Source organism: Mauremys reevesii, linkage group 4 (genome assembly GCF_016161935.1).
Source record: "Mauremys reevesii isolate NIE-2019 linkage group 4, ASM1616193v1, whole genome shotgun sequence".
Classification (NCBI taxonomy): Eukaryota; Metazoa; Chordata; order Testudines; family Geoemydidae; genus Mauremys; species Mauremys reevesii.
In genome coordinates this window covers 40,760,605-40,832,693 of record NC_052626.1, presented here as the reverse complement: position 1 = coordinate 40,832,693, position 72,089 = coordinate 40,760,605, and the positions used below count along the sequence as shown (strand labels likewise).

General features: G+C 43.8%; 1 protein-coding gene and 1 long non-coding RNA gene across 4 annotated transcripts; one reads left to right on the top strand and one right to left on the bottom strand.

The window, feature by feature from the left end:
- Positions 1 to 19,523: 19,523 nt before the first annotated feature.
- On the bottom strand, positions 19,524 to 45,066 carry LOC120405411. 3 transcript variants are annotated; one of them, XR_005598556.1, is made up of 3 exons: positions 44,860 to 45,066; positions 23,383 to 23,535; positions 19,524 to 19,615 (listed from the first exon to the last, which is right to left on the bottom strand). It is a non-coding gene; the product is annotated as an uncharacterized LOC120405411 (long non-coding RNA). The 3 variants fall into 3 exon arrangements; XR_005598554.1 differs by lacking the exon at positions 44,860 to 45,066 and adding an exon at positions 41,075 to 41,129; XR_005598555.1 differs by lacking the exon at positions 44,860 to 45,066 and adding an exon at positions 24,820 to 24,949.
- A 183-nt stretch (positions 45,067 to 45,249) lies between these two features.
- On the top strand, positions 45,250 to 67,839 carry CIPC (CLOCK interacting pacemaker). The gene is given in 4 exon segments (XM_039538948.1): positions 45,250 to 45,439; positions 58,353 to 58,515; positions 63,778 to 63,847; positions 63,850 to 67,839. Coding segments are annotated over 4 exon segments (1,131 nt in total). The 5' UTR covers positions 45,250 to 45,335; the 3' UTR covers positions 64,644 to 67,839.
- The last annotated feature ends 4,250 nt before the right edge of the window (positions 67,840 to 72,089 follow it).

Sequence of the window (72,089 nt, the reverse complement as noted above, 5' to 3'; positions counted from 1 at the left end):
GTATGGTGGACCATGAATGCTCATGAAATTGGTGATAGGAGTGGGGGAAGAGGGTAAGGGCTCCAGCTAGGGGTTGCGGGCTCTGGGGTGGGGCCAGAAATGAGGAGGTCAGGGTGCGGGAAGGGGCTCCGGGCTGGGGCAGGTGATTGAAGTGTGTGGGGGGGTGAGGACTCCGGCTGGGGGTGCGGGCTCTGGTGTGGGCCCATGGATGAGGGGTTTGGGGTACAGGAGGGGGCTCCGGGCTGGGATCAAGGGGTTCGGAGGGCAGGAAGCAGATCAGGGCTGGGGCAGGGGGTTGGGGCGCGGGGGGTGGCGGCTCTGGGCAGCACTTACCTCAGGCAGCTCCCGGAAGGAGCGGCATGTCCTCCCTCCAGCTCCTACACGGTGGCGCAGCCAGGCGACTCTGTGCACTGCCCTGTCCGCAGGCACTGCCCCCACAGCTCCCATTGGTCACAGTTCCCAGCCAATGGGAGCTTCAGGTGTGGGGCTTGGGGTGGGGGCAGCGTGCAAGGCGCCCTGGCTGCCCCAATGCAGAGGAGCTGGAGGGGGGACATGCCAGCTGCTTCCCAGGAGCCACAAGGAGCCATGGCACATGCGGAGCGGGGCAAGGCCCCAACCCCACTCCCTGGTGGGACCTCAAGGGCCAGATTTAAAGATCTGATGGGCCAGATGTGGCCCACGGGCCATAGTTTGCCCAGCCCTGAGCTAGAGACTACTCCTGCATCTGTTATATTGTGTTTGGGACAGCATTCACGGCCCCAGAATAAAAAAAAAGTCACAAAGGTGGCTTACTTAATGCCACATCTACTCCCAGTTCAACTTCTCATGACTTGCACTAAGCACAGCTCAGCCAGCCTAGTGCATCTAGGCCAATACTCAAATCCTCAGTCTACCGAGTAGGTAAATATAACACTCTTTCACATATATCCTTCCATATATGTGGTAAGCCAAAGCAACCAAAGGGCCATGACCATCAAATTCTTTTAAAAACAGAAACATCCCTTAGCATGGATATTCTTCTTCTATGGCAGGGGTAGGCAACCTCTGGCACGCGTGCCAAAGGTGGCACATGAGCTGATTTTCATTGGCACTCACACTGCCCAGGTCCTGGCCACCGGTCCGGGGGGCTCTGCATTTTAATTTAATTTTAAATGAAGCTTCTTAAACATTTTAAAATTCTTATTTACTTTACATACAACAATAGTTTAGTTATATATTATAGACTTATAGAAAAAGACCTTCTAAAAACGTTAAAATGTATTACTGGCGCGCAAAACCTTAAATTAGAGTGAATAAATGAAGACTCGGCACACCACTTCTGAAAGGTTGCTGATCCCTGTTCTATGGTAATTCTGAAGTGTGCACTGCACCTCCTCAGAGAGATCTTTTCCCAAAGCAGAAGTCTACTGTATATAAAATTACATTTAAAAATAATGTTAAAAGAACATTAAGCTTGCAAAGTCAAGCATTCAAAAGTTGGGAAATACCAGAATGAAGGTTACATTATGATCATATACTATTTCCAGGGTGGTATTCAACTGCTTTAATCACAAGAGCATTTTTCTCTCCCTTTACTAGCCTGCCTCATTCACTACACATCTTCCAAATTCTGCATCAAATCAGGCATAGGTCCTACAGACAATTGTTCTGTGACAGTAGTTCTCAAACTGTGGGTTGGAACCCCAAAATGGGTCACAACCCTATTTTAATGGAATTGTCAGGACAGGCGTTAGACTTGCTGGGGCCCGGGGACAAAGCCTGAGTTCCACCACCCAGGGCCAAAGCCCAAGTGCTTCAGCTTCGGCCCCCTTGCCCAAGGCGGCAGGACTCAGGCTTTGGCTTCGACCCCCTCGCTCAGGGCAGCGGGGCTTGGGTGGGCTCAGGCTTCAGTCCGCCCTCCTGGGGTTGTGTAGTAATTTTTGTTGTTAGAAGGGGGCAGTGGTGCAATCAAGTTTGAGAACCCCTGTTCTATGACTAGATTCCTAGATGCTCTGGTAATATAAATAATAATACATGACCCTGATCTTTCTCCAAGTACCATCCATACTGTGCATAGATCGAGGCAGGGTTTCTGTGGAAAAAGTAGTAGTTGATCATAAGAACATAAGAAAGGCCGTACCGGGTCAGACCAAAGGTCCATCTAGCCCAGTATCTGTCTACCGACAGTGGCCAATGCCAGATGCCCCTGAGGGAGTGAACCTAACAGGCAATGATCAAGTGATCTCTCTCCTGCCATCCATCTCCATCCTCTGACGAACAGAGGCTAGGGACACCATTCTTACCCATCCTGGCTAATAGCCATTTATGGACTTAGCCACCATGAATTTATCCAGTTCCCTTTTAAACATTGTTATAGTCCTAGCCTTCACAACCTCCTCAGGTAAGGAGTTCCACAAGTTGACTGTGCGCTGAGTGAAGAAGAACTTCCTTTTATTTGTTTTAAACCTGCTGCCTATTAATTTCATTTGGTGACCCCTAGTTCTTGTATTATGGGAATAAGTAAATAACTTTTCCTTATCCACTTTCTCAACATCACTCATGATTTTATATACCTCTATCATGTCCCCCCTTAGTCTCCTCTTTTCCAAACTGAAGAGTCCTAGCCTCTTTAATCTTTCCTCATATGGGACCCTCTCTAAACCCCTAATCATTTTAGTTGCTCTTTTCTGAACCTTTTCTAGTGCTAGAATATCTTTTTTGAGGTGAGGAGACCACATCTGTACACAGTATTCGAGATGTGGGCGTACCATGGATTTATATAAGGGCAATAATATATTCTCAGTCTTATTCTCTATCCCCTTTTAATGATTCCTAACATCCTGTTTGCTTTTTGACTGCCTCTGCACACTGCGTGGACATCTTCAGAGAACTATCCATGATAACTCCAAGATCTTTTTTCCTGACTCATTGTAGCTAAATTAGCCCCCATCATGTTGTATGTATAGTTGGGGTTATTTTTTCCAATGTGCATTACTTTACATTTATCCACATTAAATTTCATTTGCCATTTTGTTGCCCAATCACTTAGTTTTGTGAGATCTTTTTGAAGTTCTTCACAATCTGCTTTGGTCTTAACTATCTTGAATAGTTTAGTATCATCTGCAAACTTTGCCACCTCACTGTTTACCCCTTTCTCCAGATCATTTATGAATAAATTGAATAGGATTGGTCCTAGGACTGACCCTTGGGGAACACCACTAGTTACCCCTCTCCATTCTGAGAATTTACCATTAATTCCTACCCTTTGTTCCCTGTCCTTTAACCAGTTCTCAATCCATGAAAGGACCTTTCATTTTATCCCATGACAGCTTAATTTATGTAAGAGCCTTTGGTGAGGGACCTTGTCAAAGGCTTTCTGGAAATCTAAGTACACTATGTCCACGGATCCCCTTGTCCACATGTTTGTTGACCCTTCAAAGAACTCTAATAGATTAGTAAGACACGATTTCCCTTTACAGAAACCATGTTGACTATTGCTCAAGAGTTTATGTTTTTCTATGTGTCTGACAATTTTATTCTTTACTATTGTTTCAACTAATTTGCCCGGTACCGACGTTAGACTTACCGGTCTGTAATTGCCGGGATCACCCCTAGAGCCCTTTTTAAATATTGGCGTTACATTAGCTAACTTCCAGTCATTGGGTACGAAGCGATTTAAAGGACAGGTTACAAACCTTAGTTAATAGTTCCGCAACTTCACATTTGAGTTCTTTCAGAATTCTTGGGTGAATGCCATCTGGTCCCGGTGACTTGTTAATGTTGAGTTTATCAATTAATTCCAAAACCTCCTCTAGTGACACTTCAATCTGTGACAGTTCCTCAGATTTGTCACCTACAAAAGCCAGCTCAGGTTTGGGAATCTTCCTAACATCCTCAGCCGTGAAGACTGAAGCAAAGAATCCATTTAGTTTCTCCGCAATGACTTTATCGTCTTTAAGCACTCCTTTTGAATTTTGATCATCAAGGGGCCCCACTGGTTGTTTAGCAGGCTTCCTGCTTCTGATGTACTTAAAAAACATTTTGTTATTACCTTTGGAGTTTTTGGCTAGCCGTTCTTCAAACTCCTCTTTGGCTTTTCTTATTACACTCTTGCATTTAAGTTGGCAGTGTTTGTGCTCCTTTCTATTTGCCTCACAAGGATTTGACTTCCACTTTTTAAAGGAAGTCTTTTTATCTCTCACTGCTTCTTTTACATGGTTGTTAAGCCACGGTGGCTCTTTTTTAGTTCTTTTACTGTTTTTCTTAATTTGGGGTATACATTGAAGTTGGGCTTCTATTATGGTGTCTTTAAAAAGGCCCACGAACTTGCAGGGATTTCACTTTAGTCACTGTACCTTTTAACTTTTGTCTAACTAACCCCTCATTTTTGTATAGTTCCCCCTTTTGAAATTAAAGGCCACAGTGTTGGGCAGTTGAGATGTTCTTCCCACCACAGGGATGTTGAATGCTATTGTATTATGGTCACTATTTCCAAGCGGTCCTGCTATAGTTACCTCTTGGACCAGCTCCTGCGCTCCACTCAGGATTAAATCTAGAGTCGCCTCTCCCTTGTGGGTTCCGTACCAGCTGCTCCATGAAGCAGTCATTTAAAGTATCGAGAAATTTTATCTCTGCATTTCATCCTGAAGTGAAATGTTCCCAGTCAATATGGGGATAATTGAAATCCCCACTATTATTGGGTTCTTAACTAGGACTTAAATTCCGGTTTTAATTCACCAGGCTAGAACTACTTTAGACGAAAACAGAGGGCCCTTCCACTGAATTTCTAATCTATTTCATATTTAATCACTACGCTCCATTCGCACTCGCTCAGCTAGGTTTGGGCGCAGCGCTTGCTTACTTTACCTGCTCGGTCTATTATTCAGACAGTTCACTCTTCTGTTGACGCCAGTGAGCTTGATGTGGATGCTTTCTCTGGCCAGCCACGCAGAAATGGAAAGCCAAAAATTGGATCATTTTTTTGTCTGGGCGATTTGAATTCCTTTTCTTCTCTGTACATTTGTCCTAGCCTGCCAGCAGCACCTGAAACAGCTGCAAGCTCTGGCAGCATGGCAATCGCAGAATAGGCAAGAGTCCCCCTTCTGGAGAGACCGGAGTTCCCAGGTGCTGATCGCTGTGGAGCTGTGAGGACGAGAGCTGCCGTGCAGAGCTGCGCTCCCAGAAGGGCGACGCTCCAGAGAGGGAAGATAAAGAAGTGAAAAGCGAAGCGAAGAAGAGTTCTCTAAAGCCATGTGCCGCCAAGTGCCGGTAATCAAGAAGTCAGAAAGCAAAGCGCAAAAAGGAAAGAAAACCCCAAGCCAAAATGCGCCAGACAGACATGAAGCTTGCCCCAGACAGTGCCATGCAGTGAAGGCCACGTGCGCCGGTGCCACCAGTCACGGTGCAGGACCCACCAGTGCTCCGCCGGGGACTCCGGAGTGCCCCACCCGGGCAGCGCAGAGGCAGGGGGAAAGGCGGGCAGAGGGAATGGCGCCCGCGTCGCCACATCGGCGGACCTCCCTTTCACAGGGGATCTCTTCATCACCCCTACCGAGATCCCCCCCGACAGTCAGAGGGGGAGATCAGAACCAACACAGATCAGGGAAACATTTTTTTTAAGAGAACACATTTAATAAAAAAACAAACATTTAAACATTTATTTTTAAATAAAAAACTAAAAAATAAAAAAACAAACATTATTTTAAAATAAAAAAAGGAACACAAAAAAACAATAGAGCAAAAAAGAAAAACAAAAGCAGCTAAAAAAAAAAGAGCAGAAAAAAAACAATTGAGAAAGGGTTATAAAAAGCTCTTCTGAGAACCTGTCTCTGAGGGGGTTTATGAGTTGCAAGAGCCATCCTCAGGTGGATCGGAGCCCAAGCCTCTCGTAGCTTCCTGGCGCAGGGCTCATCTAACATCCGCTCTCTGTGTGTGTGCGGGGCTTCTAACATCCATGTCTCTGTTGTGGTGCTGCATCTAATCGCCTGTATTAGTGTGTGTGTATTGTGCATGGTGTGGAATTGTTTGCTGTGTGCTGTTACTTTGCATGCATAACAGACTTTTACTTTGCATGAGTATTTGCCATAAGGTTTACTTTTGCATACAAATGACCAGACATCACACAGGCAGCCAGCAATGCTCTACCTCAGACAGCAAGCATGCTTTGGTCTTCCTCAGCAGTCACAGGCTCTTGCACTGCACTATCTTCCAGCAGGTGCTGTAAGCCTCCAAGGGGAGGGCAAACTTTGCATGCAGCTTCTGCAGAGCAGTCTGCTGCTATCCAGCAGCTGCGCGCCAATGAGAGATGATGCAAATCTCTGAATCCGCTTGTCATCCAATGAGTGTCTTTCTGCAATTCAGTGTTTTTAACTGCCTATGACTAGACGAGATCTACTGTGACTCTGGTTCTGTTGTTGGAGACTGTAACTGAAAATACTGTCACTGTGTTTACTGTCTTCAGACATGTTTCCTGTCAAATCACACACACTTGGCTGCATCACACAGCTCTGGAACGAAACGGACAGCGCTTGCAGAGATTACAGAGCAGGCTGTTCCCCAAGGAGAGAAAAGGGCCAGGAAGGGACGACAGAGAGCAGGAGGACAGCAGAGCAGGGAGCGGAGGCCAGAGGCAGAGGCAGAGCAGGAGAGACTGAGGGCAGGCGGGCATGGACGCAGCAGAGGAGGATGGAGGAAGGGGAGCCAGCAACGGAAGACCAGCTCTGCCGCGCGCGCAGCAGGAAGGAAGCAGGCGAGCCACAGGCAGCAGGAGCAGAGCCCCTGCCTGCAGGAGATCCAGGAGGAGACCCCAAGAGCCTGCCTCTGCCCTGCGCTGCCCAAAAGTGGTCCCCCTCACCCGCACCAGAAGTGGTAGGGCACAAAGCAGACAGCTAGCGCTGCAGCACACTTCTAATGACAGTAAAACAGTGTCACCCACTCCACGCACTCAGTTTCCCCCCCCCCCAAGTAGTTTCACCCCCACTGTGTCCCCAACATTTTCAAAAGTTGCTTGTTTTACTTATACTGTTATTTTTTTCTGTTTTTTGTTGTTTCTCGTTTTTCAGATTTTTAAATAGGAGGGGGGTTTTTTATTTACAATAGCCACACACTGCACAGGCAGGGCACAGGGGGGGCAGGACAGTGTGCAGGCTCACACAGCACACACACTGCATGACATGTGTAGGGTGTGTGTGGTGGTGTCTCCTTGATGTGTAGGTCCTTCTTTCCTGAGGGTGTGTGGTGACATCCCCAGGCTTCCCTTCCCCCCTCCCCCCCCCCAGGTCACGATCCAGAGTGCAGATCCTCCCGGTTTAAAGAGACCTCATCCCCCCCCATCCCCCCCCCTCCACACCACGCCCCCCCCCCCCGCCCCCACCCCTCACCCCTTCTCACCCCGCCCCACCCCCACCCACCCCTGCCCACCTTGCAACCCACACCCAGCACAGCACAACCTTCCCAGAACAGATGCACCAAAACAAATGCAAAGAAGTGGAATAAAAAGATTTATTAAAATAAAAAAAAAAAATGAAAAATTAAAAAAAAAAAAGAAAAAGGAAAATTAAGGTTTATTATGATCAGGCTAAATTAAAATCAAGTTTCAATCACTCACAACTCTGCTGGCTCAGGAAACTCTCTCAAAGCCTCCCTTGATCCCGCTCGCCTCCTGCTGGGCTCTCAGCTCTTCACGCTCTGATATGATTTGCCTCGACAGTCTGGCGCAGCCAAAACAGCAGCCCTCAAGCGGGCAACTTGCCTTCCCCTCTGCCAAGCAAGCAGCAGATTGTACAGCACAGAGATTGTGCAGCACACAGCAGATAGCAATTCACTGATGTCCAGTCGAGTGTCCAGGTCCGCCCTCTCCCACCAGCACACACCCACCACCCACTCAGTGCTGCTCTTGCACCATTCCTTTTGAAGCGTTTGTTTAGTGCTCCTAGGCTTTCAGTGCTAGCTTCGCCAGGGCATTAGCATTAGCGAGAGGTAGGGCAGTAGAGGCATGTAGGCATCTGCACATCCCCCCGGAAGGTTTTTGTGGTCTGCCTGCCTTGTGGTGCCTGCCTGCGTCTAAACAGACCACAACTAAACGGACTCGCGGCGCTGAAAACCTGCCCGCGCCACCCCGCCCCCCATGGTCCAAACGTCCCACCACCACCCCACAGCTTGCAGCACCATTGAAAAGTAGTTCGTCCTGTGGCTTGGCCTGGTGCTGGGCTGGTGGGCTGGTGGTGTGCCCTGAGTCCCATCCATGCCCTGGTGGGAGGATCGCCGGATGAGTCCCCATCCATGCGAAGCCATCTATGATGACCTGGACATTCCAGACATCAGGCAGTTGCTCACTGATTGCGCGACGACTCTTTACTTGAATGATTTGCCCACGCAATTGTGGTTCACGCCGTGGTGGCTGACCGTCTGGCGCTGACGGTAGCTGTCTGGCGTGGTAAGTGGCTGCCACTGTCAGCTGCTCGCTGGGCTGGCTCCTGTCCTTCCGCTCTGGCGCTTCAGGGCAGGGGCAGGGACACACACAGCACGTCAAAAGTGGAAAGTGTCATTCGCATCCAGTTCATCAGCCACCCTCATCCCAGACCTGCAGACCAGCACTATCACTGTCCTCTGTGTGTCCCCCAGCCCAGCCTGCCCCCACCGTTCCAACTTGACACCACCCCCCCCACCCATCCCCACCATGCCCGCCACCTGAGAGCTGACCCTGCTAGAGGTCTCTCTCCTCCTCTCTCACTCTGCGGCTGCCTCCTCTCTCCTCGCCCGGTTTCTCCTGACTGTGGAAGAGGTGGGCGATAGACGACAACGTTGACCATAAGTGCAGCGATGCGATGATCGGCATGCTCGCAGTGCTCGTGGCGGCCGCGCTGTAACCGACCAGAGAACAGCGCGAACAGAGGCAGATTTCCGCCGCCAAGGAAGAGAGAGGAGGAGGCGGGACGGGTTGGCGAATTTGACATTTTCACCCCAGCATGGGGGGGGATGGAAATCCCTAATTCAAAGGGGAGGGGGGGAGCGGGAATAGTAGCTTCACACACACAGTGCACGCTTCCAAAGCTGGCCCTGAATGTGGGATGAAAGTTCGAGTTTGTTGTGTTTATATGGTATGGATACAAATGACATATTAAATGTCGATCCACAAATTCGACTTAAGTAGATTCGAAATAGTCCTGTAGTGTAGACAAGCCCTTAATTTTGATAGCCTCTCTAATTTCCCTTAGCATTTCATCATCACTATTACTGTCCTGGTCAGGTGGTCGATAATAGATCCCTACTGTTATATTTTTACTAGAGCATGAAATTTCTATCCATAGAGACTCTATGGAACCTGTGGATTCGCTTAAGATTTTTACTTCATTTGAATCTACACTTTCTTTAACATATAGTGCCACTCCTCCCCCTGCATGGCCTGTTCTGTCCTTCCGATATATTTTGTACCCCGGAATGATTGTGTCCCATTGATTGCTCTCAGTCCACCAGGTTTCTGTGATGCCTATTATATCTATATCCTCCTTTATCACAAGGCACTCTAGTTCACCCATCTTATTATTTAGACTTCTGACATTTGTGTACAAGCACTTTAAAAACTTGTCCCTGTTTATTAGCCTGCCTTTTTCTGATGTGCCAGATTCTTTTTTATGTGACTGTTTATCATCTGATCCGGCCCTTACATTATACTTCTCATTCCTCTGCTCCTGACTATAACCTGGAGATTCTCTATCATCAGACTCTCCCCTAAGAGAAGTCTGTGTCCGATCCACACGCTCCTCTGCAGCAGTCAGCTTTCCCCCATCTCCTAGTTTAAAAACTGCTCTACAACCTTTTTAATGTTTAGTGCCAGCAGTCTGGTTCCACTTTGGCTTAGGTGGAGCCCATCTCTCCTGTATAGGCTCCTCCCATCCCAGAAGTTTCCCCAGTTCCTAATGAACGTGAACCCCTCCTCTCTACACCATCGTCTCATCCACGCATTGAGACTCTGAAGCTCTGCCTGCCTACCTGGCCCTGCGCGTGGAACTGGGAGCATTTCTGAAAATGCCACCATAGAGGTCCTGGATTTCAATCTCTTCCCTAGCAGCCTAAATTTGGCTTCCAGGACATCTCTCCTACCCTTCCCTGTGTCATTGGTACCTACATGTACCACGACCACCGGCTCCTCCCCAGCACTACACATAAGTCTATCTAGATGCCTCGAGAGATCCGCAACCTTCGCACCAGGCAGGCAAGTCACCATACGGTTCTCCCAGTCATCACAGACCCAGCTATCCACATTTCTAATAATCGAATCTCCCATTACTAACACCTGCCTTTTCCTAGAAACTGGAGTTCCCTCCCCCGGAGAGGCAACATCAGTGCGAAAGGCAACGCCCGCACCATCTGGAAGGAGGGTCCCAACTACGGGAAGGTTTCCCTCTGCTCCCATTGACTGCTCTACTTCCCTGGGCCCTTCTTCCTCCTCAACAGCACAGGAGCTGTCTAAGCGGAGGTGGGACAATTCTACAGTGTCCCGGAAAGCCTCATCAACATACCTCTCTGCCTCTCTCAGCTCCTCCAGTTCCGCCACCCTGGCCTCCAAAGTCCGTACATGGTCTCTGAGGGCCAGGAGCTCCTTGCACCGACTGCACACATACGCCACCCGCCCACAGGGCAGGTAATCATACATGCGACAGTCAGTGCAATAAACTGGATAGCCCCCACTCTGCTGCTGGGCTTCTGCCTGCATTGTCTCCTAGTTAGTGAAAGGGTGGTTTACGGAAAGTAGTTTTGGAATGTAGTTTGGTTTATAGGTTTTAGGATTTTAGGGGGGGGGGCCACAGGGAAGGGGTTACGGCCAGCGAAGGACTCCCGCTCCCTTCCCACTCCCCTTCTAAACTCCCTTGCGAAACTCCCTGTTAGCAGCCCCTGTTCGCAAAAAAAATCATGTAATTGAAGTCTATACCATAACGCATACACGCAAGGGGCAGAGTTAAGGTTGTTCAGAAAGGAAATACCAGAATTTAGGTTAACTTATGAGTACAAGACTCTACAACTTTAAAATTCTTTTAATGTAGATTTTTTAATGTATTTTTCCTAAAATTTTCATAAATTCTAAGTACAAAAGGGACAATAATGTCTAGTCTGATCTTCAGTATGTCACAAGCCATCAAATTTCACCCAGTTACCCCTGTGTTAAGCCCAATAATTTGTGTTTGACTAAAGCATACCTTCAGAAAGGGATTCAGTCTTTATTTGAAGACAACAAGAGAGAGAATCCACCACTTCCTTGGTAGTTTGTTCCAATGATTAAGCACCTTCCCGGTTCAAAATTTGTGTCTTACTTCTAGTTTTGTCTGGCTTCATCTTCCAATAATTGGTTCTTATGCTGTTTTCTGCTACATTCAAAAGTCCTTTAGTACCTTGGTATTTTCTCCTCATGCAGGTACTCATACATTGTAATCAACTCACTTCTCAATCTTCTTTTTGGTAAACTAAATAGACTGAGCTCCTTAACTCTCTCTCTCTGTAAGGCATTTTCTTCAGCTCTCAAATAATTTTGTGGTTCTTTTCTGCACCATCACCAATTTTTCAGCATCCTTTTTTAAAATGTGGACACAAGAACTGTAGGCAGTATTCTAGTACTGGTCTCAGCAATGCCTCATACACTTCCCTACTCCTACTCACTACCCTCTTATTTATACTTTTAATGATCACATTAGCCCTTTTTGCCACAGCATCACAGCAGGAACCCACATTGAGCTAGTTGTCCAATAAGACAGTAAATTCTTTCAGTTAGTGCTTTCCAGGATACAGTCCGCCATTCTGCATGTATGGCCTGAATTCTTTGTTCATATATATCCTTGCCTTTGGCTATATTAAAATGCATTTTGTTTGAATAGGCCATGCTTGCCAAGCAATCCAGATTGCTCTGTATGATTGCCCTGTCTCCATCCTTATTTCCCACTCCACCAGTCTTTGTGTCACCCACATATTTTATCAGCAGTGATTTTAAATTTACTTCCAGATCGTTGATAGAAAATGTTGAATAGCACTGGGCCTAGAACTGATCCCTGCAGATCTCCACTAGAAACACCTCTATTCAATGATGATTTCCCATTGACAACTACTTTTTAAGATCTATCAGTTAGCTAGTTCAGAATCCATTAAACATATGCATTGCTGATACTGTACAGTGCTATTTTTTTAAATAAGAATGTTGTTCAGTACAAAGCCAAAGGCCTTACAAAAGCCTAAGTATATTACACTTACGCAGTTACCTTAATCAACCAAATTGTTATCTCATAAAAAAATGAAATCAGGTTTGTTTGACAAGTCATTTTCCATAAAAACCAAGTTCACTGGCATTAATTCTTTATTAACTGAATCTTGCATCAGCTCATACATCATTTTGCCCAAGACTGATGTCAGGCTAATATGGCCACAATTACCTGGGTCAGCCTGCTTGCTTTTTCTGAATGTTGGCACAGCATTTACACTCTTCTTCTGAAACCCTCCCCAGAAATTTTATCATGTGGAACCACACTGATCTCCACATGGGTCATCAGAAGGGTTGAAAATTTAGATTCACTGCACAGAACTCTACCACTTTTGCTAGCAGAGTAACTGGTACTAGTAGTAGACTATTATCCTCTATATGCACCAGATACTAGAAAGTGATGAGACACATCATTTTGCCAGTGGGTTTCAGAGATATTTGCTGATAGGAGAGGAATGTTAGGACTCAGGAATCCTGGGTTATATGCAGGGGATTGTTCTCCAGTGGTAAAGACCCTTCAGTCCCTGTCTCCTTGCTTGTCCACTCTGCTCCTGTCCCCCATGCTAGTCTGTTCCCTTCTACCTTCTCCTATTTCCCCACTCACCTTGCATCCTTAGCCTGCCCCTATTCCTCTCTTGCTGTTCACCCATCTGCACTCCAGTCAGGCCTCTTTTTCCTTTGTCTTCATGCTGCATGTATGCTTGAAGGGGGAGCTTTAAGATCACAAGAGACAAAGTCTTCTAAGTTCCTGCTTTCATTTCTGGTGACCAGCAGAACAGCACCTCTTGGCACCAGTGAGGAACAATGGCAGGAAAAGTCTTGCTTACTGCTGCCTGGAGCTTGCTCAGAAAGCTCTCTGAGGACATTCTTATTGTGTTTGGCATGGAGTTCTGTCAGAGGAAAGCATAGGAGTAGAAAGAGAATTCTCATTCTCAGTAGAAAGAGAATGTTCAGCAAATTTAGCTGCCAGATGCTAACAAGCCTCTACTGAACATGTTCCAAAAGTGATTGTCAGAGAGTTATAATTTGGGTGGATTATCCTGGGGATAGCAAAAGACACCTATTTGTCCCCAGAGTGAACCCTTTGCCAAATTTCAAATCTTTGCTCCAAACTGTAAAGGTGCCTGAGCTTCTCAATTAAATAATTGTAAGAATATTTTAATATTGGCAAAACAATATATTTCCCCCCTCACCTGATTCTCAGAAACAGCCGAACTATTTTTGTTGAAATGAGAGAAATAAACATGAGGGAGACATCCAGCATGGAAAACTTCAACCCAAATTATTAAAGCTTTGTAATGTTATAAGCAACTGAACACAGGGTCTTATAATGGAAAGTGTTCAGAAACCTTAACTCTAGGTGCCGCTAACAGTTTCACCTATAGGGCTTGATCCTTCAAGAGGCTGAACACCCTCAACTCTCACTGACTTCAGTGAGAGTTGTGGGTGCTTAGCACCTTGCAGGATCAAGCTCATAATGAATACACCAAGTAAATAATGGGAGTACTTTTCCTTTTTATTTAAAAAAAAAAGAAAAAAAAAAAGAGAGATTTCTGAGCCCTTTTGGTTCCTTCCAAGTCCTTCCTTTTCAGGGAGGAAGCCCCTTCTCCCAGCATACTTGTTTCAACCCAGGACTCTAAACATTTCCAGCAGACCCTCAAAAGTGAAATGAGAAGGGTTACAGCCCATCCTAGTCTTGGAACTCCAGCCCTACATAGAATTAGCAGCCTCAGTTTCTCTCCAAACCTCAGCTGACATTTCAAGACCTTTTTCTCTTTTTCAATAACTGCGTCCCTTGTTCCTCAGGTATGTTCCCAGATACATCCCTCACCAGCCTCACTGAGCTGGTATACCCATTATACTACTACTTTTACCAACATTAGCTTGATTTTTTTCAGCATCTATCAGTAGCCTAATACATTTTTTTAACCAAATAAATATAAATATGCTAAAAACGTGTTCAACTGATGTTGAGCTGGCTAGATAGGAGTGCCAGTCTTTTTAAAACTGACAATATTCTGAATTTAACTGTCCTATCTTCAGTGATTCTGATAGCATAGTTTTCCATAATTTTGATGCAATAACCTGACACAACCTCCTTTCTAAATATTTCACCCAGAAATCTGGATCTTCAATTTTAAATGCTAAAACAGAAATAAATAAATCGAGATTATGTTCCATCAACTGTATTTCAGCTTCGTCTTCCTATTCTGGATTCAAACTATGAGGATTAATGATGCTGGCTAAATAATGGCATTTCTAATTTTTTTTAAACTTTTTTCCTATGTGGTTCCAGTTCCACATTATTAACTCAAGCCACATATTTCCACTGAGCCTGTGACAGTAGATTAATCTGCCTGTAATCTGTCAATCTCTCAAAAACCTTCTTCAGTTATTTTTGTAAATGTAGTGCTTCTTTGGGACATAAAATGTAAAATAACAAAAAACGCAGCAATGGCCAAAATGTTAAATGTGTTTTTTGTTTCAGTTTTCACAAAAAAGGTTAGCAGTGATCAGACAATTAACATAGTGAACATCAGTGTAAATGGGGTAGGCTCTGAGGCTAAAATAGGGAAAGAACAAGTTAAGAATTACTTAGACAAGTTAAATGTCTTCAAGTAGGCAGGGCCTGACTAAATACATCCTAGAATGTTTAAGGAAGTTGCTGAAGAGATCTCTGAGCCATTAGCAATTGTCTTTGAGAACTTGTGGCTGACGGGAGAGATCCCAGAGGACTGGAAAAGTGAAAATATAGTACCTATCTCTAAAGAGGGGAATAAGGACAACCTAGGAAATTATAGATGAGTCAGCTTAATATTGGTACCCAGAAAGATAATACAACAAATAATCAAACAATCAATTTGTAGGCATCTAGAAGATAATAAGGTGAAAAGTAACAGTCAACATGGATTTGTCAAGAACAAACCATATCACACCAACCTAATATCCTACTTTAACAGGATAAGAGGAAAGCAGTAGATGCGATATATCTCAACTTTAGTAAGGCTTTTGATATTGTCTCACATAACCTTCTCGTATGAAAACTAGGGAAATATAGCCTAGCCTACTATAAGGTAGGTGCACAATGGGTTGGAAAAACATAGCCAGAGAGTAGTTATCAATAGTTCACAGTCAAGCTAGAAGAGCATATTGAGTGGGATCCCACAGGTATCTGTCCTGGGTCCAATATCTTTTCTATACAGTATCTTTACAAATTACATGGATAATGGCATAGAGAATACACTTACAAAGTTTGCAGATTATACCAACTTGGGAGGGGTTGCAAGTGCGTTGGAGGACAGGATTAGAATTCAAAATGATCTTGTCAAACAAGAGAAATGGGTTTGAAATAAACAGGATGAAATTCAGGACAGACAATTGCAAAGTACTACACTTAGGAAGGAATAATCAATTGCACAAATACAAAATGGGAAATGACTGCATAGGAGGGATTACTGCAGAAAAGGACTTGGGGGTTAGCATGGATCACAAACTAAATATGTAAAAAGAACAGGAGTACTTGTGACACCTTAGAGACTAACAAATTTATTTGAGCATAAGCTTTCGTTTGTTAGTCTCTAAGGTGCCACAAGTACTCCTGTTCTTTTTATGGGTACAGACTAACACGGCTGCTACTCTGAAACTAAATATGAGCTATTAACATAATATGATTGTAGAAAAAGCAAACAACATTCTGGGATGTATTAGCAAGAGTGTTGTAAGCTAGACAGGGGAAGTAATTCTTCCACTTTACTCATCACTGATAAGGCTTCAGCTGTACCGTGTCCAGTTCTGGGCACCACACTTTGGGAAAGGGGTGAACAAATTGGAGAAAGTCATGAGGAAAGCAGCAAAAATGATTAAAGGTCTAGAAAACATGATCTATGAGGAAAGACTGAAAAAAACTAGATTTGTTTAGTTTGGAGAAGTGAAGACTAAGTGGGGAACATCGTAATAGTCTTCCAGTACATAAAAAGTTGTGATAAAGAGGAGAGTGATAAATTTTTCTCCTTAGCCACTGAGGACAGGAAAAGAAGTAATGAGCTTAAATTGCAACGAGGGAGAGTTAGGTTAGACATTAGGGAAACTCTCTAACTGTAAGGGTAATTACGAACTGAAATAAATTTCCTAGGGAAATTGTGGAATCTCCATCACTGGAGGTTTTTAAAAACACACTAGACAAACATCTGTCAGGGATGGCCTAGATAATACTTAGTCGTGCCTCAGGGCAGGGGACTGGACTAGTTGACCTATTGAGGTCCCTTCTGGTCCTATATTTCTATCATTCTATAACATTTTCTATATTTTGATCAAAGTCCTCCTTGGGCTCAGTGCCAATTTCAGCACCCATACTGTGTTGAACATAAATACAGAGACTATAGACCTGATTCTCATTGACATTAAAGGTGACTTTACCTCGCTCTGGGAGTGTAAAGTGAACTTAAAGTGTGTGTAAGGCAATGTTACACTGTAAAAGCAGTCACCTTAGCATAAGTGAGAATTGGTCCCACCATTTTTCTTAGAGTTCTGCTGAACATCATTGAGAAGACGAGGCATCGATCCTCCTTTTTTTAATCAACCAACCAATGAAGTTGATGGCTACAGACAGTGTTAGATGTTAATTTCTTTCTCAATTATAACTAGAGTGTTGAACACGCATAGTTCAGAAGCTTAGGCTCACTGCGTCTAAGCAGTTCTCATCTTTTAAATTTTATTTTCATCATTTGAGCAAATGACAAAGATCCCCTTGTCATATTTTTCCTCTGTATTATTTGATGGCATCATCAGCAACTTGGATACAATATTCTGTGCTTTTCTTTTCAGACATAAAATCAATAGCATTAAGTAGGAACTCATTTTTTTCTGTATGGATACTTGTAGCCATTATTGGATCATTTCTCATGTTCAACCAACCATCTTTTATTAATGTCAACGTTGATTCTTGTAGTTGTTCCTTTAATTTTTTCCTCTATTTCTTCACTTGCAGCATATAGTATGAACCTACAACCTTAAATCTGTCTGGAGGAGAATGCTCAGAGTGAAGGGCTTCAATCATGTTTAAATTGCTCATTTTGTGCTACACTGAAAGTGATGTTTTTAGAATAAAGAAGGTCGCAACTTTCTTATCAAACTCAAATCTTTGCCTTTCTGTTGATTTTATGGTATAGTTGCCAATTGATCTGTCATATTTTGGTTGTCAAAAATGAAGAGAGACTGCTCTAAAAGGAAGTTGTTGTTGAAGAGCTTCTGGAAGATGTGAAACAGGGAATTACCGGTACATTTTCAATGTGGCTATATTTCTGTCCACATGACATTGAAGACTCACCTGTAACATCATCAAACTCATGTTCTATGTTTCATTCATTTGATCTTTGGAGAATCTGAAGAAACTAATTTTCTTTTTTGAGATGAGTGTAAATCCTTTCCATCTTGCCACTTAATAACTCTTGACAATGCTTACATTTTACTTTAAAAGAATTATCTGTGTTCATTACATCAATCCCTTCAATTACTTATTTCCTACCACATTCTTTAGATTTAGGTATGTTGACTCAGACAAATGTATACATGGATGTTTAGTACTCAATAAACATAAATCTCCTATTTGCAGTATTGACCAGCAGTTTTTACATTTACTAAAGTTAGAATGAGAAATAACCACGTAATGGCTTCAGTCTTGTGAAGACTGAAAAATAGGACAAGCTAGTCATGTTTTCAGTCCCATTTTCTATTAGTTTCTATCAAACCAAGTCCACCCCTTACAGATGACAACTCCATCAACTCTCCGTCTTCAATATCAAACAACAGCTGATTCCACCACAAGCTTTACCTCTCTCTAATAACCTATGACACCATAGTATCTCTTTAGGCTTCCAAGCAGTTCTGTAATTTTATTATTGTTTTTTAGTAGCCCGAACAAGAACCCTGATGTTATCACCACTTCATTTTTTACTTTTTAAAAATAGTTAAAATTTTAATTCACAGATTGAAATTACTGCTTAATGTTTTTACTATAATATTTTTAGTTTTTAGTTTTACATTAACATAACATGTAGTTGAGAATGATTGAACTTCAAAAAGTGAAGGAGGGAACAAAAAGATAAAAGCAGATTTAGCTACCACAAGAAAACAAAAACAAACAAACAAACCAACAAAAAAACCAGCACACAACCAAAAAACACTGGTTTTTTTCCACAACACAGAGGGGTGCCTATCTATCTGAAAAGAGCCAGAATTTTTGACAGTGGCAGTGTGAGGGAAAACCAGTGAGATTCTGGAACCAGTTTTCAACTCACTTTAATACAGCAAGAAGTCACAACACGGTATATATTAGTGGGCTATGGCAGTCCTGCTGTGAGGCATCATGCTACATCTATACTGCTGCTAAGACCCATGACCAGGTTCTGCAGGAAGCAGCACTTTCCCTTTAAAGTCTCTTTTCCCTTTGCTAGCATCTTATATTGTTCTTCAAAGGGAAATTGCAGCTTCCCTTGGAGCTCAATTGTGACATTCAGAAGTTCTATAGAGGGACCAAGCTGACTAAACTAGAAGTTAGCTGAAGCTCTCATTTTCATTTTTTTAAAAAAAGCCCAAATTGGTTAGGAAAAGGAGGGGGAAAGGGAAAGGGAGGATAGGTTACAGACTTCGGCAGTCTTTTCCAGGGCTTTGGAGCTGTGCTCCGGCTCCGCTCCAGCTCCAGGCAAAAACCTGCAGCTCCACTGCTCTGGAGCTGCTCCACGCTCCAGCTCCGGCCTCCGCTCCAAAGTCCTGGTTCTTTTCAGCTAATGCTTGTATATTGTTTTTGCTTTTAATATCTATTACAAATAGAACCAAAAGATAAAAATTGCTTAATACGTCCCCAAACATCATACTTAATGGGTGTAGTAACATTCCATCCATTGTCCCTGGAGGATGGAAATAGGTTTTCCTTTATATAAAGTTTTAGTGAATTCAGTGTTGGTGAAAGTGCTGGGTTGACATCCTTGTTGTCTGAAGTGCTCTATTTATCCACAAAATAAGAACAGCACAGGTAGCAGCAGGCCAGGCTTCTGACACATACCACCCCCTGCCCTGGAAGGACCATTTCTAGGAGTGAGAGGAAAGTTGGTCTTTATGTCCCACATTCAGTTTTCAGCCACTCCAATGAGACTGTCAATAATGGAGATAATTAGTACTGATTGTTTTTAATTCAGATTCCTGTCCTGCTAAGAACCAGACTGGCACCACCAACTCATTTCATATTGGGCCACTGTTTTCAGATGGTACTGTTTTAATATATTTTGAAATATTCTATTACCATTGTACATCCACTACCAAGACTCCTTCCACTGACACCAGGAAGACCTTGCCCGCATAGTCCTTGATCTCAGATGTGACCCTTGCTGTTATGTGCTATGAGAGAAGAGAACAGTTTTAGCAATGTTTGGAATGTATACAATACTACTGAGAGAAACTTAAATGTTAGAGCAGGGAACTTGGAGTCAGGGCCCCTGGGCCCTTCTGTCAATTCTGTCACTCAGGCCTTGCCTTCACTATGAAAAAAGATGTATTTTTAACCCATGTTAATTAATCCATGTCATAATCATAGTGAAGATAAGGCAGTTGTAGTTTTAAACAAAGTTAGCTGGTTTAGGTGAACCCTAGGGTTAAAAATACACCTTTTTTCCTAATGAAGACACTACCACACTGTGTAAACTTTGCCAAGTAATTTTTCTGTGCTTCAGTTTTCTGTTTCCTCATCTGTAAAATTATTATAATAGTTAACTACCTAGCAAAGATGTTGTTTGTCTTAATGAATGTTTATAAAACCTCTTTGTGATCCACAGATGACAAGTGCTAGAGAAGGACAAAGGATTATTAATGATGCCCACTCAATGGGGCATTAGCATGCGACAATGAGTTTATCTCACAAAACTCTAGAGAAAGATTCAAAAGCTAATAGAAAATGTGGAAATGAGGCAAATTTTCTCTCACCTCTGCAAAGCATCTTGCACTCAACACACACACACACAACACACTCACAACACACACACATCAAACACCAGGAAATCAAATTCACTCACAGTTCAAAGACAAGACTTTTCACTGTCTTGTGTACTGGAGCCATCCAGGAAGGCCATCCAAGAAATAAGTAACATGTAAGACTGCATATACTGAGACCCCCTGGATGTAATGGAGACACCTGGGACTCCTTGAAACTAACTACCAACCCTCTCTCATACTCTCCGTACTCTCTCACTGTGCTGCTCTTCTTGCTACTTCTCTTATTTACAATTCACAAACAAAAAAAAAAAAAAGAAAAAAAAAAATAAACCCCTTTAATATTGTATTATTTACTATGCCTATTTTTCATTTTCTGCAGCCAGATTTTCTGCAGAAAACAAAAACACCTGCAATCACTTCTCAGACTATCAGACTCACCACACTACCTCTCTCACCACACACACCTGACCTGGTGAAGGTGCATGTGAAGTGATGGGTGACTGACTTGCTGATGCTGACTTAGTTAGAAAGTTTTCAGTTTTTATCAAGTTGTTATCAGCCGTGTTGTCTGTATCTCAGCAAAAAAGCAGCAAAATAGACTAACAGCAAGATGTTTTGGAGGCTTTTTTGAGATGGTGGTGAATGTGATTCGTCAGATGCAAGTGATGTCTTGCATCTGGCTTGCATTCAATCCTCAAAAAAAAAAAACTCTGTTCTCTCTATAGTGCCACATATCTTCTGCTGTTTTTTTTTTGGCCTTTTCAGATTCTGATGACTCTAAAAAGGAGGAACGGAATACCTTCCTTTCCACCCTCCACTTTTTGGTTTCATTGGTTTTAGGGAATCCTTGACAGGTCAGAGTTCAAACTGCTGGTGTGACCCTAACAATGCCGCTCACTTGAGAGTTCAGGACACAGTGCATGACTCTTATTATCAGGAATAGGAATTCCATATGTATACAAGGAATCTAATCCCTCTTGAATGTAAAACATTCTTGTACCAGGGAGGATGTTCTACATATAATTCCATTTGCTGCTTCTGATTGATCTGTGGGAGTGAGAGGTGATAGTGATTATGATGGATGGGAAGGGAGTCAGGACTCCTGGATTCTTTTATTCCCATCTTTTGAATTGCTGGGCAAAATCAAATCATCTGATCCATCATCATCATGGCTATACAATTACTTACCTTACCCCCCATAGGAAAGCTGTGAGGCTTCAATGTTTGTAAAGTGTTTTGAAATTTGAAATATGGAATTTCCGTGTGTTGGTTGACCTGCTTATTTATTTTGAACAGCTCCTTTGCTTTTATCACATAATAAAAATATTCTTGCTTCATTTGATTAAAGATCATATGGAAGACTAAGGCAAGCTTTGCAAACTCCATAATGGGGTTTTACATCTTCTTCCAAAGCAACTGGTATAAACCACTGTTAGAGACAGAATACCAGACTGCATGGGCTGTTGGACTCCCATGGATATTTGGGCCTAAAACTCAACATCCTCCAAGAAATACATGATCAAAAAAAAAAAAAAAAAAGCTGCTGCCCTCATCATCCTCTCATCCCTCCCTGCCTGGCCACGCCTCATCATGTGACCATCCTTGAGTCCATTCATTTCTCTCCTTGGTTTTCCCCCCCTGAATTGAACTGGAGGATGAGGACTCATTACTATACTATACTAAGGAGAAGAGAGAGAGAGCAGAACGGGAGGGGCGGGCGGGGCGAGAGTGGAACAGGGGTGGGAAGAGGCAGGATGGGGGCGGAGGCTTGGGAGAAGGGGTGGGGTGGGGCGGGAAGAGGTAAAGTAGGGGCGGGACCTGGGGCAGAGCTGGGGGTTGAGCACCCCCCCACACATTGGAAAGTCAGTGCCTGTGGATATAAATATGAAATATGAAGAGGAGACATTCAGAAGATGTTTGGCCATAGCCCAATGTCATATATCTGGTGCTTCCAAGATGTAAAAAGCAAACCAGGAATTTCTAAGCTCAGTTTCACACACACACACCTGCCCCACCCCTTTTCCCTCCCATTTGCTCTCATAGACAAGTGCAGAGTCTGAAACAGGAGACTAGGCAAAAAAAAAAAATTCAAGAAAAACACATTTTAAGTTTAATTACATAGCTGCTTCTGGATTCTTTAAATACATTCCCCTCTAACTGCTTCCACACACAAGACTATCCAAGTGCCTCAGGCAAACGTAGCCTCATCTGCAAACTCCTTCCAAAACTAATTCCTATCTTGCATTGTCAAATAAATCAAACCAAGTTGGTCAAACAGCATCCTTATCCAAGTGTCCTTTGACAAACTCAGTTATGAAGCTTTAAGTGATGAGTTACAGTGCCTCAGTTCCTTGGGCAGGCAAATAGGAATTTTCAGATGAGGATGATAACAAATTCCTTTCTCTGAATCCTCTCCTTCCACACATACGTACAATTTAGGCAATCAAAAATTATTTTGAATTGGTGCCTAAGAGTCATACTCTGCACTGGTGTGATGTAACTAGTGACCTATTCTCCCTTTGCCATCCTTGATGTTGCCTCACCGTTGAGAAAGCAAGCTGGAGATTCTAAGGATTACCAGGAGAAAAACTGGAAATATAACAGCTCAGCCATATACACTTCAGTCCCTCATTTTCTTAGGTTGTTTTCTCCCCTTTGGTTTCTGAAGTTGAGAAATAAACCATCTCTGAATTCCAGGGGTTTTTTACTGCCATCATGTGGAGAATGTCCTAAATATGCAACATTTTCTTCTCAGCTTCTTGCTCATAGATTTTATTTTTCCTACTCTTGGCAAACTGAAAAACATCCACCTCCCTCCCACAGCTACACAAGGGGAGCCCTGGCATTACTCATGTCTTAAACAGCTGTTAAATATTCTGCCATCCCTAGTGTATTTTGATGCCCTTCTAAGGAAGCACTGTATTTGTCGGTACAACACAGCTGGCCATGAGTGTGACAGACCGGGTTCATCTGCCATTTTAATTGTCGCATCACACCCTTCCTTTACCTGTCTGAGAAAACAAACATTCTTCCCAGTACCGTCATCACTTCTTCACCCTATTCATTGTGGTTTCTCCAGACTAACACAGAAAACAATATGATGAATAATATCACCATGGCAATTATATAAATTATCACTAGATTAGAAATTTACAGCCTACAGACAATACAGATACCTGCATGCAGTGATCCATCTTTATGTGAGCAACCAAGCCATATAACCATCTGACATCTGTAGGCCTAAATTTTCAAAAGTGGATGCCTGAAGTCCAGAGCTGATCAATACCTATTCTGGGGAAAACTCCAATATTTCGACATTTTGTTTCATCCTAAATTGGGATGAAAAGCAGAAATCAGAATTGTTCACAAAATGAAATATTACAAAATAATATTGAAACATTTTTTCAACTGTTATATTAGTCAAAACAACATGTTTTGACCTTATTGAAACTAAATATGGGCAGAGGGATAGCTCAGTGGTTTGAGCAGTGGTCTGCTAAACCCAGGGTTATGAGTTCAATCCTTGAGGGGGCACTAAAGGATCTGGGGCAAAATCAGTACTTGGTCCTGCTAGTGAAGGCAGAGGGATGGACCCAATGACCTTTTGGGGTCCCTTCCAGCTCTATGAGATAGGTATAGCTCCATTTAAAAATATATATATATAATTTCCCATTGAAATTTTTTGATGAAACTGACATGTTCCCACAAAATGTTTCAGTGTAATTGATTTAGCATTTTCTAATGGAAAAATGTTTCATTAGAAATTTTTTGGCCAGCTCTACTAAAGTTAGGTTCCCAAATCCATATTTAGGCACCCAACCAAGTAGCCTCATTTTTAAAAGTGCTGACCTCCCACCATTTCCCACTGAAGTCAGCAGCACAGTCAATGGGAAGTCAGTATGACCTCCATCCTATTTACATCCTTTACAAAGTGTATACACAAAGTCCTGTTTTCCTGCTCACAATTCCAAGCCTCTTTCCAGGAAGCTCTCTCTTTTTCCTTCTTCCAGGGCCATGCTACTAGTGCTTCACTGACTCTCTTCTGACTTTTCTGTCCTATCTGCTTCTGACACACCTAGCCTGTCTTTGCAATCATCCCCCAGCTACCCCCCTCTCCCTAACTACACAGATCACTTCTGATCAGTCTTGCATTTGGCCTAGTTCCTTGGGCAGTGTTTTCTATTGTTTCATCTATTTTACTCCATAAAGGATCTTTATTGCTTCTTACATTTATCCTGAATGAAGGGTGGTGAGCACGTACATCAGCCTCAAAGCGGTCTGTGATTGCCTATAGATCAAAGACCATAGCCACCACCACACTCCAGCATAACATAATCTTTTTCTGAGGAGCTCTTACGCTTCCATTGTTTGGAGCAGGACTTTGAAATTTGGCTGAGGAATAGTGCTAGGAACAGGGAGGTGCCTTTTGCTGGCCTCATTAAAATCCATTCAGATTCAGCCAAGTTATAAACTGTTGAAAATCACCATTTCACAACCTGGTTTTGCCTTGCTGCTAAATATTCTCAAGATCCCATTAATACTGCCCCATGTCTCATTGCAGCAGCTCACACAAGATGGACTTCGAAACACCCTTTGGCCAGGGCTGGCCTTACCATGAGGCGAACTGAGGCGGCCGCCTTAGGTGCCAGACTGGGAGGAGGCGCCAGTAGGACCCAGAGTGTAGAAAATTGTATCTGCTGCTGGTGCATATGTATTCTCTCTGCTCTGGATGCACAGAGATGGTGGAGTGCTGTCCTGGAGGGAGGAGGGCACAAGAGACATAACAGGTGGGCAGGAGAAAAGGTGAGAGGGAATAACAGAAAGCAGCAGGAACTACAGGGAAAGAGAGGAGGAGGAGCCTCCTATGTACATCTCTAGCACCCCCAGGAGCCTGGACTGATTAACACCAGCTTCTCAGGGAGCTTCCTGTTTCCTGCTGCTTCCCTAAACCTACTTGAGGAGAACAGACAGTCAACTGAAGTAGTAGGAGCCAGTTAGGCCCTTAAGACGCTGATACCTTCCCTCACTCGGGCCCTACTACCAGCCTGCTTGTTTGTCCCCTTCAATGGAGTTTTGAGAGCCACTATAGCTGGAACAGAACAGCAGTCATGAGTGAAAGAAGAAAACGCCCCTCTGGGGCAGCATTCAGAAAAAGGAAGCTTTTCTATCTAAGCAGTAAGGAGCGCTCTTGAGATATATAGACACAAATGTTCATAATGAGCCTTCCGGCCCCAGTGAGGATGTGAACGGTGAGGAGATGCCTGATCTTCCAGTTAGTCAGAGTGCAGGTGACTTGGCAGCTACTGCAGCATCCATATCTCCATCTCAAATGGATGTAACCAGGGGCGGCTCTAGGCATTTTGCCGCCCCAAGCACGGCAGGCAGGCTGCCTTTGGCAGCTTGCCTGCGGAGGGTCCGCTGGTCCCGCGGCTTTGGCGGACCTCCCGCCTGTGGGAGGTCCGCCAAAGCCGTGGGACCAGCAGACCCTCCGCAGGCATGCCTGCGGGAGGTCCGCCGAAGCCGCGGGACCAGCAGACCCTCCGCAGGCAAGCCGCCGAAGGCAGCCTGCCTGCCGCCCTCGCAGCGACCGGCAGAGCGCCCCCAGTGGCTTGCCGCCCCAAGCACGCGCTTGGCATGCTGATGCCTGGAGCCGCCCCTGGATGTAACCATGCACATTCCTGAAGAAAAGTGTAGATCAGAGAAGAGTGTGGTGAAGGCACATGAAAAAGCTGCTGCTGAGTTTAGTTCCTTAAGTCTAGATGATCCAGAACTGTGGATCTTGTAGAAGTAGCCTGAGGGACTTCCTTGTACTGCATGGGCCACAGCAAGTGAAAAACTTCATGTTCCCCAAAGACAATGAAAATAGAAGTTTCCATCCAACACATTACTGGCGTGAAATCCCCAATGGTGACGAAGTGGAGAGGCCATGGCTTATGCACTCAAAAACCCAAAATGCTGCATACTGTTTTTGTTGCAAACTCTTCCAGTCTAATGTTCCATCCACACTGGGTTCTACAGGAACAAAGGACTGGAAAAATCTGGCTAAAAATCTGGCATGCCATGAGAAGGCAGCAAATCACCAGAGAGCATTCCATAGGTAACCCTTCTGCCGGGCCGAAACGATAGCAGCAAGGGCCGGGTTCAATACATAGGGGCCCCTTCCCCACAACATAATGCAAAACCAGCTCGAGCCCCCACCCAGTGACCTGGGAAAATCTTACACTCACCCCTGGGTGCCTCGAAGAGGCAATACTACCCCTCTCGCAAGCACAGAGTCTTGGTGTAGCAGAAAAGATTTAATTACATGACAGACAACAAGCATTAAATTGGGAAAATACCTCAGCTAGAGTTCATAGGTCAAACCGTGAGCAAAGACCCACTCCAGCAAATTGGGCCTTCTCTCGGGGCCCTTGAGTCCAGCAACCCCCAAATCACCCACAGTCCCAAAAGTCCCACAATCCAAAAGTCTCTGTCCTGGGTCAGTGCAGCCCCAGAGCTCAAGAGTCTCTCTGCAGAGGTGCCCCTCCCCAGCCTGGGTAGAAAGGGGAACCTTACGTGGTTTCGGGGCCAACTGCCCTGCCTCTTCGTGGGGTTCTGCTTCCACTAGTCATCTCCACAAACAGCTCAGCTCCACTTGCTCTGTGGGCTGCTCCGCTCTGCCAGCTGCTCTGGTCCACCAGCTGTCCTGTGAGCCACTCCAGCCGTCCTCGCAAGCTGTTTGGCTCCACTCACCCAGTGGCTGCACAAACTGTTCCACTCTGCTCCACTCTGCTCTGCCAGCTGCTCTGCTCCACAGTATGGCTTCAGGCTCCCTCACTCATTAGCATAGTACTCAGTGCTCTCAGCTCAGCAAGTCCAGCTCTTCAGTGATTTCAGCTCTTAGTGATTCCAGCTCTTAGTAGGGGAGCCCCAGTACCAGTGAATTCAGCTCAGTAACTTGCATTTAGATTCTTAAGGGAATCAAAAATTAACTCTGACATTCCACAGTGGAGAGAGGCACAGGTGGAACTGGTGCTTCTGGCTCACACAAGAAGCCTGCACCACCCAGTACAGATATCTGTCCCCAGCCTCTCTCTCTTGACTGGGTTTTGGAACCCATGTCCCTTGTCTAGCAAGTGCTATTTAATTGATAATGAAACCCTCTATCATAAGACAGTTTTGTAGTTCCTCATTCACTTAATCGGGGTGACAACATTTTATTGCTCCTGCCTCAATAACAATGAAATTGGGGCTCCCACAGCTGTGAAAATAACCATCCCATGCTGCTTTGCGGTATGCTAAGTGGGGTGGGAGTGCTGATGCAAATAACCGAAATACCAATGCAACACTTTAAACTTCTTTCCGCACTCCCCATAATTTACCACCAGATGTCAGGGTGGGGCTCATCCTGACTCTGCTTACAGGTGGAAAGAGCTTGAGATGAGACTAAGGTTAAAGGCCACCATAGATGATCAGCCTCAAGAGAAGATTGCATCAGAGTCTCTTTACTGGCAAAATGTTCTGAAAAGGCTCACTGCCATTGTGAGAATGCTTGCTACCCAAAACCTAGCATCGCGTGGCACTTCAGATGAGCTGTATGTGCCAAACAATGGAAACTTCCTTAAAATTGTGTAGCTGATGGCTGAGTTTGATGCTGTACTTCAGGAACATCTAAGAAGAGTCACCACCCAAGAAATGTACACACACCACTACCTGGGAAAAACAATTCAAAATGAGATCATACAGTTACTGGCAACAAAAGTTAAACAGAAGATTGTGGCAGATCTGAAGACAGCAAGATATTACTCTGTTATTCTGGACTGCACACTTGACATCAGCCATATGGAACAAATGACTTTAATGGTGCGTTTCGTAACAACAACAGAACCTAGTGAAAATGTCCCTGCAATGGTGACTGTCAGAGAGCATTTTCTAGAATGTATTGACATTGATGATACTGTAGGAGCTGGTATGACAAAGGTGCTTCTTAAAAAGATGGAAGATACGGAAATTGCAATTGCTGACATGAGAGCTCAGGGCTATGATAATGGTGCCAACATGAGAGGAAAGAACAGAGGAGTGCAGACACGGATCCAAGAGTTAAACCCTCGAGCTTTTTTTGTCAAATGCAGTTCTCATTCATTGAACTTGGTGGTCAGTGATGCAGCATCAGCTTCTAGTGAGGCTGCTGAATTGTTTAATGTAATTCAAAACATCTATGTATTTTTCTCTGCATCAGCTCATCGATAGCAAATTTTGAAGCAACATCTGGGAACATCCTCTCTGACACTGAAACCACTGAGTGCCACATGATGGGAAAGTCAAGTGGAGGCGATAAAAACTATCAAACACCAAATTGGGAAGATAGATGATGCCATAGTTACCGTTATGGAGGATAATGCTATTCATGGGAGAACAGTGGCAGAGGGAAATGGAATCACCAGAAAAATACATAACTTAAATTTCTGTGTGGCTTAGTATTGTGGCATGGCATAATGTTTGAAATAAATGTTGTAAGCAAGAGACTCCAAGGTGTTGACCTTGATATATCTGGAGCAATGGAACAACTGGACAAAGCAAAGTCATACCTACAGTCTTACTGGTCAGATAAGGGATTTCAAAACGTTCTGAAGAGTGCACAGAAGTTGGCAGAGGAACTTCACACTGAAGCTATTTTCCCACTCATTCAAGAATACGAGAGTCACCGAAGAAGACATTTTGATTACGAGGCATGGGATAATCCCATAAGAGACCCGAAACAACAATTCAAAGTTGAATTCTTTAACTAGATGCTAGATTGTGCAATACAGTCAGCTGAAGAACGTTTCATGCAGCTCAAGGAACACAGCAGTATATTTGGGATGTTGTATGATATTCCAAAACTCCTCACTATACCTGAAGAAGACCTACACCAGCAATGCAGGGCACTAGAGACAGTGTTGACACATGATGACATGCACGATATTGACGCGAGTGATTTAGGTGATGAACTGAAAGCCCTTTCAGGATGCATTTCAGTAAGATCAACTCCAAAGGCTGTTCTGGAATATATGTGAACAAATAAGATGACCACCCTCTTTCCAAATGCTTTTATTGCTCTATGCATGCTTCTAACACTTCCTGTAACAGTTGCCAGTGGAGAACGCAACTTCTCCAAGATGAAGTTAATTAAAACACATCTATGCTCCACAATGACACAGGAGAGGCTGGTCTGCCTTGCAACCATCTCAGTAGCGCATGAGCTGGCCCAGACTGTGGCGCTTCAGCAGGAAGCAGTTCAAATCTTTGCAACCAAGAAGGCATGGAAAGTACCGCTTTGATTATTCAAACAGATAAAAATGCCAGTGTTTACTATGCAGACAAGAAAAGTTACATTTGCTGTTCAGGCGTTTGAAAATTAAGTGTTACTTAAAAATTTTGAACAAGGCATTTTAAGTTGTTAGTTCTCCATTATTGGGGTAGGTATCAGAGCAGTACTATGAGAGGAGTAAAACAGTAAGAAGGCAGAATTGGAATCTTTCAAAGTTTTGGCCCAAGCGAGGGAGCATGGGGGTGTCATTTGAGCTCCCCGCCTCAGGTGCCAAAATGTTGTGGGCCAGTCCTGCCTTTGGCCTACGGGAAGATATGTTGCACTAGGATCTAGGAGATTGAGTTTTATATTCACCTCTTATAATTCTTATAATTCATACCGTAATAAGGAGAAGGGGTGACTTGATTATTTATATGGTGAATAAATACTTAATAATCGAGTCTTCAATTTAGCAGAGAAAGGCATAACACAATCCAATGGCTGGAAGGTGAATCTAGACAAATTCAGACTGGAAATAGGGTACACATTTTTTATGGCCAGAGTATTTAACCATTGGAACAATGTAGCAAGGGTTGTGGCAGATTCTCCATCGCTAACAATTTTAAAATCAAGATTCAACGTTCTTCTAAAAGATATACTCTAGAAATTATTTTTGGGAAGTTCTATGGCTTGTGTTATACAGAAGGTAAGACTAGATGATCACAATGGTTCCTTCTGGCCTTCCAATCTATTAATAACCTTTATTATTTAGCAATGCCTCATATGCTACTTAAAGGTTACACAAGCTGAGAAGAGAATTCAAATCTGTAACATGGCAAACCCAGATGACAGCCACTAAGCAACATGGTAGCTCAGAAAGATTATGCCAAATATACATTCTTGGCTCTGCTATCTGTAAAATGGGGCTACTCCTGCAGAGTTAACCCAGTTTTGGTATATTATGTGCCCTCAGGAGTGGCTGGTCCAAAGAAGATAATAGCCTGCTCCTGCCCCCAGCTAATGTAGCTAATTCTTTAGGCCCAAGCTGTAGGTCTGTACTGCAGTGCTGAAGATTTAAGGGTCAAATCTTACTAGTGATGCATTATATGGATTTGTTGTTGTTGCACATAATTTTGTCTTTTTGATTTTGCCTAAAATAATAGGAAATTACATGCAAAAATATATATATGAAAAAATATATAATATAAGTTACATATTCTAATTTTCAAAAGCTAGGAAATGAAAGACTTAAGATTACCTGTGCAATTTTAATTCTGCCGTGTCATATATATATATATATCTTATGATATAGTCTTAATTACATGAACACTTCCTATTTTTTCCATTAGACCACTGCATCTTTTAACAGGATGGTGGTCAGGAAATAAATCAAGGTTGTGTACTGAAAGAGGCTGTTTTCTGTAGGACCCCTCCCTCATTTGATTTGCTCACCTTGCAACATAAATGCAGTATCATCGTTTAAACATAGGTTATATATGTCATTTTACGTAAATTAGGTGTAGCCCTTTTGATCCTGAAAAAATGTCAATATAGGGTCTTTGACTGGGTTTGAACTCCCTTTTCGTATTATAATAATACAAAGTGACAGACGACACCTTGTGGTCATTAGAGGTAATTGTACATGGCTGAACAAGGCCATTTTTAATACTAGAAAATATACCACAATGTGGCAATTTTGCAACAAAAAAACTTCAAAAACAGACTCCAAAGAGAAACTGCTGAACTTGAATTAATATGCAAACTAGATACTATTAACTGTGGCCTAAACAAAGACTGGGAATGGCTGGGTCATTACACCAATTGAATCTATTTCCCTATGTTAAGTTCTCCTCACACCTTCTATGGGCCATCTTAATTATCACTTCAAAAAGTTTTTTTCCTCCTGCTAATGATAGCTCATCTCAATTGATTAGACTCTGCCTGTTGGTATGCATACTTCCACCTTTTCATGTTCTCTGTATGTATAAATATCCCCTGTCTGTGTGTTCCATTCTATGCATCCGAAGAAGTGAGCTGCAGCTCACGAAAGCTCATGCTAAAATAAATTTGTTAGTCTTTAAGGTGCCACAAGTACTCTTGTTTTTTTTACCACAATACTGCAGCTCACAAAAGATAATTGTACAGAATTAAGACATGACTGGACAAAATATAAGACAAAGGCATAGGACAAGGTGCTGCCCGACTTCAACAGTAAAGATGAGCTTGAACAGAGTTATTCTTTGGAACATACAAAATAATTTAAAAACCTAACACACAACCTTGACCTAGAACTAAAATACCAACAAAAAATTATTTCAGCTTTCCAGGAAAATAAGACATCATCACCCCAAACATTTTAAGTGCCTACTTGTGTATAAAATGCTGCCACACTAAGCTCTCTTTATAGACTGGCTAGCCTGCAAATTTGTAACTTCTTTACAAACTGATTTATTGCACCAAATACTCACTTGACTGCCAGCTTTTAGCACAATAGACTGTTAATATTCCTATGCTGCTGTCTGCGTACGTCCTTTACCTCCATAACTTCTTGTATACTCTATGTACCTGTTTTGGCACGGTCTGTGTACCTGCTGTAGCCATGTACTCCATTGTGCACTATACTGTAACTCAATGATGCGCAAACTGTGGCTTATGAGCTGCAAGTGGCTCTTTAATGTGCCTCCTGTGGCTCTTTGCAGCACATGATATTAAAACACTGTGTGATTTAATTATTAACCAATCTAAGTTATTAACTAATCAGGATGTTTTTATTATGTTATTAACCAATTAAGTTATCAACTTGCACTAAGTTATTAACTTATTTGCTGTGAGAATTATATATGTAAAAACTAAATATTTCCAATCATACTGTTTAAATATGAATACTACCACAGTAAATGAAACAATGAATTCACACTACAGTGGCTCTTTTGGGTAATGTTGAACACTAATTGGCTCCTGAACCACTGAAGTCAGAGTGTCACTGCTGTAACTGCTCCTTCGAAGAACAAATAAATGGTTGGGATTGTTTTTTAAAAAAGAGATTGTTGTCATGTAGTGAAAATGGACTGATTTAATCCATCTTCTTCTCCTGCCTCTTTTCAGAATGGCTCTCCTCTTCTATGCAGCTAAAATCTTCCAAAGTTGCCATTGTCCCTGCCTCTCTGCCCACAATACCTTCCTTATACTGATTATGGCTTTATGAATTCAACACTGTTTTCCCTGATGCACTTGGTAGCCAGTAATTGAAAGTTTAGAGGACACGGAACATGCTAGCTACAGGATACAAATCAGTAATGATATACCACTGACTGTCTCTGTTCTCAGATTTTGCATTTAAATATCTCCTTGTACCTCCTATTGTCACTGCTCCTCCAGAAAGCCATGTTCAACTTGAAAAATAAATAAGTATGGCTCAGGGAATGGAAATGAGATACAGATCCTTTCACTGGTGAGATCTTGGGGCTGGATTAGGGTGAGACAAATCCTGTTTTCAGAAGATCTTATTATTTTATTAAATACCGGTGACTGGTCAGCTTACATGATGGCTCCAGTCAGGTTAGACACAGACCTAATGCAGGAAGTAACAAGTACACATAGACACAGAGATCACAGATAGTTCCTGGGACACACACCAGCATATATGTTACATCCGAGGTTCTCAAAGCCGGTCCGCCGCTTGTTCAGGGAAAGCCCCTGGTGGGCCAGGCCAGTTTGTTTACCTGCCGCGTCCACAGGTTCGGCCGATCGCGGCTCCTACTGGCCGCGGTTCACCGCTCCAGGCCAATGGGGGCTGCGGGAAAGGCAGCCAGCACATCCCTCAGCCCGCGCCGCTTCCCGCAGCCCCCATTGGCCTGGAGCGGTGAACCGCGGCCAGTGGGAGCTGCGATTGGCCGAACCTGTGGATGCGGCAGGTAAACAAACGCACCAGTTGGAAGTAATGGAGGAGGAGAAGGACCTAGGAGTCCTGGTTGATCGTAGGATGACTATGAGTAGGCAATGTGATGTGGCCGTTAAAAAAGCTAATGCGGTCTTGGGATGCATTAGGCGAGGTATTTCTAGTAGAGATAAGGAGGTGCTAGCCCCGTTATATAAGGCGTTGGTGAGACCTCATTTGGAGAATTGTGTGCAGTTTTGGTCTCCCATGTTTAAGAAGGATGAATTCAAACTGGAACGGGTACAAAGAAGGGTCACTAGAATGATCCGAGGAATGGAAAGCCTGTCGTATGAAAGGAGACTTGAGGAGCTCGGTTTGTTTTCCTTAACCAAAAGAAGGATAAGAGGAGATATGATTGCACTCTTTAAATATATCAGAGGGATAAATACCAGGGACGGAGAGGAATTATTTCAGCTCAGTGCTAATGTGGACACGAGGACAAACGGATATAAATTGTCAGTCAGGAAATTTAGGCTTGAAATTAGACGAAGATTTCTAACCATCAGAGGAGTGCAATTCTGGAACAGCCTACCGAGGGAAACAGTGGGGGCGAAGGACCTCCATGACTTTAAGATTAAGCTGGATAAGTTTATGGAGGGGATGGTATGATAGGATAACGGGTTTAGTCAATAGGTCAATAACGTGCCACACTGGTAATTAGTACAAAGGGTCAATGTTGGGATATTGTTAGCCTTTTCCAGAGGGTCTGGCTGGAGAGTCTTGCCCACATGCTCGGGGTTCAGCTGATCGCCATATTTGGGGTCGGGAAGGAATTTTCCTCCAGGGTAGATTGGCAGTGGCCCTGGAGGTTTTTCGCCTTCCTCCAAAGCATGGGGCAGGGGTCGCTTGCTGGTGGATTATCTGCTACTTGAAGTCTTTAAATCATGATTTGGAGCATTCAACAGCAGAGTCAAGGGAGAGAATTAGTTCAGGAGTGGGTGGATCGGCTTATGTGGCCTGCATCTTGCAGGAGGTCAGACTAGATGATCATAATGGTCCCTTCTGATCTTGAATTCTATGATTCTATGAAACCGTCTTGGCCCGCCAGGGGCTTTCCCTGAACAAGCAGCGGCCCTAGTTTGAGAACCACTTCTCTAGATCACTCTTTCTAATCTGGCTCCAGGTCAATAGTTACAGAATGTAATTACCATCCAATGACTGTTTTGGTGGTCTTTATGAAATGAATTCATCATTCATGTTTCAGTCCCTAGTGAACAAGTGTCCATTTTAAAAAGTCACCAACACGGTGAGAAATAACTGGTCTTTTTGGCAGTTTCAGCAGAGAATCCAAGGAGAGGAAGACTGAATGAGTTGCGGATACTGAACCCTCCTTTTGCTCTGGGGCCCCTTAAGATCTTAACTGATTGAGGATGTGTGGGGAAGTTTGCACTGCTGCTGTTTGCACTGTACTTTTTCTGGGGATAAATAGAGAACTTTGGTCTCAGAACTGCCAGTCTAAAACCTTCTACTGTCAGGAATCAGGGTCTGCAGCAGAGTTAGTTTTGCAGCATAGTCAGTCTCCAGGCAACCTAATGAGCACAGATGTCCTGAAGTAGGCTCATCGGTTGGAAGAGTCAGCAGACCAGCTCTTAAACGCAGCAGCAGGTCAGTGGCTGCTCAAAGCATTTGCCCATGAATATGACAGCCCCTGCACCTAGCCCTGCTCTGACTTAGACCCAGCTTTGCCTCACTTCAGGTTCTGACCCTCAACTCTGATTCCTCACCTCTGACTTCAGCTCTGTCCCTTGGCCCTGGCCTCTGACTCTGGTTCTGATCCTGGGCTACAGCTTCAACCCCTGGCTTTGGCATATAGACTCTGACTCCTGTTCTGGCCCTAGGTTCTGATTCCTGGCTACTGACTCCTGTTCTAATCACTAGGCATGACTCCTGCTCTGACCACTAGGCATGACTGCCCCCAACTTGATCCTGTGACAGCCACCAAATTCATTTTAAAACAAAAACAAACAGAATCAAACAAAATAATGAGGAAAAATGCACAATGCTCTATACTGTGGAATATTAAGGATTGTTTAACCACAATTTAGAAACAGATATAGTTAAATCGGTACAACCCCCCTACTGTGGGCACAGTTATCCTAGTATAAAGGTGCTTGAATCGATACAGCTTGTTTTGATATAAGTTACACCAATTAAAATACCTTTATACTTGTATAACTGTCTACACTAAGTGGTTGCACTGATCTAACTACACCTCTATCCCAATATAACATGACCTGATATAACACGAATTTGGATACAACGTGGTAAAGCTGCGCTCCAGGGGGGCAGGGCTGCGCACTCCGGTGGATCACAGCAAGTTCAATATAACGCAGTTTCACCGATAATGCGGTAAGATTTTTTGGCTCCCGAGGACAGTATTATATCGAGGTAGATGTGTATATCTATTGCTAAACTGATTTAGTTAAATCGGCATAATAACTGTGTGTAGACCAGCCAAAGGTGAAACATCAACATCTATTTCAATTCTCCCATCTGACTGATAATTTTATATTCAAAATGATTCATTGTTCCTCTCAATCCTATGCACAGCCCAAGAAGTGTTGGTTTACTCTTTCCTATTGTGTCTGAAAACCAAGGCAAAAAATTAGGATAGTCTAAACTTGAAAATTGTTGCAAGTTAACTTGAGTTATTTCATGATAAAGTACCTTGTTCACACACACACACACACACACACCTTTTTGTTGTGAATCATCTGGTGTTTTAACCCAGGTTAATACACCCACTTTGGAAGCAGGTTTACTGAGCTGCAAGATGAGTTTATGTACAACAAAATACACATAGATACATTGAATTATAGAATTGTAGGACTGAAAGGGACCCCAAAAGTCTTCTAATCCAGTCACCTGCACTCAAAACAGGATTAAGTATTATAGACCATCCCTTACAGGTGTTTGTCTAACCTGGTCTTAAAAAATTCCAATGACAAAGATTACACAACCTCCCTAAAAAGTGACTGTCATAGGTTTGTTCCCCACATTGAACTTCAGCGTCCAAAATGTGGGGACCTGCATGTACCCTTCTAAGCTTAATTTCTAGCTTAGATCTGATAGCGCTGCCACCAACCAAAAATATAGTGTTTTGGTACACTTTCCATTCCCCCCCCAACCTTCCCTGGGAAACCCAAGACCCAAACCCCTTGGGTCTTAACACAAGGGGAAATAAACCATTCTCCCACCTTTCCCCTCCCAGACTTTCCCTTCCTTGGTTACCCTGAGAGGCTACACTGATCCAAACTCCTTGGATCTTAAAAAAACAAAGAGGAATTCACCATCCCCCCCCACCTTTTTCCCCCCACCAATCCCTGGTGAGTCCAGACCCAATTTCCTGGATCTTAAAACAAAGAAAAATCAATCCGCTTCTTAAAAAGAAAGCTTTTAATTAAAGAAAGAAAAAGTAAAATTTATCTCTGTAAAATCAGGATGGAAAAATGTTTACAGGGTATTCAGTTCATATAACATAGAGGGACTCCCTCCCCCCTTCTAAGATTCAAAGTTACAGCAAATAGAGGTAAAAAATCCTTCCAGCAAAATACACATTCACAAGTTAGAAAACAAACATAAGACTAATCCGCCTTTCTAACTAGTACTTACTATTTTGAACATATAAGAGACTGTTTCAGAAAGATTGGAGAAACCTGGTTGCACGATGGTCCCTCTTAGCCCCAAGAGCGAACAGCCCCCAAACAAAGAACACAAAAAAAAGACTTCCCTCCACCAAGATTTGAAAGTCCTCTGGTCAGGTGTCAGCCAGGTTTACTGAGCTTCTTAACCCTTTACAGGTAAAAGAGACATTAACCCTTAACTATCTGTTTATGACAGTGACAAAGAGTCCTGTATTCACTCACGAAAGCTCATGCTCCAATACGTCTGTTAGTCTATAAGGTGCCACAGGACTCTTTGTTGCTTTTTACAGATCCAGACTAACATGGCTACCCCTCTGATACCTGACAACCTCCCTAGACAATTTATTCCAGTGCTTAACTACCCTGACAGTTAGGAATTTTTTCAGTCTTCCCTCATAGGCCATGTTTTCTAGACCTTTAATCATTTTTGTTCTCTTCTCTGGACTTTCTCCAATTTGTCCACATCTTTCCTAAAACATGGTGCACAGAACTGGACACAATACGCCAGTTGAGGCCTAATCAGCGCAGAGTGGAAGAATTACTTCTTGTGTCTTGCTTACAACACTCCTGTTAATGATGTTTGCTTTTTTTGCAACAGTATTACACTGTTGTTGACTCATATTTAGCTTGTGATTCACTACGAACCCCAGAACTTTCTCTTTTTTTTCACTTTTGCACTGGGTTTTTAATTTTGCATCATGTTATGTTTGTTCAATAAAACTTTTACAATTCACAATGTTCAAGTTGGTGTCTGTTTCATTTATTAAAATTTCATTGAAAATGTCATGACAATCATTGTTTTTATAAGAACCTTGCATGATTTAATAAAATCTTCATCTGACATATACTAAAGTCCTTCCACCACTATACAAAAATGTCAACACATGAGCACTAATCAGGTGTACTAGCTGCTCACAATTTGTCCTAACCTCAAAGTTCGCATTTAATGCATCCGTGGCCAGTTGCTGCATTTCATAGACGCCACCTCTCTGGCTGTTCAACAAGGCTGCCCACCTCCTTCTCCAACCCATCAGAAAGTCTCTTTTCCTTGTTCTCACATATGTCGTGCACAACAAAGAAAGCAGCTATCACAGGGGTGGGCAAACTACGGCCTGTGGGCCACATCCGGCCCGCAGGATGGTCCCGCCTGGCCCCTGAGCTCCTGGCCCAGGAGACTAGCCCCCGGCCCCTCCCCTGTTGTCCCCCATCTCCCACAGCCTCAGCTCGTTTGCTCCACCACCAGCGCAATGCTCTGGGCGGCGGGTCTGTCAGCTCCTGGGGCAGCACAGCTGCAGAGCCCGGCCTGACGCAGTGCTCTGTGCTGCGTGGTGGTGGCGGCAGCAGCAGCGTGACCCGGCTCCAGCCGGGCGGCTCGGCTGAGCACCACCAGCCACCGGTGCTCCAGACAGCGCGGTAAGGGGGCACAGAGCAGGAGTGGTTGGATAGAGGGCAGGGGAGTTCGGGGTAGTGGTTGGGGAGAAAACAGGGGGTTGAATGGGGGCAGGGGTCCTGGGGACAGTCAGGAAGGAGGGGGGTTGGATGGAGTGGCAGGGGGCAGTCAGGGGCAGGGGTTCCGGGGGCAGTCAGGGGCAGGGGTTCCGGGGGCAGTCAGGGGACAGGGAGAAGAAGAGGATGGATGGGGAAGGGGTCCTGGGGAGGCCGTCAGGAATGAGAGGAGGGGTTGGATGGGGCGGCGGGGGTCCGGGGGCAGTCAGGGAACAGGAAGCGGGGGGGTGTGGATGGGGCAGGGGTCGCAGAGGGGGTTGGATGGGGCAGGAGTCCCGGGGGGAGGGGCCGAGCCATGACCCCCTCCCCTAACCGGCCATCCATACAATTTATGAAACCCGATGTGGCCCTCAGGCCAAAAAGTTTGCCCGCCCCTGAGCTATCAGCTGCCTCCAGCTTTGACATCAGGTGCCTCCATCTACCTTTTAAATGCACATTCCACTGTCATTCTGAAACTGCTCAGGGTATAGCTAAACAGGTCCTTTCTCCTATCCAAGTGTCTAATAAAAGGCTTCATAAGCCATGGAAGTAGAAGGTAATTTGCATCTCTAAGAATGACAGGAGAAATAGCAACACATACCAAACTGGTCAGTATCTAACCAGTAGCAATCAGGTGTGATGAGCCTCCACATGACAATGGCCACATGCTTCTCCATGCTCAGGGCAGCTTTTATGTATGTGTGCAATCTCTGCAGCTCCAGGGTGAGCTCTGATGAGATTTCTAGGAAAGTGGCCTTTGATATCCTGAAATTCTGCTACTACTGTTGTTCATCCTAGGTCTGGAGCACTATTCTGTCCCACCAGTCAGTGCTAGTTAGCTGAGCCCAAAAGTGGCAGTCCACCATGTGAAGCCATTCCAGGAAAAGTTCAAGTAAAAGTGTCTACTCAATTTCAGCCATCTCCACCTCAGATGCTTGTATCACTCTGGTTCTGAAGTCACTGAACAACTTGATATATATGTGCAGCAGCCTGTTTATATTAGGCATCATGAGGGTCACAGCACTCAGCAACTTTTCTCTATGCTTCCTGACAGTGTTTTGAAAAAGGCACTGGCCTGTAACAAGATGGATGATGGGATAAAATGAGAGGAATCATGGAAATTATTTAGTTTGACCACAAGTTTCACAGTTCCTGTGTCTTCCGGTTGGTATCCCACAAAGAGCAGTGAGGAAAATTCCAGAATTTATAAGGCCTAGTGATAGAGCAATGCACCATAGGATGTCTGCCCAGAATGCGGAACAGTTATTTAAAAACAACATAGATCTTTTGGACATAATTATCCCACACAGAAGTAGCTTAACTGGGGATAATAATGCGGTGTGGACACACCGGTGATGAAAAAGTTGTCCTGCATCACTTAACACAAGTGATGCCCTTAAAAGGAACCCTTTCTCATCTCTCATTGCCACACCCATGTCATTTGATATCATTAATTCCCTAGCTCCACTGGCAGGGAGGCAAAGGGGCAAAAGCATTGTGAGGACTTACTGTATCACAGCATCCTGGTAAGTGTCTTAGTCTTTGCGTCTAATGTTTTAATAGCAAACCAAAAACAAAGGAAAATGCTGCCTGCAGAGTTTTCTACCACACCACATTCTCGATTTTGGGGAACACAACACCTATATAACAGCACCACAGAGACAGCAGATCTCTCCACCAGAAAATAACCACAGCATAAGAAGAATTCCCATGTATGGCATGCTGGGTATGTGGATAGGAAAGGGAGGGGATGTACTGGAGGAGGGAATGAGTATGCTAAGAGGACACTGTCCTCCAAACTATTCTGGTCGGCTGCAATGGCCCATAGATGCACAGTATAAGTTAAAGCAGACAACTAAATATTGACAAACTTTAGAAGTGTTTGCATACAAATGCAAAAAGTTTAAATACTAAAATAGATTAACTTGGGTGCCTGGTATTAAATGAGGATATTGATATAACACACATCAGAGAAACTTGGTGTAACCATGATAATCAATGGAACACAGGGTACAAAATATATAGGAATGATAGAGTAGGTCAGATGGTGGGGGGATGGCACGATATGTGAAAGAAAGTATAAAGTATCATAGAATCTGTATGGACAGAAATTCCATGCTTGAATAATAAAAGTATAACAGTAGGAATGTACTACTGATCACCTTGACCAGGAGATCAGAGAGGCTACAAAAACAGAAAGCCCAATAATAATGGGGAATTTCAACTATTTCCATATTGGCTGGGGATGTGTCACCTCAGGATAGGATGCAGATAAAATTTTTAGACACAATTAATGACTGAAGTAGCATTAGTGATTGCACTATTAATGAGGCAATTCTTTACTTAGTCCTAAGTGGTGCACAGAATCTGGTCCAATAGGTGAATATAACTCAATGTAATTAAATTTAACATCCTTGTAGGGGGGAAATACCAAAGCAACCCAGCACAGTAACATTTTAAAAACATAAGAACAGCCATACTAGGACAGACCAATGGTCCATCTAGCCCACTATCCTGTCTTCCAGTTTGTTTACCTGCCGCATCTGCAGGTTCGGCCAATCACAGCTCCCACTGGCAGCGGTTCACTGCTCCAGGCCAATAGGGGCTGCAGGAAGCAGTGTGGGCGAGGGATGTGCTGGCTGCAGCTTCCCGCCGAGCCGTGTGCCAGAGGTTGCTAACCCCTGATCTAGCCCTTTCCTAATAGTTAAGGCTGTTTATGTCACAGAGGTCATGGAAGGCATGGAATCCGTGACTTCCAGATACCTCTGTGACATTCTCTGCTTCAGGTCCAGGGGCTGCAGGACTCTGGAGCTGACAGCCAGTGCGGCCCTGGCAGTGTTCCAGCCACAGGCGACAGCAGTGCCAGGGGGCCCTCTGCAGTTCCAGCAACAAGTGACAGATTCCTGAGGGGGCCCTCCCAGGGTTCCAGCGACAGGCGACAGCCTCGCACAGGGAAGGGGGGACGCCTCTGGCAAGCAGCTGGAGTGTCCCATTTTCTCTTTGGGAAATATGGTCACCGTGCAGCTCCTAGCTGCCATGGGCGGAGGGGGAATCCCACAGCTCCCAGACACCATGGTGCTGGGGGAAAACCATGGAGCCGTAGCAGCAAAAGTCACAGACAGGTCACGGCTTCCATGAATTTGTGTTTATTGCCCATGACCTGTCCATGACTTTTACTAAAAATACCATGACAAAACTTAGCCTTACTAATAATTTCTAACATTCTGTTTGCTTTTTTGACTGCTGCTGAACACTGAGTGGCCGTTTTTAGAAAACTATGCACCTGACTCCAAGATCTTTCTTGAGTCATAACAGCTACTTTATATCCCATCATTTTGTATGTATAGTTGCAACCCTATTTTTGTATGTATACACTGCTATCCTTTCCCGCTCAAGTGTCTTCGAGATCAGACCTGTTTATGTATATGTGACCATGTCAGCCTCTAGTAGCTACAATCTAAAAAAAGCTATACTTCCTAATACTTCTATAAAACCATATATGTTTTGATAGGTTATAATTAGTCAGTGGGCTCACGAAGCCTTTGTTTTTGTATTAGCACAATTTCAGTTATCACAGTTTGTTTTTTCTACAGAAGGACAACATGAGAGCCAACTCTAGTTTTTAGTTTTCACTTTACAGCTGAAAGGAATGTAGCCTTTAGAACAGGGGTAGGCAACCTGCGGCACGCAAGCTGATTTTCAGTGGCCCTCACATTGCCGGGTCCTGGCCACTGGTCCGGGGTCTCTGCATTTTAATTTAATTTTAAATTAAGCTTCTTAAACATTTTAAAAACCTTATTTACTTTACATACAACAATAATTTAGTTATATATTATAAACTTAGAGAAAGAGACCTTCTAAAAATGTTAAAATGTATTACCAGCACGCAAAACCTTAAATTAGAGTGAATAAATGAAGACTCGGCACACCACTACTAAAAGGTTGCCGACCCCTGCTTTAGAATATGGAGGATTTTATACTTTCCAAGTTTCCCCTGATAGACTTCACTAAAATAAATATAATATTTTTCTCACCTTTTAATAATTTTGCCCTGCTTCTAGTACTACAGAGATAAAAAAATAAAAAACATGCAAATTCCAAACTCAACAATACAAACATACTTATAGGAGCAAGAACTAAATGATGTCCTCTCCTTCTCTGAAAAATTGACAAAACACACACTGAAGAACATGCAGTACAAGAGGCACAACACAGCTAAAGATATATACGGGAGCATGCTGTAAACACACTCCCAACACTGCTCAAATTCAAATACAAGCCCACAGGAAAGCAATCTTCAGAGTAGCCATAATTAATATAGAAACATGTACATGTAGCACACAGGAAAACAGCTTCAGCAATGCATGAATATACATAGGAAGAGGCAAAAGTAGCCTTTCAGCATTGTCAATATCCACATAAAAGCATATGGTAAACCAGACCCTCACATAAGCAAAAATGCATATAAGAGCACAAAGGAAACTGGCCCCAACATTGCAAAAAAAACCCATATTTTAATGAAAGGGGTGGGTTGGGCTTCAAATGATTTGGTGTTTGTTTCAGATAAATATTTAAAAGTTCAGATGCTTACCCAAACTGTCCAATAGACCCTTGAGAGACCCTCCCCCATACCTGTCTTCCTACCTGGTGGTGTCTTTTGCATGGAAGTCTGGTGTCATTCTTCCCTAACACTGGCACCATCTGAGGTGAATGGCTGATCTTCACCACTTCCAAAACACTCCCATCCCACACACAGACTGCCCCACCCCCCAAACCCTCCTTCTACCAACACCCAGGTTCATAATCCTATACTGAGAGCTCAGTGAGGGATACCTCTGGGGGTCAGGATGGGCTTGGAGAAACCAGGGACAGTCCTGGGAGTAGGAGATAAATTAAATCAGTATTCCTATCGTCTTTCCTCCTTCCCCAAATCTGGAAATGGAAAGGGATTCACAACACCTAGTCTTGAGATCTGAATCTAACACACTGAATCTGACATACCCCAAAGTCAAGAGGTGTGTGGTTTGGATCTGATGTTCTAATAGAGGCTCAATGTTAGTATTTAAAGCCTCAAATAATATATTGTAGGAACAGCCTACCTGTTTCCTCTTTTGTGTCTTTTCACAGCACTTAAGACTAATGAGGTTGGAGGTGCTTGCCATCCTGTGGTACAATTTCAAGATGAGAAATCCCTACCTCATCTGGGTCATCCTTTCAATTGACACTCAAGGCATTTTTGTTTCCTTTTCCACTTGTGACTGGTTGTTTTATCCACTGTAAGTTTGGGTTGGAGGTAATTTCCTCTTCTCACCCATTCAGGAATTTATTGGCCTATGTTTGCCATTTTTAATGGGGATGTTTCAGATTCTTGAACACAAACACCATCTGAATGTATTTATTATTGTTTCTCTCCACTTCTGCTCAAAGAATTTATTTTAGTCTTTATCTGAACTCTCTATGAAACTGCTCTTCATATCCAAAGGCAAATCATTCTGTCTCTGGCAGACCTGCAGATGGAGCAGATAAATCCCCATTTCTGGCAGAGTTCATGAGACTACTCTAGTCACAATATCTTGTCTCCATTAGGCCTGAACACAGTCTCTCTCCTGATCATTGGGCCTGGTTTCTCCACCACTTATGGGGCATCATACTCTCATATTTATTCCACTAGCTGATTTTCGCAATCATTTGGAAGGGTAGGGGTACTTCTCACTCTTCACTTGCTTTCTAGGTCTCCTAATTACCTCATTTTGCTGCATCCTCCTCCCTTTGGCCAAATGGCCAAAAACGTTAAAATTCTGCTGTTTCCTCACTTGTTCTCCCCATCTCTTAAACACTCTTAATTATTTTGGCCAAAAAGACTATAGAAAAGACTGTCACTCAAGGGGGCTGTGTTGTTACCCCTTTATACTGTATTCAGACCATCCAATAGCCTCAGGAACTCATGGTCTATCCAGCCTGCAGACTCCCTTCATCACTCTGAGCCATAAAAGATTCAAACCCCACAAGCAGGCATTTGGCTAGTACTCAAGGCTTGCACACTATCCTGTAAAAGCCAGTTGTTGGGTATGGATAACCACGTTGCCCTTTAATGAAGATGCTCCCTTCCAGTGTAGTGCTGGTGATAAATCATGGTAGGAGAAAGGCCAGCCTGTGGTACTTTTAAGTTTTAAACATGAGGGAGACTAATCCTGGCAACCTCAGATCCCATCCTCTTCTTCCATCAAACCTCTTTGGATGCCCAAGGCTGCCAGGCGCAGATAACAGCCTTTGGCTGATATACACCGTAGAGGTTTTATTGAGGGCTGTAGCTGCTTACCAAGCACTTGCAGCTGCCTCTCCTCATTCCCTCTCGCTTTGCCCCTTCCCTCCTCATGCCCACTCCTGCGGCCCCCGGCTGAAGATTAAGGCAGGCTGCGGGCACGGTGGCCCAGCACGGAGGCTCCCTGTCGCACACACAAAGGGGTGGGCGCACTAGGGTCCCTCTCTCCCTCGCGTACTTCACATCTAGGGACACAGGTGGCGCCAAAACAAAACGGACGGCAGACCTTGCCGCGCGTGCGCAGTAGAGCCACTCAGCTCGCTCAATCAGAGAGGCTGGAGCTCGTTCTACGCAAGCGCACTGAAGCTATCCTAGGGGTGACTCAATGTTAAGCCTAGAAAAGTCAGTTAAAGCCCCTCCACCCGCCATCTTAGGTGCGGGGAAAGCCGGAAGTGGTGGGCGGGATCGCACAGACCCCACCCACTCCAGGCTGGAAACGGAAGAGGTACCTCAAGACAGGGCTTCTCTAGGCGATGGGGCGGTTTGTACTCTATGTTGCCGATCGGACGCATGCGCTGCTTGGGAGGGCAGCTGGAGAGCTGCTGGAGGGAGAGCCGCTAGTAGCACCTGTGCCCAGGTGGGTGAGGGGCGGGGGAGCTGGATTCATGGAGGCGCAGTGGAGCTGCGGGAGAAGGTGAGGAGGGAGCCTAATGGGGGGTGGTGAGCGCAGAGGGGGGCACTAGAGAGAGCGGGGTGGGAGGGGCACACTTAAGGTGTGGGCTCAGGGGGGGTGACGTATGGGGGCTTGAGGTGGCGGCCTGATGGGGGCATAACCGGGTCAGTCGGGGGGGGGCATTTAGGGTGTAGCGAAGAAGAGGGCCAAGGAGCGTAAAGAGGGGGCTGTGTGATCCTACATCGGGGTGTCCAGCGGGCACTCAGTTTGGGGGTGTCCCGCAAGGGCTGTGGTGTGGCCCTGCTGTTGCCTGCAGGCTTAGCCGGGAACACGTGAGCCTCGAGAAATGGTGTTGATGATAATGACACCGCTTCCGTGCGCTGTGCTGAGATGATCCCACATCTTACTCGAAAGCCCTCCCTTTTTAATGATATGTATGTCTGTTACCGATAACAGTCCTGGAGACTGAATTCCTCCCCTTATTCCTGGAGGGAGCACACAGGAAAGGCATACTGGTGTGGCAGCTTCCACTGCCTAGCTTCTGTGTTTAAATTGCTGCCTTCCCTGTGCTTAGATTGCTCACGAGGTCATCAGTTCAATTTATACCAATGATGATGAGGGGGGTGTTGTGAAATAGACTCCTGCTCACTAGACTTGGACCTACCTATTTATTTCATATGTGCCACTGAGCAACTGCTGGATGGTTACAGCTTTCACTGGCTAAGTGATCTGAGCCAGACTAAAAGCAGTGAATTAAATTTATGAGCTTTAGTATCCTATTAAAACTCCATAGTTGCATAGCTCCTAGTGCTTTAAAAAACAAAAAACAAAAAAAATGGTGTAGGGGGAATGAGCAAATGTTATTGCTCTCCCTGTCATACTTCCAAATTTTTTCCATATCAGTGATACTGTGATCGAGCCCATGGGTGATATATTCCTGTTTTCTCTTAAAGGGATAAACCCTCCAATGTGACTCAGTCTCCGGTTAAATTGTTCAATGGTTAATGTGTCTTATCAGTATATATAAACTGATTACAAAGAAATGCCCCTATGTGTCTCAGGGAGGGATAAGTGATCAAGAAAGAGATGGGGCAATGATTCCATCTCTCTCATTCACTGAGTTGGGGTCCATATTTATTTTTAGTGAGCAATAGCTCTAGATAAAATTAATAAGAGATTAAATGTCAGATCATATTTTTATTTACTGTAAATGTTAATTTCACCCGTGATGTGAGAATCCATCAGATACATACTTTCTCAAACTGTATTTCCCCATGAGTAATAAAAATTCTTCAGTAAGAACTTAACTAATGATTTTGTTAATGATGCACCGCCTGGGGTAGAATCTGGCTTGCTCTTCCATAGTTACATTGGCTCTGTAAATGCTAACAGGTCAGAAGATATCATTAAACATGCAGATAGCAGAAATGGAGGGGGAGGGAAAGGATCATTAAAGATATACTCTTTCACTAAGCATTAGTCTGTCTGTCTTAGTTTTACCTAGTGTTAATGGTCATAATATCTCAGCACTATTATCTAATTAACCTGTGTAACTCACTGCCACAAGATGTCAAGGCCAAGAACTTACAATATCTAAACTTCCTAGAAATTCTGCTGTGGATAAGGAAACCACCCACAGTTATTAGACAGAATGAAAATTTGTAGTGGATATGAATACTTATGCTTCAAGGCATAAGTCAACTACTAGCTGTCATGAGCGCAAAATAAACTTGTTATGAGTAGGTTTATTCCTGTACATGGTTTATTGCGTCATCTTGCATTATCCTTTTTTGGAGACTGGATACTGGACTTCATGGACCACTGGTCTGACCCCTTATAGAAATTCCTCTGTTCCCATTTTAGAGTTCACTTTTCATACCAGAACTATTCTCTAAAGCAACCATACTAGAGCAAAAAATTGCTTTGAAAAACACATTTCCTACCTGTGTAACTAATAACATCTAAGAGTAATAAAAATGTAAATAACTTATAAAATTAATGTTAGTGTGTTTATGCAAATTAATAAGTCTGGTTCTCTTTTTATTTCTTGTGCATTAGCACAAATCAGTTGTCTGTACTGCAGACACTGCAAAGGAATGTTTGAATCCAAACATGCTGTGTGTTTTTTGTTTTTTGTCTTTTTAAATGAAAACATTTATGAAAAAGCATTAGGCTTAATAAATTCCTCTGTCCTGTCCTCCCAAGGGTTGGATATTTGACTGATCCAAAATTAATTGGTCAATTGACCAATCAAATACTGGTCAAATATTGTCAAATGTAAAAAATGGTCAAATATTATCAAAGCATGAATATATTAGAACGGTTTAAAAAAAAAAAGTAATTTTTTTATGGTATCCAGTAGGCTTAGCCTTAGATACTTGTGCGTGATTACAAAAAACAAGTTACTTAATTGAGTTATTTTAAGTTAGAAAAATGTGAAACAATTAAATAAAATTGTAAAAAAAGGAGACACAATATTACCTTTTAAAACAATATTACGTTAGCATTTAAATGTGAATGTTATTCACGACTGAGCAGTTAAAGAACAGACGTGAAATTAAACAGAAATGAAATATTTAGCAACTATAAAAAAGAGCCATTTTAAAATGCACTTATGCTAGATAGGCAGCAGCTCAATTCTTCAAGCAGCTCAATGGCTGTACATCTATTCTCTTTGTGTTGAAGGAGGAGGCTCCCTTCCACCATTCCCTTTTGAATTAATTTCTGTATGTTTGTCTAGTCAGTTTACATTGTAGGCACTTTGGGGGCAGAGACCATATTTTTTAACTTGTTTTATGTACTTTATAAACAGCCATGTACACTGATAGCCTGGTGAACAAATAAATATATAGGTATGTACAGTGTTTATTTAGAAGATTACAACTGGTCAAGATGTTGAATTTTCAGTTAGTTCTCCCCCCCTCCCCCCAGTAGCATTAGCATGTAGTTAAATGTCTTACTAACAAATGAGACCATGATGCAATCAAAAAGTAGGCCACCACCTACATTAGGGCATTCTTGCTCAAATATTTGACAGTATTTGCCCATGGTCAAATAATAGGCATTCAGGTGGTGCTATTTAACCAGTGACATGATCAGCTTGCCAACACTAGTCCCCTCAACTTTCTCTAACAAAAGTCTCACTTACCTTATCTTGTCTCTATAAGTCAAGAAATAGCTCTTCATTTTCAGAAGTTTGAGTTATGCCTATCCCACTCTAAAAGGGCAAATTGAAGGACGTGGGAGTGTGGGGTGTGGGAAGTACTATCTTAATTGTACCTTTTTATGGTTTTCATAGTATAATTTCAAACTTCAAGCTTTCATGTTCTGAAAGGGTGTGGGAAGAAAATGCACTTCTGAAGCCTTGTCTATGCCAGGAGCACTTTACCGGTATAGATATACCAGTATACTGTACTGGTAAAATGCTTCTGGTGTGGACTCAGCTTATTCCAGCAAAACTGTACAAAACAAGCTACACTGGCAAAACTGTGTTTTGCACAAATAGCTGTGTCTACAATAGGGGCTTTTGCCGGCATATCTATGTTGGTCAGGGATTGTATCCCTGTCCAACATAGCTATGCTAGCAGAAGTCTACAGTATAGACATGGCCTAAGCAACCTTAACTCCCCTTAACACAGTGGTTTGGTTTGGTTTGAATAATCTTTGGGTTTTAGTCAGTTCTCTCTATTTGGGGAAATGGGAATGGAGCTACATCTTTAGTCTTCTATCTGCGCTTCAGTCCCTGAAGATGCATGCACATGCTGAAGATGCTTCCACTTCCTAAAGGTCTCCAATTAGCTCACTGACAGCATTCTTTGTAAGAAAATTAAAATATACATGAGTATTCCATTTTACACAAAGGACCATTGATTTAATTACAGATAAGACAGTGGATATAAATATATATAACTTAACTGGGTCACCATACTGTTGAGCTTCACAGTAATCAAGTAGAGCCAGGCATTGCCTTTCCACAGTTCAATACAAGAAATTACATTTCCATTTACTAATTCACTTGTACCACGTAAGGAATTAGTAGCTTGTTTAAGAGTCTTTACAGAGTTGGGAATATTTATGCAGAGAGTCTTCTCCAGATGAATCTGTCATATAGTATGCTAAATAAACTCCAGTATGAAACAATTTTAGTTCAGGTTTCAGCGGGAGATGCTGTGTTAGTCTGGATCAGCAAAAACAACAAGGAGTCCTTGTAACACTTTAGAGACTAAGGCCCTAGTCTACACTACAAGTGTAGGTTGAATTTAGCAGCTTTAGGTCGATTTAACCCTGCACCCGTCCACACGACCAAGCCTGTTTTGTTGACATAAAGGGCTCTTAAAATCGATTTTGGTACTCCTCCCCGGCGAAGGGTTTAGCGCTAAAATCGACCTCGCTGGGTCAAATTTGGGGTAGTATGGATGCAATTCAACAGTATTGGCCTCTGGGAGCTATCCCAGAGTGCTCCATTGTGACCACTCTGGACAGCACTCTCAGCTCAGATGCACTGGCCAGGTAGACAGGAAAAGCCCCGGGAACTTTTGAATTTTATTTCCTGTTTGGCCAGCATGGTGAGCTGATCAGCACAGGTGACCATGCAGTCCCAGAATCGCAAAAGAGCTCCAGCATGGACCAAACAGGAAGTACTGGATCTGATTGCTGTATGGGAGAAGAATCCGCGCAGGCAGAACTCCATTCCAAAAGACGACATGCCAATATATTTGCCAAAATCTCCAAGGGCATGATGGACAGAGGCTACGACAGGGACACACAGCAGTGCCGCATGAAAATTAAGTTGCTCAGGCAAGCCTATCAAAAAACAAAGGAGGCAAATGGTCGCTCTGGGTCAGAGCCCCATACATGCCGCTTGTTTGATGAGCTGCGTGCAATTCTAGGGGGGGCCCTACCACTACCCCACCACTGTCTGTGGACACCTGCAAGGGGGGAGTCTCATGCAACAGGGATGAGGATTTTGTGGATGAGGTTGAGGATAGTGCACAGCAGGCAAGCGGAGAATCCCTTCTCCCTGGCAGCCAGGAATTGTTCTTCATCCTGGAGCCAATACCCTCCCAAGGCGAGCTCCTGGACCGCGAAGCCAGAGAAGGCACCTCTGGTGAGTGTACCTTTGTAAATATAATACAGGGTTTAAAAGCAAGCGTGTTTAATGATTTATTTGCCCTGAAGACTTGGGATGCATTCGCGGCCAGTATAGCTACTGGAAAAGTCCCTGAAGGATTTCCACTCCATCCCCAGACACATTAACAGACATCTCCGTGAAGCTCTCCTAAAAGCCTTTGCAGAAGGTTTCTGGGGAGGGCAACCTTATTCCGTCCTCCATGGTAGGACACTTTACCATGCCAGTAGCAAGTAGTCTGGAATCATTGCAGAACAAAGCATTGCAGCGAATGGGCCCAGGCTTTGGTGGCATTCAAGCAACATCCGTTCTTTATCTCTCTGTGTTAGCCTCAGGAGAGTGATATCATTCATGGTCACCTGGTTGAAATACGGGAAATTTGTGTAAGGGGACATTCAGAGGTGCCCGTTCCTGCTGGGCTGTTTGCCTTTGGCTGAAAAGAAATCATCCCCGCTGTTAGCCACGCAGTGGTGGGAGGCCCATTCATGCTGAGCTGTTTACGTTTGGCTGACAGGGATCTTCCCTGATACCGCAGCCCCTCCTTTTAAATGGCCAATCCAACGGGCTTTGCTTGGTATGGGAAAGGAGGGTGCTGCTGTTTGAAACCATTCCCACATGTTATGAGGTTGAAGAAGCTGAAACCCTTTGCCTTACCATGGCTGCCTGCAAGCCAAATTCTGTTGCCCAGCAGAGCGTCTGTGATGTCTCACACCAAACCAGCAGGCACTCAATATAAGAGGCTGTTACAGAGTCCCCGGGCAGTGCTCTGGAACTGCTCCCCACAAAGCCAGTCAGGACTTTGGGGAGCCTCCTCCCTTGGAGCAGACTGTCTTTAGGGCAAGAAGCTGACACGGCTTCATCTTCCTAGGTCTGACCTTGGAGCATTCAGCATATGCCCCTCCGTGCGCTTTCCACAGTGAGTTCACCCAGGCGGGGTCCTGGGGAAGCCAGGGGGTCCTGTACCCCCACTTCACAGTCAGACGTGACTCTTAACCAGCCAGTAAAACAGAGGTTTATTAGATGACAGGAACACAGTCTAAAACAGAGCTTGTAGGTACAGAGAACAGGACCACTCAGCCGGGTCCATTCTGGGGCCCAGCGAGCCAGACAACCCCATCTGCTCTTACTTCCCATCCCCAGCCAGCTTCAAACTGAAACCCCCTCCAGCCCCTTCTTCTCTGCTGAGTTCCTTTCCCAGGCCAGGAGGTCACCTGACCTTTTTGTTCTCCCACACCTTTAGCATCCCCTTGCAGGGGGGAAGGGCCCGGGCCATTAGTTGCCAGGAGACAGTGTTTCGGCCAGAAACTGAGGCACCCACACAGTAGTCAGAGGAAACATTAAGAACAGTCCCACTTCGTCACAGAGGCAAAATGCGATCTTGTACCAAAAGCACATGTCCTATGTAATATGAATTGCTTGATTCAGTGTGAAAGTCTTCCCTTTGTTCTCTAAAATGTATCTTTTAAAATACTATTCTCCCTTTTTTTCCTCCCGCAGCTGCAAATGTTTCTACGCGCCCTCATCATCTCCGTCCCAGAGGTTAGTGCAGGTTAGAAGGCGAAAAAAATGCGCTCACGATGACATGTTCTCAGAGCTCAAGCAGTCCTCCTGCACTAAAAGAGCTCAGCAGAATGCATGGAGGTAAACAATGGCAGAGTCCAGGAAAGTGTTAAATGAACACGATGAGAGGAGGGAGGAGCACAATGAGAGGAGACAGGATGCAATGCTGAGGCTAATGGGGGAGCAAACTGACATGCTCAGGCATCTGGTGGAGCTGCGGGAAAGGCAGCAGGAGCACAGACTGCCGCTGCAGCTCCTGTATAACCACCTGCCCTCCTCTCCAAGTTTCATATCCTCCTCACCCAGATGCCCAACAACGCGAGGGTAGGGGGGGAGACTATGGGCTCCCAGCCACTCCACCCCAGAGGATTGCCCAAGCAACAGAAGGCTGGCATTCAATAAGTTTTGGACTGGTAGCGTGGCCTTGTCCTTCCCTCATCCAGCACCGCACCTGGTGCTTCCCTCCTCACCCACCCGTCCTGGGCTACCTTGCAAGTTTTCCCCCTATTTGTGTGATGAATTATTAAAGAATGCATAATTTTGAAACAATTACTTTATTGCCTCTGCAAGCGGTGATCGAAGTGGGGAGGACGGTTGGCTTACAGGGAAGTAGAGTCAACCAAGGGGGTGGGTTTTCATGAAGGAGAAACAAAGAGAACTGTCACACCATAGCCTGGCCAGTCATGAAACTGGTTTTCAAAGCTTCTCTGATGTGCAGGGCGCCCTGCTGTGCTCTTCTAACCACTCTAGTGTCGGGCAGTGCGTAATCAGTAGCCGGGCGATTTGCCTCAACCTCCCACCCCACCATAAACGTCTTCCCCCTTACTCTCACAGATACTGCTTGCTGTGTGCTCCACAGTAATAACGATGGGAATACTGGTTTTGCTGAGGTCTAACCTAATCAGTAAACTGCACGATCGAGCTTTTAAATGTCCAAATGCATATTCTACCACCATTCTGAACTTGCTCAACCTATAGTTGTCCATGGTGCCTGTATATGACTTCATGAGCCATGGCATTAAGAGGTAGGCTGGGTCCCCAAGGATAACTATAGGCATTTCAACATCCCCAACGGCAATTTTCTGGTCTGGGAAGTAAGTTCCTTCCTGCAGCTGTTCAAACAGACCAGAGTTTCTGAAGGTGCGAGCGTCATGCACCTTTCCCGGCCATCCCACATTGATGTTGGTGAAACGTCCCTTGTGATCCACTAGTGCTTGCAGCACCATTGAAAAGTACCCCTTGCGGTTTACATACTGGCTGCCAAGGTGGTCTGGTCCCAAGATAGGGATATGCGTTCCGTCTATCACCCCACCACAGTTAGGGAACCCCATTGCAGCAAAGCCATTCATTATGACCTGCACATTTCCCAGAGTCACTACCCTTGATGCAGCAGCTCAGTGATTGCATTGGCCACTTGGATCACAGCAGCCCACACAGTAGATTTGCCCACTCCAAATTGATTTCTGACTGACTGGTAGCTGTCTGGCGTTGCAAGCTTCCAGATGGCTATCGCCACTCGCTTCTCAACTGTGAGGGCTGCTTTCATCTTGGTATTCTTGCACTTCAGGGCAGGGGAAAGAAGTCATAAAGTTCCATAAAAGTGTCCTTACGCATGTGAAAGTTTCGCAGCCACTGGGAATCATCCCAGACCCGCAACACTATGCGGTCCTACCAGTCTGTGCTTGTTTCCCGGGCCCAGAATCGGCGTTCCACAGCAGGAACCTGCCCCATTACCACCATGATGTTCAAATTGCCAGGGTCCATGCTTTGAGAGAAGTCTTTGTCCATGTCCTCATCACTATCATGATTGTGCTGTCGTCGCCTCCTCACCCTGCTTTTGCAGTTTCTGCACATACTGCAGGATAATGCACGAGGCGTTTACAGTGCTCACAGCAGCAGCGGTGATGGTGAGCTGAGCGGGCTCCATGCTTGCCATGGTATGGCGTGAGCAGGAGAGCAGAGTTTCAGCGAAAGCGGTGGAGGACGACGGTTAGCACCACGCACGTTTCCCGAGAAAGAACACATGTACCCGGGAGCACGTGACAGACAACACGGAGAAATTCACTATTGAGACAAGACCACCAGAGCAGAGTTGCAGCGGAAGCGGTGTATGACGACGGTTAGCAGTCCTATTGCACCATCTGCTGACAGCAGCACCCAGGACATGAGCGGCAGTGTCGGTGAGCTGAGCGGGCTGCACGCTTGCTGTGGTATGGCATCTGCATGGAAAAAAGGCACGAACGATTGTCTGACATTGCTAACATGTACCCAAAGCCACCTGCAACAATGTGTTTGTCCCATCAGGCATTGGGAGCTTAACCCAGAATTCCAATAGGTGGCGGAGACTGTGGGAACTGTGGGATAGCTACCCACAGTGCACTGCTCCGTAATTCGATGCTAGCCATGGTAGTGAGGACACACTCCGCTGACTTAATGCGCATAGTTTGGACATATGCAATCGACTTCTATAAAATCAAACCTAATTTCGTAGTGTAGACGTACCCCAACAAATTTATTTGGGCATAAGCTCTCGTGGGCTATAACTCACTTCATCAGATGCATGGAGTGAAAAATACAGTAGGCAGGTATAAATATACAGCACATGAAAAGATGGGAGTTGCCTTACCAAGTAGGGGGTCAGTGCTAACGAGGCCAATTCAATCAGGGTGGATGTGGCCCATTCCCAACCATTGACAAGAAGGCATGAGTATCAGACAGAGCCAGAAGGGTACCCAGAAGTCACCAACAAAGAAAGTAACAGAACACCACTAGCCATCACCTACAGCCCCCAACTAAAACCTCTCCAGCGCATCATCAAGGATCTGCAACCTATCCTGGAGGACAATCCTTCACTCTCACAGACCTTGGGAGACAGGCCAGTCCTGGCTTACAGACAGCCCCCCAACTTGCAGCAAATACTCACCAGCAACTGCACACCACACAACAGAAACACTAACCCAGGAACCAATCCCTGCAACAAACCCCATTGCCAGCTCTGTCTGCATATCTATTCAAGGGACAGCATCATAGGACCTAACCACATCAGCCACACCATCAGGGACTCGTTCACCTGCACATCTACCAGTGTGATATATGCTATCATGTGCCAGCAATGCCCCTCTGCCATGTACATTGGCCAAACCGGACAGTCTCTGTGCAAAAGAATAAATGGACACAAATCAGACATCAAGAATTGTAACATTCAAAAACCAGTAAGTGAGCACTTCAGTCTCCCTGGACACTCAATAACAAACTTAAAAGTGGCCATTCTTCAGTTAAAAAAACCTTCAAAAACAGACTTCAACGAGAAACTGCAGAACTGGAATTAATTTGCAAACTTGACATCATCAAATTAGGCCTGAATAAAGACTGGGAGTGGCTGGGTCACTACAAAAAGTAATTTTCCCTCTGTTGATACTCACACCTTCTTGTCAACGGTTGGGAATGGGGTTTTGGGGGAAAAATAGTGTGTGATTAGAGTGGACTTGCAAGGGTGTGAGACTGCAACTTTAGCATTCTTGTAACATCACTGAAAAAACAAAATTGTAGTCATGTAGAATTTTATTGAGTCCCATAGTTCTTGTGCTTGCTGCCTCAGCAGTCCTTAGCTGCTGGGAGGAACAACTGCAGGAAAAGTCCTGCTAGCCCCAGAGGCACGCTCAATGTAGATCAGGGGTCTCAAGGTCCTGGCCCACGGGCCATCAGTGGCCCGAGAACCTCCCCACTGCGACCTGCAGAGGAGAGACACAGGCAGCCACCCCAGCTCTATCTGCTGCAGGTGCTACCCCCCGCAGCTCCCATTGGCTGGGATAGAGGGACAGAGATACCATCACTAGTCACCAGGCAGAGTCAGCCATGGAGGCAGCATCACTTTTCTTCCCACAATGAATATAAACAAGTCAAAATACCGAACACAACTATCCGATGCACACCTTGCTGCAATCCTGAAGGTTTCAACTGCTCAGTCACTGAGGCCAAACATCAACAAACTGACAGAACCGAAGCATTGCCAGGTGTCTGGCAAACACTAAAAACTCTCTGGCAGGCAAAGAATTATATAAAGTTGTATGACAGTTTTATTATTTCTAAGAAATTTGAAATAAAAAATACAATATAAATGTTTTCTTTTCTGAACACCATCTTCAGTGACACTGTTGGCCCATTGGGAGGATTTGAGGACTGGCACTGGCCCTAAGGTAAATTGAGTTTGAGACCCCTGCTGTAGATGAAATCTTTGGAGAACTTAGCTGTGAATTCCAGCAAGTCTCTACTGAACATGCATGAACTGAGATTTTCAGAGGCTCACAACTTGGCCAAACTTAGGTGGACTTTCACAAGGATGATAAAAGGCACATTCTTGACACCAGGGCAACTCCCCTGCCAGATGTCAAGTTTGTGCTCCAAAGCATGGAGGAGCTAGAGATTCTCAGTGAAATAGTTGTAAGAATTTTTTTACAACAAAACAAATCATATTTCCTAACCTCATTCTGAGAAATGGCTGAAGAACTTAGCTGTAACTCTGTTTAAAAAAAATAATAAATAAAATAAAACTACTTAACCTGAGACAGACACCCAGCATGGAAAATTTCAACCCAAGCAGTTTGGTAAAGCTAAGCAACTGAAAACTATGTTGTCTAATGTAAATTGTCAGGCAAACTTACCTATAGGCATCTTTATTAGCACAGCCTATAATAATAATATGTGTTTGATGCAATATTGAGTGTGCATTTTTAGCACTCTAGGTTATAAAGTTTAGAGAGGGAGGTTTACAGGGAATAAGCTCTGCTATTATTGACAGTCCATGTACTAACCTGAATTTTTTATAAAAGTGGCAAATCTAGAGCTGCATGTTAGATAAGCAGCTCTGTTAGTATAATTTCAAGGGCTTGTCAGAGAAAGATAAGCTTCTCTTATTGCAAAGCTTATTCTGCATTAGTGGAATTAGCTTCCTCAGCTTCAGAGGGACTTGGGTTGGGTTTTTTTTAATTTTTTTTTGTTCCAGATTTCTTCCTCCCCATTCTCCCACCCCCAATGGAAAAAGTATTGACAACTCTGTCTCCAGCACTGTAAAAGCATGGAGAGAAAGTACCCATCTAGAGAGAGCCCCAGAAGGCTATTAACCAAACTGGGCAATGTGATGGACATGAAGAGATTGACGCATCAGTTCAGCATGGCAGCAGCTAAATCTGACAAAGAATCTGGATTCTCAGGTTTAGAAAAAGATAATTAATTTTCCTCCTGTTGTCTCCTTTAAACTTCACAGTTTGCTTAACAAAAGTATCTTTTTACAGTTCCAGACAACTTGTATGTGGAAGGGTGGGAGAACTAGTGTATAGGGCAAATTTGAAAATCCTGTGACTACATCTCTACCCTGATATAACGCTGTCCTCTGGAGCCAAAAAATCTTACCGCGTTATAGGTGAAACCGCGTTATATCAAACTTGCTTTGATCCGCCGGAGCGTGCAGCCCTGCCCCCCCCGGAGTACTGCTTTACCGCGTTATATTCGAATTCGTGTTATATCGGGTTGCGTTATATTGGGGAAGAAGTGTACTAAAATCTTCAAAGCCAAGATTTAATACTCTTCTAAAGCTCATTTTGTCAATCTGCATGGTATCAAGGTTTGCTTGAGTCTCTGCTTCTAATGGGCATATTTTTCATTTTAGCTACAATCTAGGAAAAGTGGCTCCTATTTGGTCATTGCATGACCTATTGAGTTACATGTGATCAGAATGTCAAACAACCTGTTACACTAGAAAGTAATTTTTGTAAGGTTGACTAAAATGGCACAAATAGAGTTTTAATACACACCAAAACTATGCAATAATCTCTCCGTTTCATTAGAAAAAAGAATTATATTTGTGAAACTGCCGTACTTTAGTATGCTTTAATAGATTGTACTTTGTCTTCATGCCTATTCAATCCTTGGCCTCTCTGAGACTACAACCAGGTGCCAGTTGTGAGGAAAGGTCCACATAAAAAAAATCCATCACTGAAAATTACTAACTAAAGTCAGAGGCCACTGAGCAGCCATCAGACAATGAATGAAGCCCATGTTAGTTGGAGTCCAAAATCAAATTAGCAGCATTGTGCACAATCTGATTGAACAGTGTGGAATCAGGAAATGGGTGGGAGCTTAGAAAGCTTGCTGCATATAAAACAACTAATAACTGGACTTTGTATCTACCAGATGGAAGTGTCAGAGTTCTGTGGAGCTGACCAATTCAGAGATTATGCTGAATGCATTGTGTTTGAACACAGAGGATGGGCCCTGGCAGTACCCACTGGCCACAAGCAATTCCTTCCCAGAACTTTCTCCTGTGGTCATAATGAAAAATGTACTGGTCAAACAGGTGTGTGAGGGGAATAATAATAATATATTGAAAAATATATTTTCCTTTCAGAAGGGCACTTCGCAAATACCTCTTTTAAAGGGTGACGTTCATCTAACTTGTTGCTACACTCAGAATCATAGTATCAGTAGATCTATTAGAGTGAGTCTGTCCCTGGCCAGAGGCAGGCTAACATCACAAAGATAGATCAAACATAAGTTTCTTAAGCCTCATACACCTTTGTTAAATCTCTTTATTTTAAAGGGCTCCTGGAAAGATAAAAGACATTCAGAAAAAATACTATTAGCACCTCAGATTATTTAAATGAAAGAATTTTAGAAATCTAGCGTACTTTCTGCATTGATGCTTTGCTACTTTACTACTCCTAGGGGAATTCTATGCCAAAAAATTTAAAATGCTTTGCAAAATATTTTAAAATTCTGCAAACTGCATATTTTATTTGTCAAAATAACACAATATAAAAAAACGCCAGTTTCAATTATTTTGGTAATATATTTCAAAATACCTGTTGGCAAGTATGTCTGTAACACTACAGACAACAGATTCAGGAAATGTTTTTTTGACAAATAGATTCCTTACTAGGCATATTAATACAGAACTTTGAGTAATAATTAATTTAACCTACAATACAGAATTGTATTTCCCGCACCCCTCAGAAGGAGTGCAAAGGCTTGTGGTAGTTACTCCTAATGGTGGAGCTGAGGGAAACAGAAGTAATTGCTGGGAAGGAGCCTGGGAGTGCACGTGGAGGGTTGTTGGGAGTGGGTGGGAGAAGTATGGAATGGGTTTTTTTGGAGGGGGGAAGGGATTGTGAGGGAGTTGGGGAGCTTCCCCCTTGGAGATGCTGGTTCACCCCTAGCCTCTCCCATTCAGTCAGGCACATCTGCCACTGTCACCATGTGTCCCTGTACTCCCACGTCCCCATATGGCCCTGCACCACCACTCCCATTCAGCCCCTTGCTCAATGCTGTCCCCCAACTAGCTCCTGTGCCCCTGCCCCAGTCTTCCCCCCACTAGTCTTTCTGAACCCCAGTCCGTGTGACCTCCCCAGCACCCCGTGTGCCCTGTTCTGTCCATCCCCGCCATATGTGGCCCTGCGGGCAGGGCACTGTAAGAGAGACCACCTCTCCCCCTCCTTCTCCATGGCTGGCTGAGCCAGCTGCCCTCTCTTCTGGCACCACACTGGCCCCTGGTGGCTGAAAAGTGTACCTGCAGTGCCTTCCTGGCAGTATGTATTTCTGGGGGGGAAGGAATCTGCAGGGGATGTGAATTCTGTGTGTGTGTGCAGGGGCACAGAATTCCCCCAGGAGTATTTTACTCAGCTCAGACAGTGAAACTAGAATAGTCAGTTTCACTTGCTAGGTCTCAAGTATTTAAGAAGGATTTTGGATTCCAATAGTATAAGCAAATGTTAAAATGTAATTCAAAATGAATAAAATATGAAACCATCTCTGCTTATATTGGTTTTTGTCAAAGCTTTTTCTGTTCTAATAAATCTATATTTTTGTGTCTAAATTAAGATGATTCAGCATCAAATGTTAAACAATTGTTAAATAAAAAGTAAATTTCAGGGCTTAAGTTGTAACAACTGAATGAACTCATTAATTGATTAGTTTCTCTGCCACATCGTTCTGTCAGTCTATGAGCACATTGTAAGCCACTTTTGAAACATGTACAATTTAAAATAAGGTGTGGGAGAAACCATGTTTCTAACTCTCTCATCAGAGCAGGACCAAAATTTCTTCAGCCTTCCATCTGAGTGAAAAATTCCTGAAAATGCAGTGGGGAAAAATGAATGGGAAGCCTCCAAAGCAGAAACCACAATCCAAGTTTAGACTCTCCTGACTTTCTTGTGAGATCTGACAAACTCACAGCCCAGGCTGGCATGGTTGCAAGCAAATGTGGTTACTTCTGGAGTAGGCATTTATAGGGAAGTCAGTTCTTTGATCTCCACGACATGCTCACTTTAGCTTGACAAAATTCTTCTTCTCCCCCCCCCCCCCCAATTCTTGGAAATGTGGACAAACTGTTTAAGCAGATGCACAAAGCTCTGATCTGGTAGGGGTTAGGCTAGCTTCTCCTACTGGTGCCTTCAGGGTGAGAGGTGGAAAATGAAATACTGGCTCTCTTGGTATGCTAACAAACTTCTCAGGGCATGGTGCAAGCAAAACTTTACCGGTTTTTATAATAAACCTAAGTTATGAAATTTTGTAATGTAGTAGAGTGAGGGAGAGAAATTAAGAATAAACAAGGAAGACAGTCCCTTCAGTCATAGATCTTCATGTCCGAACCTCTTTAACATGACTCCCTCTTTATTTTATATAAAGTAAAATGGAATACTTTACTTCAGCAAACAAAAGCAATGATTATAGGTTAATGATCATGAAATGCATTTCTGCCTCATGATCAGGGCTGGTGCAACCATTTAGGTGACCTAGGCGGTCGCTTAGGGCACTAGGATTTGGGGGGCGCCATTTTCTTTGGCAGCGACCGTAGCGGCTGGATCTTCAGCCTCCCTAGTTGCCACCGGCATTTAGGCGGAGGGAGCTGGTGCAGGAGAGCACGGGGAGGGCCGCCTGTAGCAAGTGGGGGTGGGGGGCGGTATGCAGGGGAACTCCCTGCCCCAGCTCACCCCTGCCCCGCCGCCTCCCCGAGCACGCCGTGGCTGCTTCACTTCTCCCGCCTCCCAGGTGTGCGGCGCCAATCAGCTTAGGCGCCGCAAGCCTGGGAGGCGGGACAAGTGAAGCAGCCATGGCGTGCTCAGGGTGCTCGTGCGCGGAGCTGGGGGGGGTGGGGAGCTGCCGCAAGGGGGGCGCCTCAGGGCGGAGGGGGGGAGGGCTCAAGGTGGAAGTTTTGCTTAGGGCAGGAAACATCCTTGCACCGGCCCTGCTCATGATAACTAAGCAAATTGGAATATGTTGGGTCAGTCAACTGTGTTTTCCTTTGAATACATTGATCATTGCCAAAAATAAGGGGGTGTATTGATTCATTGTCCCACACAATTCTTGGTGCGACAGATTAAAAAAAAAAAAATCACAGGTTAGACCATCAGCATTTTGTCTTTTTCTCCTCTGTTTCAGACCAGGCAAGCAGCTTAGGAGAACTACTAGAACAGCACCATCCTTCTACATCAAAACACATACTAGCTGTGCAGATCAGCTGTGCTGATTTTAAAGTGAAAATGTAGGCTATTATAATTCTGTTAAACTCAGTGCAATTTATCTGTGAAGTTTTTACAAGTCTTGTAAAAGTCACTCACCCATGCATACACAAAGCCTTTCTGGACAAGTGCTGTTGACTGCTGCAAAATTTAAGCTTTCATTTTTAAAAAAAGCTGTAAAGTGAGCTTTCCAAATGTGAATCGGCTGAGATGAATAGAATAACTTAGGAAAAGGGAGAGTGATACAAAGTGAGGTTTTGATAGGAGACGAAAGACCAGAGAACACAGTGTCAAGGGGAAAAATGAGTGATGGAAGGTGGAGGGAGGAAATGGACAATGTAGGAAAATATGTATTATGAGAAAGGAATCCAGGAAAGTAAAGAAGAGCAAGATAGCATATAGAAGCATCAACCAAATTGGGGCCACTTTATGCTAGGTTTTGTACAAACATATAGTAAATGACAGGCCTTGCACCAAAGCGCTTGCCCTTTAAAGCTATGCCTATGCTACCAGCCAGGAGAATGATTTCCCCTGTGTACACATACTCATGCTAAAGTATAAATAGTAGTGTAGCCACTGTAGCACTGGTAATGGCAGCAAGGCTGAGCACAAACTTGGCTGAAATTGTTGGGTATGTGCTTGGCATGACTCAGCCATGCCTCTGCTGCTACTGCAGCTCCATTGCTATTTATTCTTGTGCTAGGTTGATGAGAGGTAGCGTAAGTATAAGTACATGAGCAGGGGAATTATACCCTTACCACTTGCTATAGATGTAGCCCAAGGCTTCAAATTCTACAGCCCATCTGTATTCTGTATATCTAAGGTATTTATGGACCCCCTATTACCATAATCTCTGAGCACCTCCCAATGTGAAGTAGGAAGGTAATATTCCTATTTTACAGATGAGAAACAGTTTCTCTGCCTCTAAGTGGTTTGCCCAAAGTAATATTGGTCGCTTGTGGAATAGCAGGGAATTGAACCAGAGCTTCTTGAGTCCTAGGCTAGTATCCTAACCACAGGATCATCGTTCCTCTGCCATTTGCTGTTCATCAAAGCACTTAATTGTGTGGTAAAGTGCTTTGTTAAATACAGATGGACTCTAGCTCATGTTTAAATGCTTTGCTGCATTGGCATCTAAAAGACCCACCATTAAAGGTAGATAAGACAAATAAGTGGGAGGTAGGGTGGATGTCTTAGGATAGGTTTAGCTGAGGGCACAATTTTGAGCCAATTAGTATCAATGTGGTAAGTGATTTTTTTTTTAAATCAAGATGGTTGATAATGTTACAAATATTTAATTTTTTTTAAATTGCCAGGAAGGGAAGGGAAGGGAGAGGCGGCACAGGTGTTTTTCTCCCACAGTAATAGACTTTAAGCTTGTCAACACACAAATTTGCACCAGTTTAACCAAAGGTGTGGTGTTGAAAGGGTGCAACTTTGTGTGTAAAACAGGTGTTTCTCCTTGGGCTAGTAGGCATTAGGTACACTTCAGGTGCTAGGTTTTTGTATAATATGTGGTTTCAGTAAATTTTAAAACTACAGCACTTGTTAGTGACCACCTATTGTGTTAGAAATAACTGAGACTGTTTCACGCACTTGCTGTAAGAATAGGAGATAGGATTAGAGTTCCTATGTCTCAACTAATACATAATTTCAACTTCTAGATAGAATGTTTGTGCAGCATTCATCTGAATGGTTTTTTAAAATCATAACTACAAGTGTTGTGGCTTTCTTTCAAAGTTGTCTGGACACTTGTAGTTATTATTCTCGTATTATATCCTCAAGTCCAGGGTTGCTCCCAGCTTGTGTTAGCATAAATAGGAATGCTAAAACTGAATGGCTTCTAAATGTATTTGCTGTTCAGCAGTAAATAGATTCTGAATTACAGCTTTGTCTCTAGCAGTGTCCTCAAATGTCACAAGAAGGGAAGAATGAATTTATAGGAAGTAAAACCTACTCCGATTGCATTATAACTGGCAGCATTTAGCAACAGTGTCTATAGACATTGGCACTAGGCTCACTTGTTCTGATAAAACTTTTCTAACATTTTTTCTTACACGGTTAGTTGTGATAATTCCACTTTTTCCACCCATACTTCTCAGGGAAGCAGTTCATCGCAGCTTCAGTCTTGGACTGTTCAGCCATCTTTTGAAGTGATTCCAGCTCAGCCACAGTGTTTCTTCATCCAGCCATCTCCCCTCCCATTAACCCTCACCTTCTTGGTGAAAAGAGAAGTGACTCTACTAATTACCTGCCCATCCTGAACGCCTACGCAAAGACAGCACCACATCCCAGCAAAAGAGATCGTGTCTGGGATCTGGAGGAAAGAGGGAGAACCAGTGGACAGAAATGGCTTTGCACAGATACTGCTATGTCCAATAAGACTAGTTTATTGCCCTCTAGTGCTTGCCCCCAAGTATCACCTGACTCTAAGCCTGGTCAGGACTCTACTCAGCAGAGTTCTCCAACTTTGATGGCAGATGGCTTAATGTCAACTATTGATGGCTTTCAGTATGTTTCTACTGCCAAACAGAAGGCCCCAGGTTTGATTCCCTTTTCCCCTACTAGACTCCTCCAGATATCAGACTGCAAATCTCCTGAGATGGAGAATCCAGTACATCATATGATGCAATTAGCAACCTGCAGCCCACTTTTGGCAGCAGAAGAACTTTATACTACTCCTGAGCTATTGTTGCAGCAGCAACGCAAGCGCAAGCGCTTTCAGAATACCTTTGTTGTGCTGCACAGATCTGGATTGCTGGAGATCACCTTGAAAACCAAGGAGCTGATTCATCAGAACCGGGTAACCCAGATTGAACTGGACCGACTGAAGCAGCAAACACAATTGTTCATGCAGGCAATAAAGAGCAATGCTCCTCAGGCCTGGGCAGAGCTAGAGGCATCCCTAACAGGATCAGATAAAGCTGACAGCAGCCTTGAGGCTTCTCCTACATATCCCAACATGTAGCGCAAAAGATATATAGCTGGTCAAGTGATTAGAGTGCCTCTCTTCCTCTGTCTCAAGCTTTTACAAGAGCATTTTTTAAGTTTGAGACTACTTTTAAAACTCATTCGCAAAGCAGCATGCCATTAATAAATTGTCCCAAATGCCAGTTGTGAGACTGGCACAATGGGAGGCATAGGCAGGAATTAGTACTGCTTCATGTGACTTGGAATTGAGTAACTGTGCTCTTCTTTGGGCCATGAAGGTGTGAAAGTGCTATGATGTGATGTGTTCTCATTCTTATGATGGAGAACATTGCAAATGGCTCTTTCCTGGCAAGCACCTTTTTTCACCCCGCTATCTCCAGACAGGCAATTCACAGAATGGGACAAAAGACCTGGTCTAGGGTAGCCGCTTATGAATTGATAGGGAAAGAGGAAACTTGATGGGTAACATGGTATCTCTGGCTTTGTGTTAATATTCCAAAGACACAAGGTGGCCTTGCTTTTGGATAATCACTATATTGAACAAATGGAGATCTGCTTGCATTAAAGCTGCACTCCATATGTTGAATTGCTTGAGCAAAGTGGGGGTGGGGAAGTGAGGGATGTGATAGTTCTAGGCAGGCCCTGTCAGTCTGCCTATTTTAATTTCTTTAAAGTTGAGAGCTGGGTGAAAATTTGAAAGCACTAGACCTGCACTGGAAGTGTCTATTCCAAAGCAGGTTTATTTGTACTGCCCATTAATGGCTAACAACTGTTCTAAGCAAGGTGGCTTTGGATTTCCCAAGTATGCAATGAGTTAAACACTGACAGCTTTTTTTTTTAAGTAATGAAGTGATATTTTTTAAATGCATTACAATGAAGATTTGTAGATTCCAAGGCTAGAAGGGACCATTGTGATCAACTAGTATGACTTCCTGTATATCATAGGCTATAGAACTTCCCCAAAATACGTTCCTCGCAAGGCAGCTAGCAAGACCAGCTATGCATCCTTTCGGCTTTATCCAGTTTAGGAGAGACTCTTTTCTGGCTGTGAAATCAGCTTGCTGAGTTTAAAGAAGGAAAAAAAATGGTTGTACAGGTCCTAGAGTGAAGCAAGCCTTGTTTTTCTTTTTATGAGAAACATCTGATTGTATCACTAGAAAAGACTCTGGTCACCTTGGGGATATCTTCCCAAGAATATGACCTTGAACACTTTTTAATGTTCTCTTCAGTATGAGTATTATCATTCGCAACTTGATTGTCTTGAAGCATGCACTTACGCACTGATGCTGGTAGAGGCATTAGACCTTAGTGTCAGCTGTACCCGACAATCTTGTTTCAAAAGCTGTTCTACAGACACATTCATGTTGTTCGAATTTGACTTGTCACTCTCCTTTTTATTCCCTTCAACTTGAGCCATGTCTTTCAAATACTCCTCTGTATAAGGAGATTTTAAATATGGTCATCTAAGAATGAAGTGAACAGTCTCTCCCATGCTAAATTATATGATCAGAGTCTGATCCCTTTGGTTTGACAGTGTTTTTCAAACAAAACTTGCATTTCATGTGATCAAGTATTGCCTGGACATTCTTACATTCCTGTATGTATTTCAGTTTCTCAAAAAGAAACCTAAAAGCGTTCCAGTTAGAAAGTTTGAGTTGGCCTTTTGTCTTTCAATTCAGTGATGTGACCCTTTCATCCTTCTGATGGTCTCAAATGAACATTGCAGGAGGTCCTAAAGAATTCACCTGCAGCATTACTGTAACAAATGCCTTAGGAAACTTTGGAGGTAGGAGAAGAGTCTTCCCTTTTCAGCACCTTACTTAGCTCACTGAAAAGGAGTTGCATACGTGCCTCAAGGAGGGATGGAACATGAAAGTCAGACTTGGACTGACCTCTGGAGATAGAGATTTCCCTCAAAACCCAACTGAATAGTAGCTGATTGAGCACCATCCCAGCTGTGGGGTAGAGCACCACCAAAGAAAGCAGGGGGAAGGGGGCAGTGGATAGGAATTTGGCCAAAATCTTATGTGGGTTTCCTGTGTTGCCTCATATCTGAAGTTAGCTTGCTACGGTTAACACATGGCATAGTGACACCAAATTCAAACAAGAGGCTGTATATGCCAGGAGGGCATCACACATTCTGAGCCAAACACTGAGACACCTGAGCCCACTAGAGAATCATAACAAAGTTACTGCAGTGGAGCTTCCAACCCCCTTATTGAAAGGGAGTAAAGGTTGTTCCATTGATCTGAGTGATACAGGTGTTTGTGTATGGGATTGCAGAGAGGGGAATAGACATGTGAGCCACCTAGTCCTATCCTCAAAGGTCCCTTCTCTTTCCTTGGAAGCTCTGCTTCTCCCATCTGAGGCTGTGGAGAATCTTAATAAATAGGGTCTGAATTTAGGAATGACTGTTCTAGAATGTGAAGTGATGGATCTAGAATTAATTGTGGACATTTTAGAGATGAAGAGGAACGAAGGGGGGGATGACAGAAATTCAGTCCCAGATGATTGAAGGGAAGAGAGGGAGGCTCCCACTTGCTCCACTCTGGTGGAGCAGAGAGGGCAGAAAATTACCCTAACAGGATATAGTGTACTTCCTGATGTAGGAAAACCCTGGACAGTCTAAATCTGCTGTAGCTCACACAACATCACAGGCTCTCTCACGAGGGGTGGGCTAAAAGTGGTATACTCAGAGCTGGTGGATCTTTCTAACTAGTGTAGTTTTGTATAAAATACATGTGAACATAGTAAAACTGTGAATAGAAGTTCAGCAACTGCTTAGAAATCATACTGCTTGTCAGAATCCCAACTTCTTATTCAGTCAGTTCTGAATTAGAAAAATCTTCAAAGCTATTGAATAAATCTGGGGTCACCTAGGACCCATGTCACCAGATAAATTAGCAGTTAAGGTCATTAAAGAAGTATGCTGGAGGGCACTGATTATAGATATACAAAAAGCTGTCAAACCCCAGATTACTCATACGTCTCTTAGCTGCTTTTATTGCTGGAAGCTTTACTGAAGCTTTATATAGCAAAAGCTTTCCTACCCTAGTTGTAAGTTTAGTAAAATAAAAGGGCATGGAATTATGGTGAGAGAATTCATTGGTTTTTAGTAGACTTGGTCTGAAGCTGAAGCCAGTTCTAGACTGAATCCAGAAACAGCCTAGCAAGATTGTCTAAAAACATCAGCCTCTTCAATGAAACAATTCTGTAAGTATAGGCCCTGCAGGTTTTGGAGGTTTTTTGATCTATGGATCAACTAGAACAGTGTTTCCCAATCTTGTTCCACCGCTTGTGTAGGGAAAGCCCCAAGTGGGCCGGGCCAGTTTGTTTACCTGCCGCGTCTGCGAACTGTGGCCAGTGGGAACCGTGATCGGCCGGACCTGTGGACGTGGCAGGTAAACAAACCGGCCTGAACCGTAGCCAGTGGGAGCCGCGATTGGCCAGACCTGTGGACGCGGCAGGTAAACAAACCAGCCCAGCCCACCAGGGGCTTTCCCTACACAAGCGGCGGAACAAGTTTGGGAAACACTGAACTAGAATTTGCTTTAACAACCTAGACTTAAACCAGAGGTCCTGAGCTCTGAAAGATCATTTAAACAGTTTCTGTAGCTTCAGCTGTTGCTGCTGCCACCAACTGGCTGAAGTGACAAGGAAAGGGGAAGGTTGATGGGTCAAGCAGACTTCTGCTTTCATGTAAAAGTTTTAATAACTTTATACATCTTCAAGTATCAGAGGGGTAGCCGTGTTAGTCTGGATCTGTAAAAAGCAAGAGTCCTGTGGCACCTTATAGACTAACAGATGTATTGGAGCATAAGCTTTCATGGGTGAATACCCATTTGTCAGATGCAGAACTCTTTGTTGCTTTATACATCTTGAATTTTTAATTGCTTTAATGAAGTTTTTTTAAAACTTTGATAACTCTGGTTGATTGTAAATATTTTCTGTACCTTCAAGTGCATTGCAAAATCTGAATACCGTAGTATGAGAACTTGATTACAAAATGTGATTTTTTTTTCTGTAAAACTTTCTAGAGACAGACTGTGAAAGATTAATGAAATAAAGTATGTGCCTGAAAAATTGTGGGTTGCTATAATAATATACTATTAAACTATGGAGTTCTTTACCACAAAATACTCTACACAGACACACTCCTGGGGGAATTCTGTGCCACTGCACACACACAGAATTCATGCCTCCTGCAGATGTTTTTTCCCCCCTGCAGAAAATACAGTCTGCCAGAAAAGTGCTGCAGTTACACCTATCGCCCACCAGGGGCTGCTTTGGAACTAGAAGAGAGGGCAGCTGGCTCAGCCAGCCCTGGAGAGGAAGGGTCAGAGGCTGTCTTCCTCACAGCACCCTGCCCGCAGGGCCATGTGAAGAGACATGGGGGGATGGACAGAGCAGGGAACACTGGGCTGCTGGGGGGTGATACAGGCTGGGGTTCAAAAAGGCTAGTGGGGGGGGACGACAGACGGGGGTGGGCACAGGAGCTAGTGAGGTAACAGCATTGAGTCAGGGGCTGAATGGGAATGGGTGCGTAGAGCCACATCAGGGCAGAGGGTGCAGGGATACATGGGGATGGGGGGAAGAGGTGGCTGGGGAGGGCAGGGAGAAGGGACACATGGGGATTGTGACAGATGTGTCTGACTGAAATGGGAGAGGCTCGGGGTCAGCTAGAGTCTTCATGGGGGAGGCGCCCCAACTTCCTACCAATCCTCCTCCCCCTTTCCCTACTTTTCTTCCTCTAAGTTCACTCCTAGGCTCCTTCCCAGCAATTACTGCCCTCTCCCTCAGCTCCTCCATTACCCTTGACTCCGCCAAGCCTTTGCACTGCTTCTGAGGGGTGCAGGAAATACAGTTCTGTATTGTAGTTTAAATGAATTATTACTCAAAGTTCTGTATTAATATACCTGGTAAGAAATCTAATTGTCCAAAAAAAGAACAGGAGTACTTGTGGCACCTTAGAGACTAACAAATTTATTTCAGCATGAGCTTTCGTGAGCTACAGCTCACTTCTTCGGATGCATAGAATGGAACACACAGTCAGGAGATATTTATACATATAGAGAACATGAAAAGGTGGAAGTATGCATACCAACAGGAAGAGTCTAATCAATTGAGATGAGCTGCTATCAGCAGGAGAAATTTTTGTCCAAAAAAGATTCAGGAATTTTTTTTTGTCTGTATTGATACAGACATACTTGCTGACAGGTATTTTGAAATAAATTACCAAAATAATTGAAACTGACATGATTATATTGTGTTATTTCGACAATCTGCAGAATTTTAAAATATTATGTGTAGAATTTTTAATTTCTTGGTGCAGAATTCCTCCAGGAGTAACGAACAGCACCACAGTGACATGAAGCTGGTTCTGGAGCAATGGGTACCAACAAGTGGCATGTATTAGCACGTCCCTACAAAAAGTACCACAGGATCTTTAATGTTAATCTATGCCTATTATATCTCCACTAAAGGGGCAAACGGTTTGGAAAAGAAGAGGTAAAATTAGATTTCTCAAAACATTCAAAATATGTTGTGAAAAATCCTGCACTGGCATAGAGATGGGCTAGATAATCAAACAAATCATTTCTATCTCGAACTTGCATAATTATGTGAAAACTGCAAGAAGCATGCTGTCTGTGTAGGGGTAGACACCTACACTGATTGCTAATCTTGTCAGCCAAATGTGCAAAAGTTGAAATTGCAAACTGCTAATGTGGGTTATCTCCTCTCAAAGAGGAAGCAATACTTTTTTCAGGAGCCAAGAATTTCAGTCTCTCCCCAAGAAGGATGTTCTTGAATCATACAATCTATACAATTGCATCCAGTGTTTTCAGCCCTGACTTCAGGAAAGTCAAGCTGCCAGATCAGTGATGTAGGGCAAATTCTGCTCCCAGTTTCCCATCCTTTGCGCTGCCCAAGTGCCAGAACGGAAACAGAAACCAGTCACTGTCCTGTTAGGGATTATCCCAGCATGCAGGAGTTGCTCACATCCATAGAGGCAGAGTAGCTGGCTGCTATGCTATCTTCCTCATCACCCCTGCTGCAGAAGTGGAGAAAGGGAGTGGCTGCACTCTGGCTATCCATAGCTGGTATGTGGTTCTTTGGGATATGTCTAGATCAGGGGTAGGCAACCTATGGCACGGGTGCCAAAGGCGGAACACGAGCTGATTTTCAGTGGCACTCACACTGCCTGGGTCCTGGTCACCGGTTCGGGGGGACTCTGCATTTTAATTTAATTTTAAATGAAGCTTCTTAAACATTTTAAAAACCATATTTACTTCACATACAACAATAGTTTAGTTATATATTATAGACTTATAGAAAGAGACCTTCTAAAAACATTTAAGTGTATTACTGGCACGCGAAACCTTAAATTAGAGTGAATAAATGAAGACTCGGCACATCACTTCTGAAAGGTTGCAGACCCCTGGTCTAGATGACAAAAAACAGGGTTGGTTTTTTGTTGTTTTGTTTTTTTAATCAAATTCATAGATTACAAACCCAGAAGGGACCATTGTGATCTAGTCTGACCTGCATAACACAGGCTATAGGACTCAGAATTAATTCTTGTTTGAGCTAAACCGTATCTTTTAGAAAAGCATCCAGTAGTGATTTTAAAATTGCCAGAGATGGAGAATCCACCAGTTGTTCCAATGGTTAATTGCCTTCACTGTTAAAAATGTGTGCCTGATTTTAAGTCTGAATGTGTCTAGTTTCAATTTTCAGGCACTGGCTCTTGTTACACCTTTGTCTGCTGGATTGAAGAGCCCTCTGTCAAATTTCTGTTCCCTATGTAGGTACTTACAGACTGTGAACAAGTCACCCTTTAACCTTATCTTTAATAAGGTAAACAGACTCAAGGAGTTAAATTACTTAATGTTTTCCTATCGATATCATGGGTCTTCCCTGAACCCTCTGCAATTTATCAACATCCTTCTTGAATTGTGAGTACCAAGACTGGACACAGTGTTCCAGAAGTGGTTACTGCCAAATACAAAGGTAATATAACCCGTCTCTCCTTGATAATTTCTTGGTTTATACATCCAATGATTGCATTAGTCCTTTTGGCCACAGCATCACACGGGGAGCTCATGTTCAGTGGATTATCCACTAGGGCCTTCAACTCCTTCGGAGTCATAGCTTCCCAGAATAGAGTCCCCTCTCCACTCTCCCTAACCCCCCCACCCCGCATCTTATAAGCATGGCCTGCATTCTCTGTTCCTAGATGTATGACTTTTTGCATTCTGTGATACTGAAACACATATTGTTTGCCCCCAGTTTACCAAGTGATGGGATTATATATCATTTCCCTAATCTTTGTCATCTGTAAACTTTATCAGTAATTATTTTGTTTTCTTCCAGGTCATTGATAAAAGTGTTAAATAGGATAGGGGAAAGAGCCTGCAAGACCAATTAAAAACACACACTTAGTGATGATTCTCATTTACAATAAAATATTGAGACAGATCAG